The 72,089-nt window shown below is 41.6% G+C and overlaps 1 protein-coding gene across 6 annotated transcripts; it reads right to left on the bottom strand.

Moving 5' to 3' along the window:
* Positions 1 to 14,717: 14,717 nt before the first annotated feature.
* On the bottom strand, positions 14,718 to 34,133 carry yipf5 (Yip1 domain family, member 5). Of its 6 annotated transcripts, XM_079835630.1 has the most exons (8): positions 34,021 to 34,092; positions 33,342 to 33,402; positions 32,689 to 32,808; positions 31,392 to 31,439; positions 27,130 to 27,305; positions 20,770 to 20,915; positions 20,445 to 20,626; positions 16,132 to 17,595 (listed from the first exon to the last, which is right to left on the bottom strand). In XM_079835630.1, exons 2-8 carry the CDS (start codon positions 33,368 to 33,370, stop codon positions 17,433 to 17,435), a joined length of 864 nt encoding a protein of 287 aa, XP_079691756.1. In that variant the 5' UTR covers positions 33,371 to 33,402; positions 34,021 to 34,092; the 3' UTR covers positions 16,132 to 17,432. The 6 variants fall into 6 exon arrangements, with proteins under 6 accessions (XP_079691760.1, XP_079691756.1, XP_079691757.1 ...); XM_079835631.1 differs by lacking the exon at positions 33,342 to 33,402 and having other exon boundaries at positions 34,021 to 34,096; XM_079835633.1 differs by lacking the exon at positions 31,392 to 31,439 and having other exon boundaries at positions 34,021 to 34,071.
* Between the last annotated feature and the right edge of the window lie 37,956 nt (positions 34,134 to 72,089).

Below are 72,089 nucleotides of genomic sequence, written 5' to 3'. Positions count from 1 at the left end.
ATGCAGTTATTTTTTAATTTTTCTCTCAAATGTGTCACTTTGGTTTTCAGTGTCATTGCATTTTACATTAAACGTGCAACAGTTCTGATGTGATTTATCTTTGTTAAATATTTTTAATAAAAAAAAACTGTTGTTTGAACAAGAGTGTGTATTTATATCCCCTGTATAATACCGGCAGTACTTTTTAATCTAATTTTATTATAATTAATGCTGAAATACATGGAGGCATCACACTGCAGGACACTATGTACACATAACCAAACAAACTGAATTAATTGTAGGAGGTAAAAACATTTACAAGCCTGAAAACCTCCTATTTCCTTCTTGCTGATTTGCAACATTTTGAAGGATTTCCAAGAAATTGCCCAATTAGAAGTATAGAAATGGTGAGTCATTGCCATTAGCTAAAAGTTTTTCTGGTTAGCATGACCCCATTAGAACATCCTGCTAATTGCGTAATTATTCGGGTGGAGAGAATGTCTCCATTGATGGCCAAAAGTAGTTAAAAAATACAATCTTTAATATATTTATAATATTATTGTAAATTTTTTTCTAGTCACAAATTAATAATAATAATAATCTTATCGCCTTTAAAAAGTACATCTCAAAGCGCTTTACAAGCATAAACATATCACATAAAAGACATTCTGAATTTTTTTTATTTTTTTGAGCAGATTTAAAAACACTAAAAGAATCAGCCAGACTGATCACATTGGGAATTCCATAGTTTAGGTGCACAAGTCAAGAAGGCCCGGTCACCCATAGAGCGTTAACGTGAAGGAGTTACAACTAAAAGACCCGAATCAGAGGAGCGGCTAGGAGTGTAAACAGTTAAAAGTTGAGAAAAGTAATGGGGCGCCAAACCATGTAGGGCCTTGTAGGTCAGTGCGTGAAAATACAAAAGTATTAATATATTTTTCAGCAACAGAAAACGATAACAGGGGGTGCAGTTTTGCAATGTTTCTGAGGTGAAAAATGAATTTTTAACTGTATTTTGGACATGGGGGTCAAATGTTAAATTTGTGTCGAATATCACTCCCAAAATATTTTAATTTAGCTTGAAACTCCAGAGCAGAGCCTTCAATTTTTTAGAGGTAAAGGACAAGATTTCATGGGGTGAACCGATAAGCATTACCTCTGTTTTATCACTATTGAGACATACACATTTTTACCTCAGATATGCATGCCTCAAGAAAGCTTATGGCTGCATTATCTCCCGGTTTTGTGTGGATGTAGATCTGGGTGTCATCTGTGTAGAAATGGATCTTAAGACCGAGAGATCACAAAAGCTGACCAAGAGGACAGATGTACATGCTAAACAGAAGGGGACTCAAAAGTTTAATGAGGGCTCTTAAAAGCACTGACTTTATATATTTTCACATCCACGTCTTATGTTTCTATTTCTACTTCTACTTCTTTAATGTCTCAAAACATATAAAATATTAAGGTCGATCAAAAACGTATTACAATTGACCCCCCTTAAATTTTAAATGTTCTATTTGGTTACCTCCATAATGAAGGCGCATCTATTAAACCAAAACCACATGAACGTGTTGGTTGAAACCTTCTAACAATGAATAAATAGGCAGGACAAATCAGCTCAAAAACATACTCAATTAAAACATTTAAAGCTTATCATATTGTTCAATCAAATTGGCCATAATTAAGCTAAACAAATATGATCCTTTAATGTTTTTACACAAAACAAACAAACAGGGCCTCTATGACTTGCGAGGTACAGCCCTCGTCATTGATCATTTCCAATTATTCGTTATTTGCTAATTAGCAAATGGCTTTTACGCAAGGCTACTTACAGCACATTCACTGCAAAAACAAGTCCCTCTGGAGCAATCTTGGTTAGTTAAGGGCCTTGCTTATGGCACAATAATGACAGGGGTTGAGTCTAGGACATTTTGGTTAGCAGGAGTGTTTACTCTCGGATAAGAAAATATTCCACAGTACAAAAATAAAACAAAGGAAATATTATGATATAAGACATTTAAAAGTATATAAATCACTAGTTTTTTAAAACGAGTAACCCCTAAGCGTACCGTGAGTTTTGAGGGAGGTATGCGGTGTTCACGCCACCTCGTATTTACCGGAATCTTGAGATGACAACACGTGACGTCGTATTCGGAGCTCTACACGTCCTGGAACTGGGGATTATGCGACAGTGGCCAAAATGAACCCGCGTGAAAGAATGCTGTAATTTAATTGAAGAAAAATGTAATAAAATGTCATTTAAGTACCAAGAAGAAAAAAACGCAATAGAAGTAACATTGAAGTGTTACGCAAATGCATTATCATTACACTTTCATTTATTTAGGTTGTCATTACAAGAATAACCTAGATAACCTAGAACTCCACGCTGCATGTCTTTTGTTTATGTTCACATTACTGTTGCATGAAATGGCAAAAGCTAATTACACACATTTTTAAATATTACGAAATAACTGCTTATTTAGGTTTTACTGCTGGAAGCACTGCCATTTTTCTCCGCTTCCGCATGAGGTGCAGCGGTCACGTGGTACAAGCCATAACTGTCAGAAAATTCCCAGCCTACAAGCTGTAATTATGGCTCTACGAGGACGTGAACACTTTTTACAAGCTAGAATCTCGTAAATTACAGGAGTTACGAGGTGGCGTGAACACACCCGTAGTCTCAGCCTCAGACGTCACGCCTATGGACCGCTGGTTGAACATCTGATGCATATGGCACACTTTTTTGGAAGCACTTCAGGAGTTTTGAAGTCGTCCTCTGATTGGCTGAATTCTACAGGATGTCTACGAGACGTGTGTGTTGCGTTCTTTAACGGTCCGCCTGGAATCAAATGCCGTGGCGCCAAACTCCCTCGTGGAAGAAGAACGCCGTCGTGTTTACAACTGTGACAACGAGCGTTTACCAGGATCAACTAAACACTGGATTTTCAAAAGTATGTGAGGTTCGCGGTTCCATTGTTGCAGTAAACTTGCACAACGTTCTTGAATGAATAAATCATAGATATACGCCGGTCTGTTTATCGCAGTGACATCGACTTTACATTTGTACACCCCTTAACATTACGCAGAACAAAACGAACTGTGATTGGTTGCTTTACATGTCAGTCAAACGTCTTGCATACATGATACAGACAAAGTTTTTTCCAGTATTTTCTGAAATTTAGTGGAAACAGCCAAAAATGTCTGCAGGGAGCTAGAGCACACAGGGGAGTTATACACTTTCAAAAATGAATTTATAACCAAAAAGCTCCTCTTTTTGGGGGGGGGGGGGGGGGGTTGGGGGGTGTATTACACACAATGTTAAACAGACCCGGGACCCGAAGTAATAGATTGGGACCCGGCTGACCATTTCAAATATAGACCCGAACTCATGCCGGTCCTGGTTTGGGTTCCGGGTCCACGGGTCTCAGGTGCTCCGTGTAGACCTCTAATCTCAGGGCCTATGTGCTCTAGCACCCTGCAGACAGTTTTGGCTGTTTCCACAAGATGGCAGCAAATACTGTTTAAAATACAAATTTACAATTTTTTTTGTCTGTATCATGTTGTATGCAAGATTTATTCAACAGGATCGGAAGGAAGGAATATTACCGTTTTTATGTAATTTCTGCCTACCCAAATCTCTCCCATATACAAGTCTCCCCATATACTGTACAGTGGTATAAATGCAATATCCCAGAGTCACAAAATATTTTTTTTCTGGAATCAAGTGGAAACAGCCAAAACTGTCTGCAGGGTGCTAGAGCACACAGGGCCTGAGATATACACTTTCAAGAATTTATAACCAAACAATCAAAAAGCACCTCTTTTTTGGGGGTGTTTATTACAGCTCAGACAACATATATACCTAAATGTTTATCACTTTTAGCAGTGTTTTATGTAACTTCAAAGGGTGTCCTGTAAACCTAAATTATTATTATAAACCACTATATGTGGGTAGCTTTTAAATTTGGCCAGGCCAAATCCAGGCGGAAATGGTACCAGAGTAATTTAATGTAAATACGTTACTTTGTGTAAAACCTCAGAAGTGATATCCTCAGAAAGTAGACTCTAAGCTTTCAAAACCACATATGAGGTCAGAGCTCCTCCACAGACATTTAACATTTAAAGTATATACTTGATGATGTCATTCCCTTATTAGGGTCCTTGGAGTTTAAGAGGTTAAGAAGAACTGAGCATAGATAAATAAAATAGATGTAATCTGAAATGTATTATACCGTGTTCTTATAGCCTAGTTGTTAATTTGGAATCAATGTAAAAATGCTTAAAAGGCACTGACTTGATGAGAATATATCCCACCCTGCAAAAACTCATTTCAGGCAGGTAGCATCAACCAAAAAAAGGAAAGAAACAATATTACTACATAATATAACATGTCTAAATAACAGGAAACAACATTACTATAGTTTAATATGTTATAATATAATAATCTGTGAGTAAGGCCTCATCACGTAGTAGTAAATCAATGGTTGCTTTAGAAAACCTAGGCAGTGTAAGTGAAGTTACCTCATGAAACATTTCAGACAGACTTCTGAGGCAGCGTAACAAAATGATCTACAGCTAAACAGAGAGAGCTTTGGTGAGAACTAAACAAATATTGAATTACTACAGCAGTAATTTCCAGCTAGAAATGACACCAGAAGTGTAAAATGTTGGTCAAAAGTTAACATTTAAACACACACTGACCAGCAACCGCAACTTTCAAATGGCATCTTTATTTTTCTAACTTAACTGTCACCGAACGCACAGGATTGTGGGATATCAAAGACAGTGAAGGATACAAATATGCTGCCTTCAAAACTCGATTAGATGAAGGGATCTCAGGAGACAGGAAGTGATGCTAACATTGGATTCGGACATGCCTTGATTCCTTCCTACCTTAAAATGTGTCCCCCCGAAGGAAGTATTTTCCAGTAGTTTTTGGTTGATGTGTGTTGGAATAAATATATATATAAAAAACAGCGTGCCGGTGTCTGTCCGCTGAATGTGACCCATAGTCTCTGATTCCACTCCATGGTCATGGGAAACTGAATATTTACAATGACAACAATACAACTTCAGTTAAATTTAAACGTTTGCTGGGTAATATTAACCCAACATGTGTTCTGTCCTATATTTACCCAGTCCAAATTGGGTCGTTTTTAACCCAGTGTTTTTTAGAGTAAACCATGTTACCCGGGTTGGTTAATTCAATAGTATTCGTGTGCTGCAGGGATGGCGTTATTTTGTAGCCCAAAACCTGGAAATGAGTTAGCACTTTAGCACTTCTGGTTTCATCATCCTGAAGTCAATGGGTTTTTCGAATGGGCTTTTCGTTAAACGCCTGAAAACGGTCTGTGGTAAACACAAGCGCAAGATATTTTCATGTTGTATTCTACGACATAAAATAGATCAGTTATACTTCCTTGTGATTTTTTTTTTTACAGTTTTTCTCCATTGGTTTGGCTAATTTCTTGAAACAGAAATTACATTCTCAAAATTGTAAGATCATTTGGCAAAACAGTCTTACAGTTCAGCACAACACTATAGCTCACTTGCAAAAGCTAATATCTCTCCCAAAACTGTTCACTCATGCTTCAGAACTAAATTCCTTTCCCATATAAATAGTCAGTGCCCCCAAAATGGCAAAGATCCTTCTCAATTGCTTTGGCTCATTTCTTGAAACAGACCGGACGTTCTCAACACTCTTGGTGCTTTTGCCAAAATAACGTGGATGGTTCGGCACAACACCATGGTTCACCTGCAAAAGCTCATACCTCTCCCAAAACAGTTCACTCATGTGTCAAAACTAAATTTCCTTCTCATTTAAACAGTCAGTGCCCCCAAAATGCTTCGTCCCTTTGGCATTGTGTAAGCACTGCAAGTCAAAATGTTTAGATGTTTTGTCACTATGGCAGAGGACCATTGAAATATCCCTCATGTCCACCTTTCAGTCTTAGCCCGGTCCTTCATTATTGTCTAGCTAACAGAATACAATTGTGTATAAAACTGAAAAAAAGAAATAGGATTTTAGGGTAAGAGTAGCCTCCAAGGTTTGACATCACACATTGCACTCATACTGCCAAGGAAAATGTAACCATTATCATTCACACACATAAAGTAACTTCCATACATCAGAGTAAAAAGAAAATGTATACAGCATAATTTACTGTAATATAACACACAAACAAAAAAACTATGAAAATGACCGTCCTCACCCTCCTGGCCATCCACACGCTGCTGTTCTCAATCTTACTGTAAACACTTGTAATATTGTAAAAATTTCTACTTTTCTAATTATATAATCTGGGTTTGATTTTTTTCAGAGATATTGTTAGAGTAAAGTATATGAATATATTGACCAAACAGTACACACAAGACCAGTACTGCATATTGATGAAAATATTTATTTATCTCCACATTTGTAAAATCATTCGATTCATTCATGCATTTTCAAAGGTTTGTTTTTTATATCTGCTGAGGTTGGGCTGAAGTCTCTGTCCAGCCTCTCTCAATGTCAACCCATGGGTACTCAGTAGAATTGCATCTGATAAATTTGGTCCCAGTCTTCTTTGGCCACATCCTACTCCAGGTCTACCTCTTCCCCTTCCCCTCTCTACCCTTCTCATCCTCCCTTCCCCTCTCTACCCCTCTCATCCCCCTTTCCCCTCTCTTCCCCTCTCTACCCCTCTTCCCCCACGGGCTCCCCCTCTCATCCTCACTCTTCCTCTTCCTCGAGCAGGCAGTTGCCCTTGTTCATTTACTTGGCCAGGTGCCTCCATGTTCAGAGATTGTACTGGTCCTGCATGGTCAAGCTCTTTACATATATGTTTGGAAGCATTCACAGTCATGGACAGCACCTGTGAGGGAACTAAACATACCGTTTGATTGGTCATCTGAGATGTGTGAAAGTCCTCCTTCATTAGTCAAGTTCTAGTTTCACCTGACTGTCAATTGCTGTAATAAATTTATCAAATGTTCCAAGGGATTCATATATGGTATTCATGGTATTATGTTCTTGACTAATTTTGACAATTGAACAGACTATTGTGCATGTGATGACTTATACAATGAAATGACGCTGATACGTTTTGGAGCGAACGACCATTAGACTGAGAATCAAACAATCAGTTTAGATCAACAAGATCTAATCACTTGGAAATTGTGCTAAATGTAGGCTACCTGTACTTAATCATTTGCAAAGATGTACTGAGACATTGAGACATGTACTTAGACATTTGCAATTTGATGAAATGAATGGGAAATGCTATTCTGTTGTGAACAATTGCCAAGTGGTTTGGAGATTTGTCCATGTTGTTTTGAGAATGTAATTTCTGTTTCAAGAAATGAGCCAAACCAATGGAGAAAAACTGTAAGCTTTTACTTGTCTTGTGAAAGGGGGTTGCTAACATGTGGCTAAATGGGACGGTGTATGAGACTGAAAGAGTTGTCGAAGTGCAATGGTGGTGACGTTGAAGATCATGCGACCGTGCTATAGTCCGTTTATAGCCTACTTTTAGCTTTTCACTTTGTATTTACGCTTCAAAATTGATAAAAGTTGTGTTCATCTGTGAAAATGATCATGATAAACAAAAAGTGTAAGAATCATTAGATTTTGTTGGTCACATAGCTTATTTTCTGCAATAATCCAAAAGCCAATGGAAAAATATTGGGTTTAATGTTTTTAACCAGAGTGATTTTCGGTCTTTGTCCAACGTGCCAAGACTGCCTTTGAAGACATTCGCGTATTTCGAAAAATGCGGCTGGCAGCGGCCAATGAAGTTTGAGCAGCTGTTAGACAAGGTTAACAGAGGCGGATCGGAACAAAACTTGCTGGGGCTGTTTGACTCACGGCCCTAGAGGCCTCTGAGAAATTCAAAAGAAATTGTTTTTCATGAGTGCTTTCCTCATTCTGAGCAACTTTGCCTCTAGGACCATCATTAGGCGCATAGTTAGGTGAGCACATGCGGCACAGGATTCTAAACAAGCATGCAAACTTTTATGGAGATCTGCCCATAGGAGGCGCTATAACTGTTAAAAAACATATATTTCCTATGGTAAATTTCCTGTATTGGCTGTAAATGGTCTTTTCCTTCTACAACCCCAAATCAGAAAAAGTTGGGACAGTATGGAAAACGAAAAAAAAAAAAAAAGAAGTGATTTCTAAATTTACTTTGGCTTGTATTTCATTGCAGACAATATGAACACAAAATATTTCATGTTTTGTCTGGTCAACTTCATGTCATTTGTAAATATGCATCCTTTTCTGTCATTCAGACCTGCAACACATTTCAAAAAAAGTTGGGACAGGAGCAATTTAGGGCTAGTAATGAGGTAAAATGGTTAAATAATGATGTGATTTGAAACAGGTGATGTCAACAGGTGATTGTAATTATGATTTGGTACAAAAGCAGCATCCAAGAAAGGTCTAATCCTTTAGGAGCAAAGATGGGCCGAGGATCGCCAGTTTGCCAACAAATACATGAGAAAATTATTGAAATGTTTAAAAACAATGTTCCTCAAAGAAAGATAGAAAGAGATTTGGATATTTCACATTCAACAGTGCATAACATAATTAAAAGATTCAAGGAATCTGGAGGAATTTCAGTGCGTAAAGGACAAGGGCGCAAGCCTAAGCTGAACAACCGTGATCTCCGATCCCTCAGGCGGCACTGCATCAAGAATCGTCATTCATCTAGAAGCGATATCACCACATGGGCTCAGGACTACTTTGGCAAACCTTTGTCAAGTACCACAATATGTAGTTACATCCACAAATGCCAGTTAAAACTGTACTGTGCCAAAAGGAAGCCCTATGTTAACAGTGTCCAGAAGCGCCGTCGACTTCTCTGGGCTCGGAGGCATCTGGGATGGACCATCACACAGTGGAAACATGTACTGTGGTCAGATGAATCAGTATTTCAGGTATTTTTTGGGAGGAATGGACGCCGTGTGCTCTGGACCAAAGAAGAAAAGGATCATCCAGACTGTTACCAGCAACAAGTCCAAAAGCCAGGGTCTATCATGGTATGGGGTTGTGTCAGTGCCCTTGGCAAAGGTAACTTGCACTTCTGTGAAGGCACCATTAATGCTGAAAAATACATAGAGATTTTGGAGCATAATATGCTGCCTTCAAGAAGACATCTTTTCCAGGGACGTCCATGCATATTTCGTGACATATTGTTCACAAGCTTTTTTTTGACGTCTGTCCATGGTTGACACTGATTGAGTGTGACATTGACATGTGACGTGATAAAGATTTCAGTCTTCATTTTCAATTTTCATATTTCATGGTATTAAACCGGAGGAGATGATCCGTTCACGTGCACTCTGCACTGCCGCTTCTCTTGAGCTGAGCTGCACTACTGTGATCTGTCACACCGCATTAAACAGCGCCAAACAGTATTTTTATTTTTTTACATTTCATAACTAAATGGATGTAATGTGAAATCTGAGACTTTGTATCTTATCAAAAGTAACAAAGCACAAAGATTATTGCGATATTGGATGGGAGAGGCAAAGTTATGTTCATTCATCAACTGAAAAAAAGATGACTAATCGTTTCTTGGGATTTAAAGGTCCCGTTCTTCGTGTTTTTTTGAAGCTTTGATTGTGTTTACAGTGTGCAATATAACATGTGTTCATGTTTCGCGTGTAAAAAAACACAGTATTTTTCACACTATTTACTTATCTGTATACCGCTGTTTCCACTGTCCTAAAAACGGCTGGTGATTTCCTTGTTCTATAAAGTCCCTCCTTCAGAAACACGTAATGAGTTCTGATTGTGCAAGCGGTTCCTGTGCTGTGATTCGACCACAGCTTAGCGCACGTGAAAGCGGTTCCTGTGTTGTAATTTGACAGCAGCTTAGCGCACGTTGGAAAGGTCACGCCTCTTAACGGAGAGATGTATGTGTTCAAAAATCTCTACAGCGTCCCTGGGAAAGCCAAACAAAGGTGATTTGACTCCTGGATGAAAATAACAGCGTCTCGATGACATGGCGATAAACACACTCAACGCAACAGTTCCTTTTCTCCACGCGACCGTCTGCTTCTCCACGTGGGACAGCAACAAGACCGCGCCCCCTTTTTCGCGTTTCTTTGTGGGCGGAGGTTAGTCTGTTCTACTGTTCTACTGACGTAATTAAAGAAGGAAGTACCAGGATGTAGTCCAAGCCAGCCGTTCGCTGTAGGCTTTGAAAGGGAACTTCTGTTAAATAAAATATCTCGCTTGGCATTGAACTTTGAGCTTTATAATTTTACAGGTATTATTTATGCTCTAACAGCAACATTACACACTAACTAAAGTTTGAACAATGGAATCGCGAAGAAGGGGACCTTTAAGAATCGATATCGGTTCATAAAAATGAGAATCGATTAAAATCGAGAAATCAATATTTAATTGATTTCATAGTAATTTTAGAGTCAAATATTTTTTCAAAAATATATATTTTATATAAAATATAAATATTTAGTACAGTACATTTGATTTACAGTAAATGTAAACTTCCATAACTTTTTCATACTTTCATTTTTTTTGAAGTGCTTTCACTTTCTTTAAAAAACAAGAACAAACTTAGGTCTATACTTAGGTTTCTATACACACACACACAGACACACACACACACACACACACGCGCACGCACACACACGCACGCACACACACAGTATATATTATTACTTTTGACTGTATAACTACACCACATGACATTTTTGGATTCTATTATCGAAAATGTTTTCAAAACCATATAAAACTTGAATGCAAAGAGAAGGACCCAAAAGTGTGTATCTATCTCATTTGTTCTCACATAAGCAATCATATTTATTATTCACATAACACTTTAGCTGGCCGACATGAACACAATGGATGGCGATCTCTCTAAAGCAGCAGCTCATTGAGTTCTGAATCGGCTTGGAGACTATGCAACGAGTGCAACAATTAACTTAATGAAGAGCGGACGCATTAGGAAGTCACACTTAGTGCTCAAGTAACACAGATGCCTTGAATATTCATGTGCTGGCAGCTCACAGATTCATAATGCCTCGCGCCACTGAATACCAATAGCTGCATTTCCCGCCAAACGCAATATCAGCCTGTGCACGCTCACACTCTAATCGTGCTCATTGAGTTCATTATTTATGGTTCGCTCTTCTCACAGACATAACATCTGCCATTTTGAAAGGCACAAAGCAAGCCATACCTTTTCCTAAAACAAGTCACATATGAGTTTAAAGGGATAGTTCACCCAAAAATGAAAATTAGCACATGATTTAAACGCCCTCAAGCCATTCTGTCGCAGTTTGTCGCGCCAGTTACGCTTTTTTCGAATATGGACGGCTGGATATTTTATTTTATTGTTACAACTTACAAGCACATCGATTCGCTTCGTTTGGCCTTTATTAACCCCCCAGAGCCGTGTGGAGTAAGTACTTTTATAATGGATGGACACGCTTCAAATTTTGGGCTGTCATTCACTGCCATTATAAAGCTTGGATTAGCCAGGACATTTTTTTAATATAACTCTGATTGTATTCGTCTGAAAGAAGAATGTCATATACACCTAGGATGACTTAAAGGATTAGTTCACTTTTAAATAAACTTTTGCTGATAATTTACTCACCCCCATGTCATCCAAGATGTCCATGTCTTTCTTTCTGCAGTCGAAAATAAATTAAGGTTTTGAATGAAAACAGTCCAGGGGTTTCCTCCATATAATGGACTTCAATGGGCTCCAAACGGTTCAAGGTCCAAATGAAAGTTTCAGTGCAGCTTCAAAGGGCTTTAAACGATACCAGACGATGAATAAGGGTCTTATCTAGCGAAACGATCAGTTTCTGTGAGAAACCGAGCAGTATTTATGCTTTTATTTTACCTCTTAACAAACGAACGCGATCGTCTCTGAGCTCAGCCATAAATTCCGGAGAGTGAGGTCAAATTAGATCGTGGTCATAGATGTATAAGTAGATGCGACTGCATGGATCAGTAGAATGAGGCATCTACTATCGATATATCTATAACCACGATCTAATTTGACCTCACTCTCCGGAAGTTATGGGGGAGCTCAGAGACGATCGCGTTCGTCTGTTAAGAGGTAAAATAAAAGCATAAATACTGCTCGGTTTCTCGCAGAAACTGATCATTTCGCTAGATAAGACCCTTTTCCATCGTTTGGTATCGTTTAAAGCCCTTTGAAGCTGCACTGAAACTGTCATTTGGACCTTGAACCGTTTGTAGGCCATTATATGGAGAAAAACCCTTGACTGTTTTCATCCAAAACCTTAATTTCTTTTCGACTGCAGAAAGAAAGGCATGGACATCTTAGATGACATGGGGGTGAGTAAATTATCAGCAAAAGTTTATTTAAAAGTGAACTAATCCTTTAAGGGTGAGTAAAGTGAGTAATTTTCATTTTTGGGTGAACTATCCCTTTAAGGTAACACTTCAGCTTTTATGTCCGATTCTCACTATTAGCTTGTTAGCATGCCTATTACTAGGATATTGGCTGTTTATTAGTAGGCCTACTTATAAAGCACATATTAATGCCTTATTTTGCATGACCATATTCGACATCCCTTAATCCTACCCAATACCTACATTTAACAACCTTACTAACTATTAATAAGCAGAAATTAGGAGTTTATTGAGGCAAAAGTCATTGTTAATACTTAGTGAATAGTGGGAATTTGACCCTAATCTAAAGTGTGACCGAGTTAAATATCTACCCAGAGGAAACTGGTATTGCTTAGTTCAGGGGTTTTTCCCCAGAAGGGAGGATATGTAAAAATAGAAGAAGTCTCCATTGGCTCTCATATTCATTTTTATCTAGAAGAAACAATTGAGATTTTAGAGAGATCATTCATTTTCTTGTTAAACTATGCTAATAGCATTATTCAAGCAAAAGTCATAGCTGGATTAGCCTATGTAAATCCAAATTTTGCACAACAACACCACAACAAGCATTTTAAAAGTAGCTTGTTGGGAGAGTTAGCATGCATGCTTTCAGGGCTAACGCAATAAACAATGCTACACAAGAAAAGGGTAACAATTAAATTACCATTAGTAAATATGTAGTACAGCGTATTCTTCTTTGAATTATCAAGTAAGTATCAGTAGCTTCAAATAGCATTAAGCTTCAAACAATAGCATGCTAATCGGTCATGAAAAGTAGCCCACAGTGATGTAAACGAAGATTGTTAAATCCAGAGAAGCTATTCCTAAAATCTATTCTCTTTGAGCTATCAAAGTTCAGGGTCCCAAATCTGGAAAACCCAAATCAGTGACGCCACCAACTGGAGAACCTGAGCAATTGTTTCTTTCCTACATTTGTACAAACACAATAACTGTCAAATCTAAATCTAATGCAAAATTAGCCACAAACACGCTAAAACTCAACAGATATCATTGTCATTCACAAAGTTCTACACATTCCCTGCATAATAATGTATTAATCAGCTGATATGATTCATATTTCAGATACTAAGATTATATAGTAGTACACAATAAACCAAGTTAAAAGCCATTCAGCAGATTTCCCCCCAAAACTGAAGTGCTGTATGTGTGAACCTAATCTAATAAGATGCGTCTGTCTCTCAAATGGCACGGAAATGTTTTAGGAAAAGTATAACATTTCTACTTTCCAATCTTAGCTCACACAAGTCCTTCAAATGATTAAGTCTTGTATAAATATAGCAATTGCGATAAATACGTGCAAATGAATGCTGCATATATGATAATATCGTTTTGCACACATCTTGAGACTGAATCAGGTCTGTTGACGTCAACGCTGAATGACTAAGGACTTGGTGTGTGAAGTTTGTCTGCATCACTTAATGTGGTTATTCCCAGAAGTGAATATGCATATAGGGGTGATTTAAAGATTTGGGCTGCTAACTGAAAGTTTGTAGATTGATCACTATTGTGCCCTTGAGTAAGATTCATATGTAAATGTAAAAAAAATCAATGGCTTACACCTTATGTAACTTTGGCTGGACAGAATAGATTTGAACAGCTCAACACTGCCATCTGCTGTCTGACAAATGAACTGAGTTGGCTTTACAAGAGGAAATGGCTCAGGTCATTGGCAGGAAGACGGCAGTGACATCAGCTGGAATTTCCTTCTTCAGTGAGAGCAGATGTGAACTTCAACTGTCTAGAACCCATGACAGTAGATTGTTGCTCTCTTCAAAGAACAAAGTATGAAGGTAATGGTTCATCGGATAAATGATCATTTAAGACCATCTTGTTTCTGAAGTGCAGAGTCTGCAGACCATCATTTGGGAGGTAACGTCAAAGATGTGTTTAATGTTAGTATTAGACCTAAACCTGGCTTAAAGAAATAGTTCTGTCATCGTAACTCACCCTTATGTCATTAAACACTGTATGGTTTCTTTTGTCCATACGTAAAACACACACACTCACACTCTCCATAAACGTAATGGTTTTTATACAGTACAAATTGTATATTCTCTCCCCTTACACTAACCCTACCCCTAAACCTACCCATTACACAAAACGTTCTGCATTTTAACATAAAAAAAAAAAAACTAATTTATAAACTTGTTTTCTCATGGGGACCTCAATTTAGGTCCTCACGGTGACACTAGTCCCAATGAGTCTGTGTGCATTCAGGTTGAAGGAAAACATGAACACACACTGGGTATTGAAAAAGTTCATATAGAGATCATAACACGAATTGTAATGAATTGAGCGGTTTAGTCCAAATGAAGAGGCACAATCGCTTTATATGATGAACAGATTTAATTTAGGCTTTTCTTCACATATAAACATTCATCAACTCACACATCAGTTGTGGTAAACGGAAGCTCAAGCATGTTCACTTGACATGTGAGAACCAATGTTCATTCTCATGTTACGCAGCACGTTTGAGCTTCAGCAAGAACCAATGAGGTTCATTCTTGTGTTACGCAGCACATTTGAGATTCTGGAAGAACCAATGAGGTTCATTCTTGTGTTACGCAGCACATTTGAGATTCTGGGAGAACCAATGAGGTTCATTCTTGTGTTACGCAGCACGTTTGAGCTTCAGCAAGAACCAATGAGGTTCATTCTTGTGTTACGCAGCACATTTGAGCTTCAGCAAGAACCAATGAGGTTCATTCTTGTGTTACGCAGCACATTTGAGATTCTGGGAGAACCAATGAGGTTCATTCTTGTGTTACGCAGCACGTTTGAGCTTCAGCGAGAACCAATGAGGTTCATTCTTGTGTTACGCAGCACATTTGAGCTTCAGCAAGAACCAATGAGGTTCATTCTTGTGTTACGCAGCACATTTGAGCTTCCTCAAGAACCAATGAGGTTCATTCTTGTGTGTAACGCATCACGTCTGAGCTTCTGGGAGAACCAATGAGGTTCATTCTTGTGTTACGCAGCACGTTTGAGCTTCTGCAAAATCCAATGAGGTTCATTATTGTGTGTAACGCATCACGTCTGAGCTTCCTCAAGAACCAATGAGGTTCATTCCTGTGTTACGCAGCACGTTTGAGCTTCTGCGAGAACCAATGAGGTTCATTCTATTGTGTAACGCATCACGTCTGAGCTTCAGCAAGAACCAATGAGGTTCCTTCTCGTGTTACGCAGCACATTTGAGCTTCTGCAAGAACCAATGAGGTTCCTTCTTGTGTTACGCAGCACATTTGAGCTGCAGCAAGAACCAATGAGGTTCATTCTTGTGTTACACAGCATGTTTGAGCTTCAGCAAGAGGTTTGTTCTCGCGCTTCAAGCAGGTTCTGCTGAGCTTCTGTTCATGTTTGCTTATCAATGTTTATATGTGAATAAAAGACTAAATTCAATCTACAAAAGAACTAAACTGTTCGATTCATATGGATTAGTTTTACGATCTCTTGAACTAGACAGTGTAGAGTAGACTGTCAATGGAGTTACTGAAATATCTCAGATTCATTAAACATCTTCATTTGTGTCTTACAGGTTTGGAACACGAGAGTGAGTAAATGATGACAGAATATTCATTTTTGGGTGAACTAACCCTTTAAAGCAGTGGTGTAATTCTTATACAGTAGGGCTTATGTCACAAACAACTGAAAAGGTCATGGGTCTTTCAAATATCATGGACAATGAGGGGTTAAAAGATTGAGAACCACTGATTTAAAAGAAGACAGATTATGACAACTCAAACAAAAGTGTTCAAACAGAAGTTGTACTTTTATTTAATTAAAACAGCCTGTGAAACAGCACAAGTGTAACACCCTACCAGTTGGTCACGGATTTTCCACAAGACAGGATTGATATAAACATTTGTACTCTTCTGGATATACAAAACAAAGTTACATTGTATATAAATATACCCATTCATCTGAGAGGACAGTCATGGCTCCTTAAAATGAACAAAGAACCCATACATATTCAGAAAGATTTGCTCTGTAAATTTCACTCTTTAAGCTTTAAGAACTATTTTGAATGGTGCTAAACCTTGGCTCTCCCTCAAGTATTTCATAAGATGAATGTCTGAAAGAATAATAAATCAGTAATGGAAACAAAATTCAGCCAGAGTTTACCAAGACTGATTTGCAGACATGAGATTGTAAGTGGGTAAAATGCATTTGGAAAAAAATCAGACTATGAACAACCTGCAGAAATAAAGTCTTAAAGGGAAAGTTCACAAAAATAGAAATTTCTTCATCAATCACTCATTTCAAACAAGCACGACTTTCTCCAATGGATCACATCAAATTTAACATGCTTTTTCCCATTCAAATCCAATGAACGGGGACATAAGTGAAATTCTCATTATATGATTCATGAAAGTCATACAGGTTTGGAGCCATATGTGGATGAGTAAATGAAAGCATTCTTATTTTAGGCTGAACTATTCCTTCAAATAAGCTTTTTAAAGATGCACAAAAGAGTAATTATTTTTAAATCGCTCCGTTTAATTAGCCTAGTACATGACGGAAATGGTGAGAAAATGTCTCCTGTTAACATGTAGGCTCTCTCACGGAAACAAGTGTATGAATGAACAGAGGCCGAACAAATCGACAGCATTTCAGGAATGTAATGGAAAACGATTCCAAGAAAGAACAATTACTAGCGCACTTTGCAAAGAACGTTCTGGAGTGAAAAGCAGTGTTGTGTAGGAGGAGAGGTGTGCCCTTTGCATTGATTACACACTCTTCTCTTCGATAAACACACTTCATTTTCTGGCTTTGTTAAAGTTTTTTGCAAAGAACAACAGAATGCGATGAAGGCATTAAAGAAAAAGAACCCAGTTTTGACCTGCATTATGTAAGAAAGAAAATTTCTCAGAGTAGGTGGGCAGGTAAGAATAAAGCATGAGAAATTAACGCATCATTCTCTCAGAACATGATGAACACTGGACACACTCCAGTGAGCGGGTGTGTGGTGGGTGCTATCAAAAGCAGTCCGCAAATAAAAGGGGTTGCGTATTGGTGGTCATTTTGTCCATTAAAAGAGGTTGAGAGTTCAAAAAACGGAGATAAGGGCAAAGACTCCGTACAGCAGGGCGCAGGGATATGCCACCAGCAGCTGCTGCCCGTCCATGGCCAAAGCAGAGATGAAGATCTTAGAAGCTGAAAAACTGCACCAACCAATGATGGCGGCTGTTATAATGATACCCATCATTCCCCTGAAAGACACAGGAAAACACCAGGTTAGAAAGGTCTATTATTAACTAGCTAGCTATATGTAAGGGGCAGCTCTAATGAACACTTAAAGGGTCAAGAAACCCCGTTTCAGCAGCCGACGGTTTTCACCACAGTTTTGAAAAATGCTATAAAAGTGGCCGTGGTTAAAGGGGGGGTGAAATGCTGTTTCATGCATACTGATCTTTTTGCACTGTTAAAGACTTGGATTCCCATGCTAAACATGGACACAGTTTCTAAGCTAAGGTGGACGTTTGATGGGAGTATTTCTTTGCCAAAATTAGTTCTTCCTGTTAGTCATAAGTTTCGGAAAGTTTTTTTCGATCATGGGTCCGCTTGACGTCAACAGGGCGGAATTTCCTTGTATGGGCCGTACGGACAATTCTACCAGAAGAGCGCGCGCGAGAGAGAGAGAGAGCGCGTGAAAGCAATAGGCTACGGCAATCAAAGCGCTGGCTCGTAGCCAAATAACCCCGCGTTAAGGCAAAAGTGGATGGAATTTGCTTTTCCGGATTTTCAAATCGCCTAATACTGAAGGATGGAGCGGTCCCAACGATAAAGGTCCCAACGTTGGAACCGCAGGCAGTGAGTAAGACTGCTTCAAATGTCTGTTTTTGCCTATGCCCATCAAGTAGCCCAAACATGACCACGTATTGATCAATGGAGCATGCGATGTATAGTGTGTACATTTGTTTAGCTGGCCACTATATGTGTATGTTTGTGTATTGTAAAAGCACTCCAAACAACAATACACAAAGAATGGGGAAATATGTTGAACTAAATAAGCGCGCTTCTTCATTCAAATGCGCTACTATTCCATGTCTTTCTATGTAAACACTAGCCTGACGCGCAAAACCAGTCCGCTTACTACAAATCATGTCAACACAAACCACGCGTAAACACACACACACGATATAATTAAAGTATAAATGTGTAAATAACACAAGCCGCTAAGCATATTATATAGTTAGTGTAACTTATACCACATAGAGATGTCCTGCTCTAGTCGTTTTTGCTGCTGCTCCTGTTCAACTTCAGCCTCTGGGTCTGATTCCGGATCATAGATGTATGGCTGTATCTGATTAAAAGCCATTTTTTATGTTGAATAAAGTTTTTTCCTGCTTTTAGGGATGACGCAGCTTTCAGACGCACTCAACACACTAACAGCGGCGCGCGCTCGACATTCTTTAGCTCCGCCCACACGATACGCCCCCAGCCGCACGGCTTTTTTCAGAAAGACTCGGAACAGCGCATCTTTTTATAATTATAATAAAAATAAAGACTTTTCGGAGATTAAGGAAATTGTTGATAAAACAGGAAAACAAGTCAGCTCGCCAGTATGGCAGTTTTTTGGATTTTATAAGTCTGACCGCCGTCCCCACCAATACTGGTCAGCGCGACCCTCCGCTGACAGCGCACGCTTCGTTCGTTTGTGCTATTATTGACTTTGGCTGAATCCGAAATCGCCCCCTAAAGCCTCATTCACTATTCCCTACTTTACTCCACTGATACAGTTCACTTGAAGGAGTGAATGAAAACAAGCGAGCGAATTCGGACAGGTTAAGAGATAATTAAGTGTTCATCGGGATTTTAGACTTGTGTTTATATTTTAACTATTTGAGAGTTTTCCATGGTTGTGTTGACATTTCTGCCTTTATAACTGAGTGGATTATAATCAGATGAAACACCTGTCAATCAACACGTGCTGCTGTGTTAAGCGAGTCGTCTTCTCATAGGATAAGTGGCCATGTAAAGTGATAGGATAGGCAAACATTGGGACATAACCTTTTTGGGGTCACCCTCTACCTTCTTGAAATGATCCTACACTTTGGATTCCTGCCTAATATAATTAGCACATGGACCAGCCATATTAACGACCTGTCAGTCTCAATGCGGGACTTCGGCAATTCCTGTGGAGTTTTTTTTCCTGTGACCTACTGATCAAGATCAAGCCTCTTCTAATTGACTAACTTTTGGTTGACTAATATGGGGCAGTTTTCCTGTTTTTGAAAAAGGCGTTCATGCTCACCAAGGCTGATCAAAAATACAGTAATAGCTGTAATATTTAATATTATTGGAATTTAAAAAGAACTGTTTTCTATTTGAATATATCTTAAAATGTAATTTATTCCTGTGATCAAAGCTGAACTCCAGTTTTCAGTGTCACATGATCCTTCAATAACATTTATTATACACATTGAAAACAGTTTTTGCTGCTTAATATTTTTTGTAGAAACCTTGATACACTACCCTATACTATTTACAGTAGTTTGGAGTAAAAAAAAAAAACATTTAATAATAATAATATTTTTATTCAGCAAGGGCACACAACATAGATCAAAAGTGAGAGTAAAGAAATGTTTAATGTTATAAATATTTCTATTTAAAATAAATGCTGTTCTTTGAAGAATCTTGTGGAAAAAAAGTATCTCCGTTGCCACAAAAAAACATTAAGCAAAAACAATTTAACATCCATAATACCATGATTAATAACTGAGCACCAGATCAGCATATTAGAATGATTTCTGAAGGATCATGAGACTGAAGACTGGAGTAATGATGCTGAAAATTCTGATTTACCATCACATGAATAAATAAAATTTTACAATATAACAATTTCACTGCATTATTGATCAAATAAATGCAGCCTTTGTGAGCAGAAACTTTTTTTATACACTATGCATTTATATATTATATATTTATACTTTTTTTTTTTTTTTTTTTTACATATTTATAAATGTTACTGTACTGTTATCTGTACTACAAATACTGTTATCTTAAAACAAAAACTGGTAAATTAAATAAGTGTACATTGATATTATGTATGACTTACTGTAAGGAGAAGAGGACTCCGAAACTGGACAAGATGATCATGGGGAGCAGGCAGTACCCCAGAACGCTAGCGACACACCCAAATGAAACCCCCGTCATGCTCATGAGGTTGAGCAGGCAGTACATGCCGAGGCACCCAATGGCACTGATACCGTACACGTAACCAAACTGGATCTTACCCGTCTAAAATGAGGAAGAAATTTCATATAAAAAAAAACTTGTCAGATTTATCATCATCAGAATAGCAATTAAGTAAAAAAAATGCTTACGGAGCTCAAAAATGTACCAATATTCAGCTTAAGACATTTAAAACACTTGTCTCTTACCAAGAGTAGTGTCGCCCCAAAGGCCAAACAGAAAACCATGGGACCAGCCAGATCGGTTTCATTCATTATACTGCCATCTGCTGCCTTCAACGGGTGCAGCACAGTCAGCGTTTTCTGCCAGATGTGGTCAAAGTTGATCCCCAGCTCTGGAAATGGAAAATATATTTTTTGAAGAACAACTGATGTTTGTCCTGCACAACCCAGTGCCTAGCTACTAGGGCAGGGTTCCCCAAACGAGGGAATGTGTTGTTAAAGGGGACATGTTATGCCCTTTTTCACAAGATGTAATAAAAATCTCTGGTGTTCCCAGAATGTGTCTGTGAAGTGTCAGCTCAAAATACCTCAGAGATCATTTATTATTGCATTGGCATTTGGGTGTGAGCAAAAACGTGCCATTTTTTGTGTGGGTCCCTTTAAATGCAAATGAGCTGATGCTCAACACCTCCCTTCCAGAAGAGGGTGGATCTTTTAAACGTGCTTTGGATACTCTGTCAACAACAAAACAGGCAAATCTCACTCAGCCAAAAATGTCAGAAATAACCAGTTGTGGAGTGCAGCCTTACACCGTGTCCTAACTACATGCGACAAAAGGTATTTTGGAGTTTTTGTCCAAACCAGCCACAACAGCGAAACACGATGTATCCATTTTACAAACTTCTATTACTTCTTCTTCTATGTTTCTATTTCTGCAACGTTGCGGCTGGAACAACAACACAAAACATGGCAATGATAATCTCAGGTAATGTTTAGGCAAGGAAAGTTTATTTATATAGCACATTTCATACACAATGGTAATTCAAAGTGTTTTACATAGAAAAGGTATTAAAATAGTGATAGAATAATCACAACATATGCATAAGAAATAAAATAATAATACTTAACTAAAGGCTAAAATACGAATTCCTGACTAAATTCGGGGCTCCCGTCTGAACAGAACAGTCAGAGATTTCCTGTTTATGTGCTTTATTTATTGTTAAAATCGTGTAATGTGACGTTGAATATCATTTAGTGCTCCCAGCTTTGTAATGTAGTCGTACTAAAAGCAACAATGGTTCACCTCAGATCTTGAAATATTAAAAAAATGGAAACAAGTATATACAAACAAGTATATTCCATGACACAGATTGTTTTAGTGACTCTATTAGTGAATATGTATTTTAGTAATGTTTAAATGGGTCATATTTGTGGATTTGATTATGTACTCCATTTCCTTGCGAGTGCCGTCAAGATTAATCTCTGGCCGTGCACTTGCAGTGAGAGCCCGCCCACACGCTGTTCTGATTGGCTGTGGTTTTTGATTGATTTTGTTGCATCTCGTAGTCGCGTCGCGTCTGGTTAGGACATGGTGTTACATGTTACCAGAGTCGGACACAGATGAGAGACTCAAGAAGAGGTTTTTGCAACTTTTGAACTGCACCTGGACGTTTCTGAATGGTTAGTGGATACATTTATGTAACATTAAAGGGTTAGTTCACCCAAAAATGCAAATTCTGTCATTAATTACTTACCCTCATGTCGTTCGACACCCATAAGACCTCCATTCATCTTCGGAACAGAAATGAAGATATTTTAGTTGAAATCTGATGGCTCTGAAAGGCCTCCATTGGCACAATGCACGGTTCACTCTCAAGACCCTTAAAAGGTACTAAAGACGTCGTTACAAAGTCCATCTCACTACAGTGGTTCTACAATAACTTTATGAATCGGCGATAATAGTTTTTGTGCGCAAAAAAACCCCTAAATAACGACTTACATAGTGATGACGATTTCAAAACAAAGCATCATGAAGCTTCGAAGCGTTATGAATCAGTGAGTCGATTCAGCGGTTTGAATCGCCAAATTTCAGCAGTTTGGCGGTTTGACACGCGATCCGAATCATGAATCGGCTCGCTGAATTATAACGCTTCGAAGCTTCATGATGCCTTGTTTTGAAATCGTCATCACTATGTAAGTCGTTATTTAGGGGTTTTTTTGCGCACAAAAACTATTATCGCCGATTCATAAAGTTATTGTAGAACCACTGTCGTGAGATGGACTTTGTTACGACGTCTTTAGTACCTTTTAAGGGTCTTGAGAGTGAACCGTGCATTGTGCCAATGGAGGCCTTTCAGAGCCATCAGATTTCAACTAAAATATCTTCATTTCTGTTCCGAAGATGAACGGAGGTCTTACGGGTGTCGAACGACATGAGGGTAAGTAATTAATGACAGAATTTTCATTTTTGGGTGAACTAACCCTTTAATTGTTGTGGAGTTACGTTTGATTTAACAAGTGCGGTCCATCCTAGTTATCGGTATCTGTAAAATCCACTATCGGTCCACCTCAATAAAAAATAAAATAAATCCCAAAATTTTAAATCTAATACCAACCCATCGAACGAATATTCTGGTCCATCCCTACCTTGTACTAAAGGCATCTTGACATCTGAAATGTTTCAAAGTCCACAAATGTGTGCGGTAATTGACAAAAGAATGCCAGGGAGCGATGTGTTTTTTTGACATCTGCAAATCTCATTTTATTTCTTTGTAAGTTTAATCCGTTTTTTTTTTTTTAAGTATACCTGTGGATCTCATTCAATTTATTTGATAATTGTGGATCGTAACCTATTTATTAGGAAACATGCAACAAATCTAAGCCCATATGTCCCCCCTCCACTCCACTGCTTAATATCTAATGATAATGAGTAATGCTAATAGTGGTAATAGTGATGCTTGCCTCAGCGAGCACCACTAATAAGGCAGATCATTAGAATAATCAGACAGGACTGACATTCTTGCATAGCATGATAAATGCACTCCCGATACTGGATGACAACAGCGACCAGCGGTAATCAGTGAAGTGGCTTTCTCCACGTCTCTCTGCAGACTGCCGGTTCATTTTAAGCACAGCCCTGAAGAACTGGGGCAAGTAGCTTTCACAAGGACTACTTAACTTCAGCATGCAAAGACACAGATGTGGTTGTACTAAACACGGCCCCAGGTGACACGTATTTGTTTTTCAAGCAATGCGTTATTCTAAGAGTTCTGGCTGTGGGACGCAGAGACAATGCATTATTGATTTCTCTGTAAACAAGAATAAATTCACTCGTGGGAATCACAGCAGTGTGACTAAGAGAAGGGAATGACTGATTCTGAAAATTATTCCACATGTATACAAAAGTACTACAGAAAAATAGGAAAAAATTCCTCATTCATCAACGACAGATAACAAGGACGCAAACTTCTCAGGTCCATTTTGACCCAGAAGAGGTACATAACATTAATAGTTTTTAGTACAAAGATTAAAATTTGTAAGCAAGTTAAGACTGTCAAAATATATATTTTGATATATATTTTTTTTTTAACCAAAAAGTTTAGATAGGCCGGTTTCACAGACAGGGCTAACACTAAAACAGGATTAGGCCTTAGTTCAATCAGGACATTTAAGTACAGGGTTCCCACTCTTTTTCAGCAACCATTTTCCAGTACTTTTCCAGGACATTTTAAATTTTACTACAGCGGGAATAAAAGACAAGGATCATGCCAAATATTCCTTTCTAAGTCTTTAAAAGCCGTACAGTTTATTGCCATTACTTAACAATCCAGCATTTTTCAATATGAGCTCTAAATCATACATTATGACTATGGAAGCTTGTTTACACCACAGAATAGAAAGAAAAGGTAATTGTGACTTTTTATCTCGCTATTCTGACTTTCTCGCAATTGCGAGTTTACATATTTGTGATATAAACGTGAAAATTTTCGCAATTCTTTTTTCCTCAGAATTGGACTTTATTACTTGCAATTGTAGTTTAGATCTCACAATTCTGAGAAAAGAAGTCAGAATTGCAAGATATAAACTCACAACTGCGCAAAAAAGTCAATTGTGAAGAAAAGGTCAGAATTGCGAGTTTATATCACGCAATTCTGACTTTATAACACACAAATGTGACTTTATATCAAAATGATGTGATTAGGTAGCAGCTTACGAGTTAACATTCACTGCATACATTTGAGCAGTTATAGCATTAGCTATTAAACATCATTATTCAAAATACTACTCACACGCATCAAACTCAGCATTCCTGAACATGTGCTTTCTGCAACTAGCGCTAATTGTTTGGGCCAGCGATACACTCTTTATACTCGGCTAAAGAAATAACTTTTTCCCAGACAACAACAAGATTTTCCAGGACATTTTACATTTTCTCTAATTTTCCATGTGTTTTCCAGGACTGGAAAATGTGTCATCAATTTTCCAGGTTTTCAAGGTTTTCCAGGACGAGTGGGAACCCTGAAGTAGCTTTTTTACATGCCTTAGAAAAAAACATTCCTGGTGTGCAATTTGAGACAAAACAATGGCACTGATTAGGGATGTCACATGTACCGGTACTTCGGTACTAAGTCGGTACTGAAATGTAAAAAATGTGAAGATACCAGCATTTCTGTATTACATTTTTGAATTAATCTGGCAAGTTATGACAGCCACCATTTAAATTTAAATCTCAAAAACGAAATGGAGTAGAAATATGAATATGCTTGTAATTTCTAAAGTGGATATTATAATAACTTCATTATTTAAAAACAAACCATAATTGAGTATAATTTAAGAATTTGTACAAATCAGTTCATTTTTGACCTTCAGTATTATAGTAGGCTACAACTGACTCCCGGAGTTCACAGCATTAGTTGAGAGATGTGTGTACATGATATGTATCCAAAATAATCGATATTGAATCGAGCCATTCCAAGCTTTTTTGTGACAATTTATTTAATTAATTTAACTCATTGTTTTAGAATAACAAAATAATTTTTCACTTATCACAACTGTTATTACACTGGTTATTCAATAAACAGATTAACTGTTACTAAACTCTGGCCAAAAGAAATTCCAAATTGATCAATATCGTGATACGTATCGTATCGTGACTTTAGTATCGTGATTAGGGCAGTCACTTTTTATTCGATATTCGAATATGCAGTCGAACATGACGTGAAATATCCGTAATCGAACTATAAATAAACTATCCGGTTTTTAAAGTGCCATGCAGAGTCCTGCACGGGTGCGGGTAATATTGCTGAAACGGATGAAAAACATCCTAACTTTGTCGGATACGGGTGCGGGTGCGGGTCGGGTCGGACAAGGGAGAACACGGGTCTAGACACGGGTTTTAAACAGTCACATGCAAACAAATATATATAAAAAATATATATTTCAAGATGATAAAATAATTTCAAATCCATATTAGTATATTTGTGCCCGCGCAGCGCGCCCTCCCAGGGGAATCACAACCGCGCGCGCGATCTGCCTGCACTCGTCGAGATGGATCCTGAGGAGTTGAAGAAAAGATAGCCGCAAATGTGGAAGTTCATCGCTGAGGAAGCACGCAGATAACTGTGGTAACAAACCAAGCACACGCAGTTCTATCGAACAGTCTTTTTGTTATGTTTCCTGGGTTTGGTCTCTTAATAACACTGTCTTAGTACATTTAGCCATGTTAAGCGTTTTCTTATAGCCTAATGGTTTTCTATGGGAGAAAAACGCTTAATGTGGAATTAAACACGTTGCGTTCATATTCTGGGCTCATCTGATTTTTTGTACATAGTATACGTTATTAGTATTATGTTTACTGAGTTTGGTCTCTTAATAACAGTGTCTTAGTACATTAAGTCAAAAAAAATTTGCAGGGGGTGGGGCGCTCGTAGATGTTTGAATCTATTCTAATACATTGCTTGATATTTGATATCCGTTCGAATTAGATTTTTCTCAAAAAGGACAGCCCTAATCGTGATGCGTATCGTATCGTGACATTGTTGATGATACACAGCCCTACTTTGAATATTAAACTGAATGGTTTGAATTTAGCAATTGATCATGTGATGCACTGAATATTTTCGACAGCTCAGGCATTTAAGTGGCACCGAAATGAGGCACCAAAATCTGCATTCTGATTCGCTCCAGTTATAGGTTTATGTACCCAACACAAGTGTAAACTAGTCTTTATTTGAAAATATATGATTTCCAGTGCGCTAAAAAAATCAGATTACTGAGGGCCCTTTTGGTAATAGTTTTAATTTATACATTTTTAAAAATTTCTTTATTTGTGAAAAATACTATAATAGGATTTCAGAATAAAAAAAGTTGCCATCTAAAGTATAATTTGTATTTTTTTTTAATTCATTTTCAAATTATTTATTTCTAATTTATTAAATATTAGGTCAAATAAATGTAAATTATAAATATATCAGCCATCCTGCTCTCTAAAATATCGGCATGATCCATCCAAAAAAAACAAAACGATATATCTGTCGACCACTACTTTTAAAATGACATGAGGGCGAGAATATTATTACCAAACTTTCATTTTAAACTCTCACTTACCCTCCAGCAACGGCGGCTCGTCCTCAAAGCTGCTACTGTACATGGACTGTGGGGAGACTGGTGTAAACGCTGGCGTGGGCTGGAAGATCTGCCCCGTGTACGGCTGCTGGGGCTGCATCATTCCCGGAGTTGCCGTGTAGCCCATCGGCTGGGAGTAATCATACTGCCCATATGGTCTGTTGGACGCAAAGATAGATTTATAGTCATAATTAGGTGGCATTCTCACACTCAATATAAGGCATATTTTAATACAATTATGAAAAAACAAACTTGTACTTCTTGAAAAATACAAATGTGCATTATGGTGTGCTGATTACCATCTCAAGAAAGCGAGAAAATGTGCTATCCATTCATTATAAAATGTAATTTTGTGGCAAAAATCCTGGAAATAATGTGTTTTTATCCAATTGTTTACTGTATTTCTTTGCTCGGTCAGTGTCGTTGTGGGGTTTGGTTCTTTTGCTGTTGTCGGCTGTAAGGACCTTTGAAATAACTGATCATTTGGTGAAGTGATATGGAACTGTAATGTGGTGAAGACCCGCTGGAACTACTTTAGCTGTTTGTTTTTCCTGAAAATAATTGCACACCTTAGAACGTTCATCAACCAATCAGATTCAAGCATTCAACAGTCCCGCAAGTATAAAGAAGAATCCCCAACTTTATCCGCATTCATACAGTATGCTCACTTAAAACAATATAACTACAGCAAATCTCAACTGCTTGATTGTTTATACTGTTGGACTATACCGCACAACTACATTATCAACCTATTATATATATTATATAGGTTGCAGGGGGTGCTCAACCACACAATAGTGGATAATAATATAAAACGAGCTGATGTTAACTAGGGTTGCAACGGTATACCGGTATCGCCGTTTATTGCGATATTGACATGTACGATTATCATATCGTGAGCATTTGCTTATACACGGTTTTGGGGGGAAAAATTAAAGCAGATCTCACCTGCGCTATTGCGCATATGCAACTTCATTCCACATGACTGCTTAGACTCCACTCATACAGGGAGAGGAAATACGTTGAACATGTTCTCCCATATTCGTGAACACGTTCTCCCATATTCGTGAACACCATCCATCCATGAAGATAAAGGTAGCCTATGTTCTGTTTATAACTTAAGGCCATTTTATTTCCATGATGCAGGTTGAATCCAGAAATCCAGTCATGAAAATGGAATTTAGGTATCACGCAGATGTCACGTATTTGATAGATGAATGAATAAATAAAAAATATAGCTTTAAAATAAATCAGATTGCGATATGCGTTTGTCTATGAATATACAGCGCTAAAAGACCGCTATATACTGTAAATCTATATTCTGCTTGTTCTGCGTGTCGAATATGTTTGTGTATGAGCAGCGCCGTTTCGTCTAGTACATACTCAAGTGCGCGTGCACTTGAGAACCGTCATGGTGTTTAAATCATCAGCCGTCTCACTCACTATATGACGACGTGAACACATGAATATATCCAGAGCTGCTCTGAGAGAACTTAATGATCAATTTATAATTTTATAAAGAATAATCATCAAATACACTGACTGAAACTCATTGTTGGTTAGTGCAACCTGTCAAAATAAAAGTTCAAAAGGTAGACTCATACTTCCATAAGTTTTTTTTTTTTTTCAAAAAAAAAGTTCAACCAAAAAAAATATCTGTTTTCATTTATTGAAGGGTCATTGTAGCTGATGATTAATAATAAACAGAGCAAAATAATAATGATGGTTTAATACCGTAAAATCGTGATATTTTCCGAGACGATTATCATACCGTGAAAATCTCATACCGTTACAACCCTAATGTTAACAAGGTTGAGCTGTTGAGGCTCACGCAGCCTCTCGAGGAGAAATGCGAAAACAAATGAGCGCCGCTCACACACAGAAACTCAGTTAACATACACGGTTAAAATTGTGTAGTTTTTATATTTATAACATATGATACAGTTAAGCAACATCACACAAAAACAAAGTGCTGTTTTCCTGAATACCATCACGACTGAAAATGACACTGATTTCATATGCCAGTTCCATAAATAATTAATTAATATTACGTCACTTACATTTTAGATGCAATATGGACTGTTTTTGTTCCATTTCGCCAGCGAAAATAGTTCCAAACAAATATCACAGCAGAACCGTAACGCATCTCACAGCAACAGCGTGTTACTGAATGATTCAGCGTTTTGAATGAATCGGTTGAATCAAAGATTCAATGACCTATTCGTAAACGACCGCCTAATTCTTGAATGAATCAGCTGTTTGCACGAATCGACTCAATGACTCACTCATTAAGACGGTCACCTGCTGCCACCTACTGGTGGTTTAGTTTGATCTTTTCAACATTTCTTATTTGTATATTCAAAAATATTTAAAATAATCTCATAACATTATTTAATGCAGTTGTAATTGTTCAGTGTAAATAATTTAATTTGACTGGTAACAGCCTAAAGTGTCTTATTCTAATTTACTGTATAGATCAAATAAAAAATATATAAAATGAAAGCTGAAGCATAGTCTATATTTAATAAGATTATGGAAAAATGCACTTTATAAAAAGGTAAAAATATCACAAATATGCATATTTAAATATGTCAAAGCTGATTGAACACTGGTGAGAATTAGTGATGCACCGATCATGATTTTACATGGCCGATTCCGATACCGATTTTCTTTTTTACACAATAAAAGAACAAAAGTATACATGAACAAGATGTTTATTTGGTATTTAACAGGCTAAATTGGCTTTTGGCTAATGCAAACAAGTCCGCAATCTGAAATTAACGGGAAATGGAATTGGAAATTAAAAGGCTGAAAGGTGAAATTAAAGGCAACAACTGCATATTCTGCAATCCAAACAAAGATGTTACTTAAATCAGCATTTGTTTTTAAATTCAGTGTAAAGAAAAAAAGTCTTTACCAGTGAAATTAAATAAAACTAAAGTATATAATTGTTCCAAAATGTTAAATCAAATAATGTTTAGTGCAACGAAAAAAACTAAGATGCTACAGCAGGTGCTTTTTAAATCAAATTAAGTCAATGTAATTTTAAGGTAAAATAAAAATGATCATCCTATACAGAACTGATAGTATTTAATTTCAAAAGTGCATGCATGTTCTTCTTTAGGCTACAAAAATAAGTATTTCGGCTTTGTCACAAGTTAGTCTGTTTCGTTCTCATCCGATCCAACGCGTGAGAAGTGGAGCTGAACAAACGCTCACAATCTGCGCTTGTGCAGGCGCGGAGAGGTAAGCTCGCGCAGGAAAGCGGCTCTTCATTCCCTTCAGCGGATCTCGTCTCTTCCCTCAGTTCTCCAGTTTCCGTTTGTAACACACAAGTGACATGTTCGCGAATGATTGCAATATAGGCGTATGTGCACACGGGCGCACTTCCGGAAAAATCGGCAAAAAAATACAAAGAAAACCGGCCAAAAACCGGAACCGGCCGGTCAACCGGTGCATCGCTAGTGAGAATATTGCTTCAGAATAGATTATATTTACAAAAAAAATAAAAAAATACGGACAAGCACATTTTTTACTCAGACAAGTGAATGACAGATTTACTTGTCCAAAGGACAAGCATGTGAACAGGCTTAATGTCGAGCCCTGCTGTAACAAGCACCATCCTTCGGATGAGACGTTAAACTGAGGTCCGGACTCTTTGTGGTCATTCAAAATCCCAGGATGTCATTTGGAAAAAGATTAGGGGTGTAACCCCGGCATCCTGGCTAAATTTGCCCATTGGCCTCTGTCCTTCATGGCCTCCTAATAATCCTCATATACCGATTGGCTTCATCACTGTCTCCTCTCCACCATAAGCTGTTGAAAAATGGCTGACGTCGCATCATCCAGGTGGATGCTGCACATTGGTGGTGGTTGAGGAGATTCCCCCCTTCTATATGTAAAGCGCTTTGAGTACCCAGAAAAGCGCTTTATAAATGTAACAAATTATTATTATATATAAAAGATGGATATATAGTAGGGCAACCCCCTAATAGTCGACCAAATTAATTAGTCAAAAAAATAAACTCCACAGAAATTGGTGAAGTCAAGCAGGAAATCCAAACGTTTGCCTAACATTCATCGACCTCAGACATGGCTTAGCATTTGAAGTATGTAAGTATTCGCCTCTTTACATGGCCGCTGGCTCAAACACTAACCTAGATAAATGTGCACTATTATTAGGCGCATATCCAAGCGAGTGCTTAGCTTAACATCCATTTCTCTCTAAAGTCGCATCCACTTACTGTAGAGATGACGAGTCAGCGTCATCAACTTCATCTTTGGAGCCGACACTAATTCAGAAAACACTAGTTTATTAATAAATTGTTGTTTTTGAGACACATTCATTAGCATTACTTTTGTTGGTGTGCTGCTGCAAGCTTAATGCATGTGCACTTCATTCCTTTTAAACGCTCATTATTATGGTTTAGTTTTTCTCTAATGTAGAACAATGTTACATACAATATTCTCTCTCAGCCCAGAGACCCAAATATAAATTTAAGTAAGTAATACTATCATAAACGTCTGACTAGATGACTAATGGCTTAAATGAGTGACTACTAGTCGACTAGAAAAATCTTTAGTCAGGGGCAGGTCTAATATGTAGCTTTACCCACATACATATTACAGCTGACTCAAAGCAAGGCAAACTGCATAACACATTATAGCTGTGTGATTGTTTATATCATTGTAAAATGTAAAGTATATTAATTGCACATCTCTTTACAGTATATAAAGATATATCCAACTTTAACCACATACAGTATATACACTGATCAGGCATAACATTATGGCCACTGAAAGATCAAGTGAATAACACTGATTATCTCTTCATCACAGCAGCTGTTAGTGGGTGGGATATTTTAGGCAGCAAGTGAACATTTTGTCCTCAAAGTTGATGTGTTAGAAGCAGGTAAAATAGGCAAGCGTAAGGATTTGTGTTTGACAAGGGCCGAATTGTGATGGCTAGACGACTGGGTCAGAGCATTTCCAAAACTGCAGCTCTTGTGGGGTGTTCCCGGTCTGCAGTGGTCAGTGTCTATCAAAAGTGCTCCAAGGAAGGAACAGTGGTGAACCGGCGACAGGGTCATGGCCCACTGATGCACGTGGGGAGCGAAGGCTGGCCCGTGTGGTCTGATCAAACAGACGAGCTACTGTAGCTCAAATTGCTCAAGAAGTTAATGCTGGTTCTGATAGAAAGGTGTCAGAACACACAGTGCATCGCAGTTTGTTGCCTCGACGGGTCAGGGCTGTTTTGGCAGCAAAAGGGTGACCAACACAATTTCAGGTCATAATGTTATGCCTGATCGGTGTATATACTGTATATACTCAACAGCTGGATTGTCTATATCATCGACCAGCTCGAATCTGCTAAATGCATGAAGATAGTACAATATTATAAACTTTAAGATCATGATTTTCTGTAAAGCAGTTCTGAAACAATGTATATTTTGGTAAAGAGCTATACAATTAAAATTGACTTAAACAGGGCTATATTATAACAACAACAACATCAGGACTATGTGCAAGGCTCAGGCATACTTGCTGTACGGGTCATCTGTGTTGCTGTAGCCATATCCTGCTTGGTTCTGATCATCTACACTGTAACTAGACTGGTAAAAGTCTGTGTTCAAGTTGTCAAACCCTGACATTGCAAACAGCCTGGAAGACATTAAGCAGAGAAATCAGTTAGCACTGGACAATATTATTAAATCAGGATTTTAATTAAATAGTATCAAAGACAAGAAGGTTATTTGGGTGGAGATCTGCTGGAGATCTCGGTTAAGCTAAAGCCAACTACATTTATTGAAAGTGTTAGATCACCCAAAAATGTACTAACCCTCAAGCCATACTAGGGGTGTATGAGTTTCTTTTTTCAGCCAAACAGTTATGTTAAAAAAAAAAACATATCCTGGCTCTTTTAAGCTTTATAATGGGAGTGAATGGTATCCTAAATTTTGAAGCCCGGCAGAAGAGTGACCTCTGACCCGATGCATGACGGTATTGATGGAAGCGCAGAGAATAAAGCAAAACAAAACACTTGTCACAGATTTTTAAAGAGACATGTGGGAGGATCTTGAGTTTGGTAATCTAAGTTACCATTTACTCCCATTATAAAGCTTGGAAGAGCCAGGATATACATTTTTAATTTTAACACTGATTGTATTCGTCTGAAAGAAGAATGTCATATACACCTGGGATGGCTTGAGGGTGAGCAAATCATGCTGTAATCTTCATTTTTGAGGTAAACTATCCCTTTAAATCACACACACACAAATGCAGAACAGAACATTGACAAGAACAGATGGATGATATTAATGAATCAAACACAAATGACCTGGATAAAGAATCCACATACACAAAAGGCTGTATTGTAAAGAGACAGAATTAGATTTTAATTCCATGGTACTGAAAGATTACAAAGGACTATGTACTATGGTACTACCATGTTTAATTGGAAAGAACTATGTTATTACAATCACAGAACAATGATAATCTCATACTACATGTACAAATAAGCATGGTATTACCAGGGTATGTAAAATAACTTGCGATTACCAAGATACATGTCTAAAAACCACGGAGTGTATTTGTCAGATGAGATATAATACATTAGATTGTATGTTTACTAAAAGCATGCCGCACTAATTCTCTTTCACATATTAGTAGAAGTCACAAACATTTAAGGTGATTTTAGCAAAAATAATGTTTGTTTTGTTTGGGTTCAGTTAGCACAGCTCAACTAAAGCACTGAAACGGCACATACAATCCCTGTCAGCGCCATTCAAACACTGTCCTACACACATCTTCAAACATGTAATACAGCTAAAACATAAAGATGTAATGAAGTAAATTCTGCAGTTTTACTCACACCGTTAATCGCCCAAGACTCCGCCAACACCGCTAACTACGTGTCAAGAAAGAGCAGCAGAACTTCCGGGTCATGAGGACGATAACGTCAGTGTGTGTTTAGGCTGCAGGAAACTGAAGTGCGTCCTCTATGGGAAGAAGCGCTCACTACACACACAAGCTGCGTCCGAAATCGCTCACTATCCACTATTATAGTGCACTAAACTGCCATAGGGATGAGTGAATGAGTGAACGAGTGTGCGGTTTCGGTCACAGTTACAGACAAGCCAATATGTGACCCTGGACCAAAAAAACAGTCATGAGGGTCAAAGTTTTTTTTGAAATCTGGATAAATTAGCTTTCCATTGATTTATGGTTTGTTAGGATTGGGCATTATTTGGCTATTGGAAATACTATTTGAAAACGTGGAATCTGAGGGTGCAAAGAAATCTAAATATTGAGAAAATCGCCTTTAAAGTTGTCCAAATGAAGTCCTTAGCAATGCGTATTATTACTAGGCCTACTACTAATAATTATTTTGATATGGTAGCAGAATTTACAAAGTATCTTCATGATTTTTGGCATAAAAGAAAAATGATCCGTACAATGTATTTTTGGCTATTGCCACAAATATACCCGTGTTATGACTGCGGTTTTGTGGTCAAGGGTCACATATGAGTTTTATTATACACAGTGGTTCAAAAAGTGCTTACCATTCTCAACCTTTTTGACCCCCACCCACCCACAATATTCGAAGCCCCTGCCACCAAATATAAGATATTCCCGGTATTTCTGCTTATTATGACAAAGCTACTTGTTTTGAACGTTTTTTATGCATGGGCCATTCTACAGAATTGAACCCCACAACCAAAAAAACACATTTAAAAAGCATTTAAGTATTCAAATCTTATTGAAAACCACAATAATATTTAAAATATCAGTAAGCTTAATATAAAATCATAATTTATTTAAATTGGGAGGTGGTTGTCCTGAACCCTAACCCCTAAATTTCAACTTATGAAAATTATATTGAAATAATTGTTACATTTTTTCCCATTGTTGTTTTTTTTTTTTAAGAGAAGTTTAAAAAAAAAAAAAAGCTCATTGATGGATCTTTGTAAATGAGCATGTTTTAGTCCACTGGCTGAGATTTTTGATCAGGAAATATCGTGTCCCTCTCTCACATCGCTACATGGTGATAGGTCCCATCATTTTAGGTAGGCTAAATGTGTTAAAAAGTCTGAAAATCTGTGTGTAACTTTAAGGAACGTCACTACCAAACACATTTTTTTCTGCAATTAAGCACACTTTTTTGGGTGTTATTCCATAAAATTTTGTTTGTATGTGTGTACAACTGTTCAGAACTGTGCTAGCTAACCATGTGCCGATTAGCATCTTTGAGCTAGGCTCAAAAGTATCTAAATAAAAATCAGCATATTTAGGTATGTTTTGAAGCATGGCAGCTGGTTTAAGTTGGTCCTTAGCTGCATGAGCTCAAACTCCCCTCGCATTACAGCCCTTAATCCCGCCCTCATGGACACATTTGGGCACTAAGGTCTCAGGTGTGATCCCAAATTTTTTAAACAAAATAAATGTTATATCACCACCTTCGATAAAATAAATTCTATCAATGTATGGCTTTTTTGTGATTTTTGGGGTATTAATGAATTTATTTACCTCTAAAAGTACCATATTTTTAATGTAAAATATGCTTTATTTTTATGTTATATTTAATATTTCTTTAACTTCGGTAAAAAAAAAAAAAAACATCAGCAAGTCCAGAGAGCCAAAACCTAATAATGTGGTGACTTTGGTGACATCTGATGACCTATGATGGTATTAATACTTTTTTAAAACTACAATATCAATAGCCACTAGATGGCAATAGAACTCAATGACTGCATATGGGCTGAACTCTGTAAACCAATGTTTTAACAACCTTTTTTACTCCAGGGCGGGTCTAGGACATCGGGCGGCCATGGCGGGTCAGGAGCCGTGGGATGCCATGGTGGATCAGAATTTCTTTGGGGAGCTTCATGGGTGGCAGGAAGGCCTCGTGGGCTTGAATATACTGTTTTACTAATAATGAATACAAGCAATCATTTAATTCAGTGAATTCATTATTTAAGGAATAATTGACGACGGGCCGTTCAATTATTAGAATGAGAATGCACACCCGAGGTGGTGATGCGGTCACGACGCGAAGCGGAGTGGCCGTTACACCTCGGGTGTGCATTATCATTCTAATAATTGAACGGCCCGGAGTCAATTATTCCGCTTATACTACGGTTACCACACCTCAAGACATCGATCCGATTATATATTTAATGGGATTCGTCCGGTTTTTGTACTTAAATCGCTATTGTGAGTAGGACTATTTCTTCCGCGTCTCATCCAACAGCTCTTTTGCTAGTTCCGAAACGTCATTTTAAAGCTGTTAACGAAGGCTTGAGCCGTTGATAGCATTCTACTGCAGTTATTAATAAAGTTATTAGAAAGAGAATGAGAGCGACAGAGAGAGAGAGAGAGAGAGAGAGAGAGAGAGAGAGAGAGAGAGAGAAAGAAAGAAAGAGCGCTTGTGTGAACTAGGCTCCCTCTGTGCGTCTCTAAACAGCGCTGTTATTACCTCGCTAGTGAAAAAATGTCACGTGTAGCCTTTAAGTTGCTCCACTATATAGGCGAACTGATCAAATTGTCAGGGCAGCGCTGACAGCTTTTTGTGCAAACTGTAGTGCGTGTGCGAGCATGTGTGATTTCAGTAATGAGACAGAAAAGCTTGCCCTTGTTGTTTTTCATATGGACTGTCTAATACTGCTGCCGCCCAGTTGTTGAACGTTTTATATTCACTGTAAATATTAAGATTTACTTTAGGAAAATCGTCTGTCATATTGTTGTTTTTTAGTCCTGTAATTTCCGTTATTACAGTTAACTATGCGCAGTGATATGGAACTGTAATGCGGTCAAGAGAGCTGCCTGGAACTACGTTCGCTGTGCGTCTCCCAGAAAATAACTGCACACCTCAGAACGTTCATCAGCCAATCAGATTCAAGCATTCAACGGCCCGTAGTATAAGATCGTTTTAAAAAATATATATACTGTATATTTTGTTATTTGTTGAAATGTTCATACATATTAATTAATCTAAACTGTTACATCATACATACTTAAAAAAAAAAACAATTATCTCTCTATTCTGCTCTGATTTCTTTATTAGTCTGGCAAAATATGAACATGCGCCTGGTCTAAATAGTGTTGCATGTAAGAATCATTAATCATCTGCTCCAGCATACAATGTGATGGCAGTTACACAAAGCAGACACGGATGTGTTGGTGTCAGGAGAAACTAAAAATAAATATCTGCCGGGAAATCATCATTATTATTATTTTGTCGGAATAATAGAGGTTATATGTGAGGGGGGATTTTATATTTTACAGGGAGAGAAAGGCTAGATCCACTGGAATGTTCATGAAACAGACATAAAGCAGCATAATGGTGCAGGTGGAATGGAGTGATAATGTGTTGGTTGAGACTCAGGGCTGGTAACACAAAAGTTCATAGTTTTTTGTTCACAGTTTCAGTCATTACTGAAATCCACAGTCGCATTGTGCGCCCTTAAGCACTCCTCAAGTTACTCCAGGGAGACAAAGCATCTACTAAAAAGAAAAGTAAGCATAAAGCAGATCACCAGCAGCAAAATCAGCACTTCCACATTTAGACCTGCATTTATAAACAAATGCTTTCTGACCAAAATAATATACAGCTAGATAATGTTGGCTTGCTAAAGGATAGATAGATAGATAGATAGATAGATAGATAGATAGATAGATAGATAGATAGATAGATAGATAGATAGATAGATAGATAGATAGATAGATAGATAGATAGATAGATAGATAGATAGATAGATAGATAGATTTTAATAAGATTTGTTTGAAGTTTTCTCTAAAATGTAGCCAGTGTCTAAAAATGCCTTAACAGTTGGGGGACGAGCACAGAGAGGTTCTTGGATCAAGATTGCTTTGTCCAAGCTCAGTGCGGGTCATTCAGACGGAACTGAGAGCACTAGGCACACCTTAAATGCAGCATGGCCAGTGGGTAAGAGACAGCAGTCAATTAGCTGTACTGTAAGGAGAGCACAGAAGCTCAGCCAGCGAGCCACTGTGTCGATTGTGTCAGACAAATCTAAAGGAAACAGAACAGAGGAGAGAGAGGAGACTCTATGTGAAGTGAGCTGTGTGAAATGATGCCCTCTCCACCAGCCGAACAGATTTATTGGCCTAGATCCTTTTGGGGGAATTCAAGCAGGACATTATGATATCTGAGGGTTTACAGGATTACCACATATTACCAATTGTTGACATCAAACCTGAAATATCATATTTGAATGATATAATTAATTATACAACAATTAGTTCTGTGGCCGGATTCAGGAAACATTCTTAAGAATAAAATGATTCTGCATAATTCTTCTATAACTGCCAATAACTTATTCTCTAAGTTAGGAAAAAAGATTTTGTATTCCCATCTCCCATCTTAGATGTTTAATGCATTTATTGGGTTGTTTCAAATATATAGCTAGCTAAATATATATATTACTACTAAGTGACACTGATCGATCATTTACATGTATATGATGGACTATGATGAGAACTAGCGAGGCAGCACAACATATACAGATACTGGACACATTTACTCTAGAGAGAGTGCAAGAAAGACGAAGCGCAAATGAATGGGAAAGACCGCTGCATCTTGAGACAGGCTCTTTTTACTTGATATGGACATACTATCAGTTCCCTTTTGAGGGAACCCGCGCTGCGTCCAAATGTGACACTATGGGGAATGCCTCTGAGTGACTCGACTGAAGCACGTGTGCAACTAGTCCAATCCTGATTGGTGCTGCGTCACCTTGTGACATGTGACGGCGTACTGCGGAAGCTACAAAGGGAAGCCGGCAACACAGCAGCATCAGCTTCCCATGAGGACACTTAGGTCTCGCATGACCATATTTGACGAGAGCGGCCAAGCTCACGTTCCAAGCCCCAGCCATCTATGTCTGGCTCCTTGTACAGACACCAACAGAAAGAGAGTTTTGCTGCTCGAGCACCCCCTCAATGAGCCCGAGGGCCAAGAAACACTCTCTCCCGAAACCTCCTGTCAGGTTTGGGCTTCTGAAGGCTCCCGAGGTCGTGCACCCAAGGTCAGTCTTGAGAGGCTGATCCTCCAAGGTCAGTCTCCTCTGGTACTTTACTTGCCAGCTTGGAAAGTGCTACCGAATGTGTCTCAGTGGGTCCTGTGAACTGTAGAAAAAGGGTACATAATCCAATTCGGGTCTCGTCCACCGAAGTTCAATGGGGTGTTGCCTACAGTAGTAGGCTCGGGTGCTGGAACAGGAAGTTCAATCTCTCTTGGTAAAGGTGGCCATAGGACGTATTCCTCCTCCAGAGAGAAATACCGGGTTTTACATCTGGTGCTTCATAGCAGGCAAGAAGGGTGGAAGGTTGTATCCCATCATAGATATACGACAGTTGAACCATTCTCTGAGGAGATTCAGGATCAAGATGCTGACAATTCCACTTATCGACACCTACATCCAAGGTTACGTCGTTACTTAACACATGAAGTCCTTGAGGTTAGCTTTCGGGGGCAAAGCATACCAATATCGGGTTCTTCTGTTTAGTGTAGCATTATCCCCTCGCACCTTCACAAAATGGATGGATGCAACACTGGCTCCTCTAAGACCTTCATATTTATAACTACATAGACAATTGGTTGAGCTCAGGAGATGGAGGCTCGGCATCGAGACATAAGGTTCTTGGGGCTGAGACTCAACTCTAACAAATGTATGCTCTCTCCAGTTTAGAGAACAACCTTTTTGGGGGTGGTATGGGACTCAACAATGTTGCAAGCACGGTTGACTCCTTCTTGTATCGGGTCGATTTTGGTGGTAGTAACCAGAATCAAGCTAGGCAAGCTCATCACATTTTTTCAGAGACTGTCAGGTCTCATGTCAGAGTCCAATGTGATACTTTTTGGCCTGTTTTACATGGGAGTATGCACTGAGTATTGCAGTGGTGACTCAGGACCAAGGTGTTTTCCTCGAGGGGCAACCCGTTTCGACAGATCAAGTTTATGCACAGATGCCTTTGTTCCTTGGTCATGTGGAGAAAGCCTTGGTTCCTGTCCCAGGCCCCGGTTTTGGGGGCATCTTTTCATCGCAAGATTGTGCTAACAGATTTCCCTCTGGGGTTGGGAGCGGTAATGAAAGGCAGGGCAGTTGCCCAGGGAATAGAGACCTCCACCTAGAGAAGGTAGAGCTGATCTGGAGAACAGGCTGAGGTGGATCTGTTTGCATCACAAGAAACGACCCACTGTCCGCTCTGGTTCTCTCCCATGCATGTTGCAGACGTGGTAAAGGCTTTGTCTGTTTGCATTTCCCCTGCTAGCTCTGCTCTTGGGAGTTCTAGTGAAAGTTTGCCAGGACAGGGTCAGCTTACTTCTCGTTGCCCCGGTCTGGCCGGCCCGAGTGTGGTCCTCCGACATCATAGCACTCCTAGACAGTCTTCCATGTGAGACTCCAGTCAGGAGGGACCTTCTATCGCAGCCCGGGAGCACAATATACCACCCCCGGCTGGAGATGTGGAAGCTTTGGGTCTGGCCCTTGAAGGGAATAAGTTCCTGAATGCAGGTCTCTCAATTCACAGTTGACTTTTTCTCCTTAAGAATTCGCAAATGGAAGAATTATTATTTTTTAATTCCATGGTGAAACTTGCTTCCATATGAAATTGCCTCAGACACTGTGCTAGTGGCAGGATTTATAATACAGGATTTATAATACATCAATGGACCCTTTTCACATTATCAGAGTTCTCTGAAGCTAAATTAGTCACAGTTGGGTAAACTTCTATTGCAGTGAACGGGAGACGATAGCAAATATTATCTTTATATTTCCATTTGCTCGATTAGCAAAATAAAATTAATCCATGATAGTGTTTCCACAGCTTTCCAAAAGAGGAAAAAATAGAGAAATTGATTACAGCACTCAGAATAAACTTTGTTTTTTGTCATTTACTGCCAAGGTAATAACTCAAAGTATAGCTGTAATGTAAAACCAGACACAGACAGGATTAACATCAAACCTAAGCAGGTATTTATTGAACAGATGGAATGCACAGATGAAGCATATGTATTTGCAAAGTCAGAGTTATTGATGACTGACGAATAGTGAATATCAAAGTCCTTTTCTTTGACCGGGTAGCTTGGGATGAGACAATTACTGGTGAGTGGAGGAGACTGGAGAGCACACACTTCTTGGATGGTTGGAACAGGTGAGTAGCGGAGCGGGGAACAGGTAAGGAAACACAGGTAGGTAATTAGAGAGTCTAGGAGAACACTGGAGGAATACGAGGAGATCTAAGGAGTATAACTGGGAATCCACTGGCGACAACTTCACGTAAGTAGGAGTCAGTAATCAGCATTGGAAAGTACATGATGAGTGAATGAGAAGTGTGTGCTCTTATACTGTGGTTGATGAGTGAGCTGATTAGAGACAGGTGGTTAAAATTCTGTTGAGAGTAAGCGCTGGATGGGTGCTAACCCTGGTGAAACCATGACAATAGCTTATAAATGCGTTATAAATAAATTTTTCTAAAAATGAAAATATGCAAAACTTTACTAGATTTACGATGTTGATTGTTGATAATTGTGGAAACGCATCACCACAGTCTGTGAAAGGGGTCCATTCTCATGAAGACAATTTGGTCGAAACATTGCAATAAATTAAACTTATATGACTGCTGATAAAACAGTGTGCTGTTTTACTCAGCATATCATGAAATCAGAATATGACACCACATAGCTCAAGATACAAAAGCCAGTGAGCCCCTTATGGGAAAAAACCCTGTCATTTTCATGTTACTTTTCTCACACTCTGCACGTGGATGCCAGAAGATCTGAGTGTAGGATGTAGAGTAAATATTCAGAAAGAGGAGGCAGAGAAGTCAAAGGCAGTGACAGCGCTGCAGACATTTTCATTCTGAGATTCAAAAATTCCACAAGAAATCTGATAAACAATATGGCACTGACACATCTTATAAGTGCTGTAATATCGTTCCCGACATTGTTCTTGCAGTGTCTGTCTTGGTTACAAAAAGATGATGTTAATAAAATCAAACTGCATTATCTGATTATCTTAATGATATAAGATTTCAAAAATTATTTACCGCATGTGTTTTTATCTAAATTGAAATGGGCCTGATCTCTCTAGGATCTTGGCCTGTAAGATATGTATGTGACGCAAATCCTTCTAGCTATGTAAGCTTAATTTCACAATGTTTTGAAATGTGTTAGAAATGTCTCAGGTGACCGTATGTAACCCGGTTCTGTGAGAGGGAATGAGACACTGCGTCATGGTGTTGATGCTATGGAAATGCTTCCGCTAAGCATGTGTGGAAATGAGTTTGTCAATACTGAAATGGCTTTATGTGCAGGAGCCTAATGTCATAATGCAGGAGGCTGCTGCCATAAGAACCCCAATAGATAGTGTGCACTGACGTCACTTTCCCGCCGGAACACGCCCCCTCAGCCGGACTGAGTGGCAGAAGAGCTGTTGCATGACTGGATTTAATAGAGAAAACTGAGAAAACATGAGTAAAACAAACGATTATTAGTTTAAACTAAAGGTTGGACTTGATATAAGTGTTCCTTAGAACTTACCAAAGATCCAGTGATCCATGGATATTGACATGCAGACAGGAAATCGTATTTCCTGACATTTATTTGTGCCTGATTTCAACATACATATCAAATACATAAAGCAAATTCGCCAGTGAACGCTTTATAAAAATCCAATATAGGTAGGTCGAAATCCGGGTGATCAATGTTATTTACAGTTTATTGTCATTTTGTCCAGCGCTAAAACTTGAATCGTTTTGTCAGTGTTTATTTAAAAACATCCAATTATGTAGAATATATGAAAAATATTAAAATGATGAGTCTTCAGTACAATATATAGCAATACAATATGTAGGGTATGATTTTACCCCAAAATGCAACATATTGTCACGGTTCATGAATCTGCTGTCTCTCTCTCGTCTCGTGTTGTGTCTGTGGGCGTGGTCACTGATCACTGCTGATCAGCAGCGCCAGCTGGTTCCAATTGTTTGTGTTGTTATATGTGCAGTGACTGGTGTCTCATGTTGTCAGATCGTTGTGGTTTCCCCGGTGTGTGTTCCTGCCCTGGTTGTCCCTCGCTGTCGTCTGGTTCCTGGTTCCATGTTCTTTGTCGTGTTCGTTCTGGATTCTCCACTCAGCACTGGGATTACGGGCACCTTCACGAGGATTCACCACACCTGGATTGAGCACGATCACCGTCTGTCCACCGAAGTCCCTGCGTCACCATACCATCCAGCTTGTGTCTGTCTGACCACCTGTGTGTGTGTGTGGACTGCCGGTTTTGACCGCGAACCTTGTCATTTAATAAAGAGCGTTTTGCACTTGCATCCTGAGCCTGTCATTGTTACAGAACGATCTGACCAACGATGGATGCAGCAAGCGCAACCAGCTGGGATGAGTTCGCTGCACGCAGCATAGCGAGAATGGATCAACAAGAGGAAGGTATCGCACACGCAGGTCGGGCAGTCCAAGCTCTTGTGACGCAGGTGTCCGAGCTCACCCGTCAACTACAACTGCTAAGGACTCCCACTGTGCCACCCACACCGCCCATGCAGCCTATACCAACGGAGGAGAGTTCCCCACGAGAGCCGCGATTGCCCACCTTGGAGGGATATGCAGGTGAGCCTGAATATTGCAGAGCATTTCTGACCCGTTGTTCAATGCATTTCTCCCTGCAACCACAGACATTTCATCTAGAACGGTCCAAGGTGGCCTTCGTTCTCACCTTATTGGCTGGAAAAGCGGCCCTTTGGGGAACGGCGGTGTGGGAAAGTCAAGACCCATGCTGCGCCTCGTTCCAGGCACTCTCCGCGGAGATGAAGAGAGTTTTCGATCGTGCGGCGGCGGGTAAGGAGGCGGCCAGATTACTCGCCGATCTCCGCCAGGGAGAGCGCTCGGTGTCGGAATATTCCATCCAGTTCCGCACCCTGGCCGCAGAGTGCCGTTGGAACGAGGAGGCGCAGTGGGACAGATTCCTGCATGGGTTGGCTGACCCAAAAGGAGATTTATATGTTGGACCTTCCAACCAGCTTGAATGGACTCATTGAACTGGCGCTAAGAGTCGACGCTCGGTTGAGCAGAATGGGCTGATTCCAGCAGAATCACCAGTTTCATGGCGTGGAGGAATCCCGGTCCGGCAGAGGGGACACGGTCAGCCCGGTCGCCGATCACGAGCCCATGCAGGTGGGGAGAGCTCGGCTTTCCCGGGAGGAGAGAGAGAAGCGGAGATCCCAGGGACTTTCCCTGTACTGGGGCAAGGCGGGCCACTTCATCCACTCCTGCCCGGTAAAAGATCAAGCCCGGTAGTAACATTGAGGCTACTATCGGGTGGGATCTCCGCTGAGAAGACCTCATCATCTACACTCCTCCCGGTAAGACTAAGGTGGGCAGCTCACATGCACGACACCAAGGCATTACTGGACTCAGGGGCTGAAGGTAATTTTATGGACTTTAAACTGGCTCAAGGACTTCAGATTCCTTTCTCTCCACTCACACGCCGCATCTCCAACGCTCTCAATGGCCAAGCACTACCCAACATTTCTCACATTACTGACTCCATCACTCTCATCACATCCGGCAATCATACAGAGACCATCACATTTTTTCTCATGAACTCCCCTTTGGCACCCGTTGTTCTTGGACATCCGTGGCTCACCAAGCATAACCCCAGAGTCGATTGGGGCCACAACACTGTGTCTGAGTGGAGTAGTTTGTGTCATGAGTCTTGTTTAGTGTCTGCTTGTTCGTCTGTTCCTGTCTCTGTGTTCCAGGAGGAGGCAGTGGATTTATCTAACGTGCCCGTGGAGTACCAGGACCTGAGGAGAGTGTTCAGTAAGTCTCGTGCTGCTTCTCTTCCTCCGCATCATCCCTATGACTGTGCTATAGACTTAGTACCGGGTGAGTCTCCGCCTAAGGGCAAATTATATTCACTTTCTGTTCCAGAGAGGGAGGCTATGGAGAAATATATTTCTGATTCGCTAGCATCCAAATTCATTCGCCCTTCCTCATCTCCAGCGGGGGCGGGGTTTTTTTTTGTGGGGAAGAAGGATGGCTCTCTGCGACCGTGTATTGATTACCGGGGGCTGAACAACATCACGGTAAAGAATACTTATCCTTTGCCGCTGATGTCTTCAGCTTTCGAGCGATTACAGGGAGCATCCGTCTTCACAAAGTTGGATTTACGTAACGCTTATCATTTGGTTCGCATAAGGAAGGGTGATGAATGGAAGACCGCATTTAATACCCCTAGGGGGCACTTTGAATACTTGGTCATGCCGTTCGGGCTGTCCAACTCCCCAGCGGTCTTCCAGGCACTCGTCAATGACGTGCTGAGAGATATGGTCGACCAGTTCATATATGTCTACCTGGACGACATATTGATTTTTTTATCTTCTCTCCAGGATCACGTTCAGCATGTCAGACGAGTGCTTCAGAGGTTGTTAGCGAATGGGCTTTTTGTCAAGGCGGAGAAATGCGTTTTTCATGCACAGTCTGTTCCTTTTCTAGGGTACATCGTCTCGTCTGAGGGAGTGCGTATGGATCCTGACAAGGTTAAGGCTGTGATAGATTGGCCAAGTCCGGATTCACGTAAGGCCCTACAGAGGTTTCTGGGATTTGCCAATTTTTATCGGCGTTTCATTCGCAACTACAGCCAACTAGCCGCGCCTCTGACTGCCTTGACCTCCCCCAGAACGACGTTCAGGTGGTCCGATACAGCGGAAGCTGTATTCGTCAAACTCAAAAGCCGCTTCGTTTCGGCTCCCATTCTCGTTGCACCTGATCCATCACGTCAGTTCGTGGTGGAGGTCGACGCATCAGAGGTGGGGGTAGGAGCAGTTCTCTCCCAACGTTCTTCCACAGACGACAAGATGCATCCCTGCGCGTTTTTGTCTCATCGTTTATCACCTGCCGAATGTAATTATGACATTGGTAACAGAGAGTTGTTGGCTGTCAAGTTAGCGCTGGAGGAGTAGCGTCACTGGTTGGAAGGGTCAGGGGTACCTTTCATTGTTTGGACCGATCACAAGAACTTAGAATATATCAGAACCGCAAAAAGACTCAACTCTAGGCAGGCTCGGTGGGCACTTTTTTTCGGACGTTTTGACTTCTCACTCTCGTACCGCCCGGGTTCCAAAAACATCAAACCCGATTCTTTATCTCGAATTTTTGATCAATCCGAACGCCCGTCTACTCCCGAGTGTATTTTACCCGAGACCCTTTTTGTCTCCACTCTTAGGTGGGAGATCGAATCGAAGGTTATATCAGCCTTAGAAGGGGTAACGCCTCCGCCCGATTGCCCACCGAATCGTTTGTTTGTGCCAGAGGGAAATCGGTCCGACGTTATTCAGTGGGGACATTGTTCCAGCATAGCTTGCCACCCAGGGGTGCACCGCACCAGTTATTTGGTAAGACAACGATTCTGGTGGCCACTTATGGCTCGCGACATCTGCAATTTTGTCTTGGCTTGCTCGGTTTGTGCCACTGGTAAAACTTCCAATCGTCCTCCGGATGGGTTATTGCAACCGCTGTCAGTCCCTTCGAGACCCTGGTCCCATATCGCTCTAGATTTTATTACCGCCCTCCCGCCCTCCCGCCCTCCCAGGGCAAGACGGTCGTTTTGACCGTTGTGGACCGGTTCTCGAAGGCGGCTCATTTTATTCCTTTACCCAAATTACCCTCAGCCAATTAGACAGCGGTTACTGTCATTGATCACGTCTTTCGACTACATGGCCTCCCGATGGACGTGGTGTCTGACAGGGGTCCCCAATTTGTGTCCAAATTTTGACAAGAGTTTTGTAGACTTCTGGGGGCGAGTGTCAGTTTATCTTCGGGGTTTTCTCCTCAAAGCAATGGACAAACCGAGAGAGCCAACCAAGACTTGGAGAGAGTGTTGCGATGTTTGGTTTCCAGGAATCCTTCCTCCTGGAGTCAGCAACTCTCAATAGTGGAGTACGCTCACAATTCGTTGCCAGTGTCATCCACGGGCCTCTCTCCGTTTGAATGTAGTCTAGGTTACCAGCCACCAGTTTTTCCCAGTTTGGAATCCGAGGTCGCGGTCCCCTCCGCTCACGTCTTCATCCAGAGGTGCCGTCACACCTGGAGCAGAGCCCGAGAGACTCTTCTCCAGGTAGGGGCGCGCACCAAGGCTAAAGCCGATCGCCACCGGTCGAAGCCTCCCGTATACGTCGTTGGTCAAAAAGTGTGGCTTTCTACTAAGAACATTCCTCTCCGATCCGTGTCTAATAAGCTTGCTCCTAAATTTATTGGCCCGTTTCCTGTCACCAAGATCATTAGTCCGGTAGCAGTCCGCCTCAAACTTCCTCCTGCGTACAGGAGAATTCATCCCGCCTTCCATGTATCTAAAATTAAGCCCGTGTTTCATGCACACATTAATCCGCCGGTCCCGGTTCCTCCTCCGCCGCGTCTCTTAGATGGGGAACCCACTTACTCGGTTAACCGTATTCTGGATTCGAGAAGGAGGGGACGCGGATTTCAATACTTGGTGGACTGGGAAGGTTACGGTCCAGAGGAGAGAAGTTGGGTTCCTGCTAGAGACATTCTGGATCACTCCCTGATCGATGATTACAATCGACAGTTAAGTCCGTCTGGGAATTTCAGGAGACATTCCTAGAGGAGAGGGTAATGTCACGGTTCATGAATCTGCTGTCTCTCTCTCGTCTCGTGTTGTGTCTGTGGGCGTGGTCACTGATCACTGCTGATCAGCAGTGCCAGCTGGTTCCAATTGTTTGTGTCTTTATATGTGCAGTGACTGGTGTCTCATGTTGTCAGATCGTTGTGGTTTTCCCGGTGTGTGTTCCTGCCCTGGTTGTCCCTCGCTGTCGTCTGGTTCCTGGTTCCATGTTCTTTGTCGTGTTTGTTCTGGATTCTCCACTCAGCACTGGGATTACGGGCACCTTCACGAGGATTCACCACACCTGGATTGAGCACGATCACCGTCTGTCCACCGAAGTCCCTGCGTCACCATACCATCCAGCTTGTGTCTGTCTGACCACCTGTGTGTGTGTGTGGATTGCCGGTTTTGACCGCGAACCTTGTCATTTAATAAAGAGCGTTTTGCACTTGCATCCTGAGCCTGTCATTGTTACACATATTGGTACAAAATGATCCATCGTTTGCTGCCTGGAGTCCAGTTGAAGTTGTTGTAAATTGCAGCGATCCATTTGCTTCTCTTTTCTGTAGCTTTCGGCAGTCTAAAAATAAACCTCAGATTTCTTGTCAAATCTATGAATACAGTCAATCTCAAAACTCTTTCCCATTTTAGATGTGTTTTGTGTTTTTTTTTCTCAGTGGGAGTAACTGCAGTCACTCTGGCTGACGGTGACGTCATTCGCATATCCTCTGTATTCTCAAATGTCCTAGAACAACTTCTCAATGCCAAACCACCAATTCCCTCAACTTGTAGTCTGACAAGCCAGACCCACATCAAGATGTTGGGTCTGGAAACTCACCAATGACAGGGCTCAATCCGAGGGGCGGGATAAACAGTTATCTTTCAAAATTCCCTCTGCAGGCAATTGGATAGCACCATGAGCGCCACAACCAACCAGAGCAGAGAAGAAGGTGACGCGGAGCTAATGTTAGTTGATAGACTTTCACCATATCCGGTCTGCAAAACTCCGAACATATCTTCTTTTCTTAAGAATGACTTCAGTGCCGTTCTTTGTTCTTTTCTCAAAGAAAAGCTTAACTCAAAGTCTTCCAGAGTCGCGACCAAAGCCGATTCGAAAGGCCGCTGTTCGTCAGCTTTTTTGTTTACGAGTAGCACGCAGAACCTCCGCTGCTCTGCCGTGATGTGCCGTCATTATGTTAAGCCCGCCCACCGTCACGATGTGATTGGGCTGACCAGAGTTTGGGTTTTCCAGCTCGCAGGTCTACCGAGAGTTGCTAGACTACACTCACGGCAAATTAGATTTGCTGCCGCTAGGGTGCGTCTAGATTTCTAGGCTACTCAACTTGGTGAATATGAGCCAATCATCAATATAATTCTGTACACGGATGCCCTGGAAGCCCTTGTTTTAACAATAAAAAAAACTAACTGAAATTAAAAGCAGCAGCACCTCACGGGCGACTGCCACGCACACGCATAACAAAACGTAAACAAAACAACATAAAATCCAGGCCTGGTCCTCTCTCATCCTTCACTGTCGTCACTCCTCCTTTTATGTTTCCAAGGTCCTTCGTGAGACACTTGCGACCGGCCTCGTCCCATTCTCACGGTCCCTTGGCCTCGCTGCTTGCCACATACCCCCATCGTCCTTCGCAGGCCGGGGGGTACTCCCGAGACTGTGCTCTTGATCCTCCTCCGCCCCCTGGCGGACGACAGCAGGCTCCGGCTCCGGCTCCGGCCCACGGCAAACGCCGGCGACTCCTCCACTCCCTCTCGGATGGCAGCCACCCGTCCCACCAGTCTTCACTTGCTCCAGCACCACCGCCTCGGGCAGCCACTCACGGTCTTCTCTCTTCCGCGCTGCCCAACCTCCTCAGCACCGCGATCCCCCTCAGCAGCGAGGGCTCTTAGACAGCATGTCCCTCCTACCGAGTTTCGGTACCAATGTAACGGAGTTCTTTGTTCAGGGAAGAAGGAGGCGGGAACCGGCTAACATTCAACAAGACTTTAATAATAAAACAAACAAACTGTAAGTAAAAGAAGTTAGGCGGTTGAAAGCCAAACCAAATCCTGTAACTTTTTTTTGATAGTTCAAATAACCGAATTTAGATATATTTGGTAGAAGTTTCCAAGCGGAGTTTCTCAGTTTCTCAAATTCGACTTGGAATAAGGGGGAAAAGCGGTCAACATGAAACAGTGTACTAACAGGAGAACACTGAACTGCAATTGTAAGAGATTTCCAGTTCCTCTGTCATCATTACTAGTCACTACCTGCAATCAAAAGAAACGCAAGTTCTCCACCAGTCTTCACTCATAAACTGTTTGGGTAACCTGAATTGTGCCATTAATTCTTCTGTTCAATAAACAACTGTTTGGATTGTTATATCCGTCTTTGAGTCTGGTACATCCTGACAATTTTTTCTTACTTTTTTTTTTACGCAGATTTCACACAAATTTGCACATACACATGGTTATTGAATGAGACCCAATGTTATTTAAATTACATTATGCACAAATTGGCTTATAATATGCTAAGTTAGGACATTAAACTAACTTGCAAAACATGTTTCTGGCCTTAATCATATAGCTTCACATGAAATATCGCACACAAATCAGATGGACTACTTTTATGATGCTTTTATTGTGCTTTTTGGAACTTGACAGCCTTTGGTCCTCTTGCATAGAAAAAAACAGTGTGGACATTCTTCAAAACATCTCCTTTTTGTTCCATGGAAGAAAGCCATACAGGTTTGGAATGGCACGGAAGGGAGGAAGTGATGACAGAATATTTATTTTCAGGTGAACTATTCCTATAATGAAAGAAAATTGAAAAGCGTCAGAGGGTGAGCACACAAATCTAGGTCAGTGAATCGCCATCCTGGCATAATTACCTTCTGCTAATGTGTTGTGCTGTAATCCTGCGATATTGCCTGGCTGTACGTGCAGATTACAACAACCAGTTTTTTCAGCGCATAAAAAAAGCACACACATCCTCCCTTCACTCTGATTCCATGCTCTGACTAAATGCATCAGTGGAAATAGGGCATGTTTGTTTGCAAACACACTGTTTCCTTTAAGGTCTGTTAGTGGGAGCATGATTTTGGAAATGCCTAAGCATAAAGACTGGTATATTTTGCTTCCTCTTCATTCGTTTATATTTTAAACCTTTTTGATGTGTGGGTTAAAGGCAATAAATAAGTCATTAGACTATGCAGAAGCGATTCGACCGTGTGCATATGTGTGTTTGTTAGCGCATGCATCCGAGCATGCTCCCTCTCTACCCTAAACAATTATCTCCCACGTAAAGCCAGATGCCACAATCCAGTAGCCGAGGGCATAATACATCAACACCCCTTCAAGTTCGTCAGAAAAATCCGTGCAGCAAGATCTGTTGTTATGCTGAAAATTGCGAGTCAGCTGTGCCTTTCAGGGTTGAGAAGTGTGACGGGAAAAACAGCGCAATGCGAGGACAGGGTACCACAGGGGCATGGCAGCGTCTAATGGAATCGCAGCTGGCAGTGGTAGAGTCCCTCCGTGGCTGCGGCTCTGTCTCAATTATAGTCTAACCCCATGCGGCAAGAAGGCCTCCTTAAAACCCTCCTCGAACAAATAATTCATCATCAGTTGCTCCTTGCTGGAGACTTGCAGCCTGACAAAAGTTAGTTTAGGATCCGGAGAGTGAATCATGCAATACCCTCCAAGGCTCCAAAAATAGCAGAAGCCTGGAATGGCAAACTATGTCTGGGCTTTAATGAGATACTGAGGATATGAAACTACAGTAAGCAAAATGCGCAGGCAAAGTGCCTTTCAGTTTTAAGGACTGGAATAGCTCTGTGTTTAAATAACGCTACACATAGAAAAACAAATCTATGTTTTGTAGATTTCCAACCTACAGAGATATTTACTTGAATTATATGAGATGATTTTTTTGTGGATATCTTTGATAGTTCTTTCTTCTAGATGGCAATGAGATTAAACCATGGAATCTCATGACAAAACATAATTCATGAGGTGGTGGTTTTTTATGAATTGGTAAAATGTGATTCGTATGGAAATGTATGGATGTATTAGTATGTGTTGGATGAAACAGAGAACAAACTGACTTGTCTGCTGCTTTCGGCTCAGAGAGAAAGACCCCAATAATCTCAAATGTATCTTGAGTTTCAGAACGGTTTGCTTTTGATCATGATTTTAATATGAACTGAAATGATTCTCATACTGATCTACGCTACCCACATTTATTACACGGCTCTCTTGATTTTTCGCAGTCTGATATTTCCTAATATTCATTGTCATCCATAGAAATTGTCTAGTAGAGAGCTCATCTGTGTAATTGAAAAAGGTGTCATAAACTTAGTGGACCACCTAGCGATCAGAGGTGTAAAGAGTACCTGAAAACCATACTTAAGTAAAGTACAGATACCTTACAGCAAAAATGACTCCATTACAAGTCACCAATTCCAATACGACTTGCGTAGAAGTCTGGATTTTAACAGTGCTTAAAGGTGCACTATGTAAAAATGTTTCAGTAAAATATACAAAAACCACTCGGCCAGTGTTATATATTTTGTTCAGTTGAGTATATCCCAAATGTTTCCAACTATTTGTAAATCATGAGAAAAATGCTATTTTAACCAAGGACCCGGACGTGTGAGGGAGTCACCTGCCAACTGCGTCATATCTGTGTTACCCACGGTTTCCGCTTTTATTTTGCAGAAACTTGACTCTTACTGCAGTGTGCAGCAAGCGTCATAGCAGCCGCAAAGCGAACGCACAGAGTAACGTCACAACATGATTTTAAACACACAAATGTATCTAATATGATAAACAGAGCTGCGTTACCTCATACTCATGACCGGAAAAGCGGAAATGGCGTCGGCGACTGTGGCATAATAAAAGTCCCGCTGCTTGCGAGGCGTGTGTTGCTTTCATCTTATTAACAATCGCTCCAGCGGCCTTGGTCAGCTCCACAACACTCGGCCCTGCTCTGCTTCATTCTACAGTAACGTTAATAATCGCATCCATGGACATGATTTCTGCCCGAGTTCTATTTATTCTTTTCCACCCGCTGTGAGGTGAAGACCACATGTCCCAAGATTCTGACCTCAAACTTGACGCCATCAAACTACGCCTTTGTTTTGAATAGTCGACCTCTCTAGCGGACGGAAAAGTTACATGGTGCAGCTTTAAGTATTTTACTCATACTGAATTTAGGCTCAGATATGCACTAGTGCTCAACACCTAAGATACATGCCAGTGAAAATTTACATTTACATTTATAAATAAGAAACAATTGATTTGTAAGATGAGAAATCATGTTTATTTTCTGCAATCAAAATAAAACTGAACACCTTAATACTGCAATAAATCAAGGTCTACACAATAGCCTCTCCTCTTAAATGTCTACAAACTCTCAAGTCTCAGTTAGTCAACTTGCACTGGATGTGCTGGTTTCTGCCTCATCATCGGCTGCAGTCATGACCTCATCTCATAAATCAAACAACTTGCGATTCTCAACTGCCCATTCTCAATCACATAAAGTAGCCTTGTTGATAAGTTTGGAGCGAGTAAAGGCTAAACACACAAGATATAGGGCCATATCATACACCCAGCGCAATGCGACGCAAGTGTTTTTTAACACTCAAGTAATGTGCGCCTATAGGCGGGTGCACAACACGCGTACACTCTTATTATTACACACACAGGAACGCGCAGCAGCACACAAACATTTTTAAATATAAAAAATTAAAGGATTCCTCTCTGGAGAAGCGTTCAGTCTTTCCGCTCGGAAATTCCACCATGTAAATAGCGAATCCATCATGGCGTGAGTGCAACTGTCTTTTAAAGGGAATGGGAGATGAGACTCTCATTGGTTTATTGCATGTTACGCCCAAAACACACCCATGACTCATTAAGAGACTAGGTACAACTAATTTAGACCATGCGCCTGACCATTTTTTCTGTCGTTAAACTAGCAAAAGTGGACTCTAAGTGCACCTGTGCTGTGCGCTTCAGACCATGCGCTCAGATCATTAAAATAGGGCCCATAGTATGTTCAATGCCCTTAGATGGCGATATTGCTTAGCAGAAACAAACTGCTGCAGAAAAAGTTAGGTGCCGTGTAAAATGTAATGTGTAATTGCATTACTCATCACAAATGTATACGTTCGTTCGTTCGTTTATTTATTTATATAGCGCCTTACAAACTACCACCGTAGTTCCAAAGGGCTGTACATTGCAGTACAAAAGAAACCAACAGTACAACAAGACAAAAACACATAAAAACATCCATGTATTGATGTACTAAAATGCCAGAGAGTACAAATACAGTTTTAAGCGGTCCTTAAAAACATTTAGATTTATGGAAGATCTAACATCCAACGGCAGATTATACCACAATCTAGGACCAGCTACAGAGAAAGCACGATCACCTTTCATTTTGAGACGTGTACGCGGAACAGTTAAAAGAAACTTGCTTGCTGACCTTAGACTTACGCCTGCACTGTAGGGCTTAATAAGCTCAGCTAAGTATTCTGGCGCCATTCCATGAAGTTCTTTAAAACACAAACCAAAATCTTGTACTGTATCCTAAAATATATTGGTAGCCAACCCAGAGATGCTAATAAGGGAGTAACATGGTCCTTTTTCCCACCATTCATCAACAACCTTGCAGCAGCATTTTGTACAAGCTGCAAGCGGGCTCTTAAATAAAAGAAGCAATTACGAACCACTGTCTTTATCTGCCGATCGAAAACGATGGATGAGTCAAAAATGACTCCCAAGTTTTTTACTCGTTCCTGTAGGTACCCCTTCCGTGGGCCTAAGTAATCGCTTACTGTTTGGCTACCAGATGTGCGACCAACAATAATAATTTCAGTTTTGTTTTCATTCAATTGAACAAGATTTTCAGCCATCCTCAGCTTTACTTCCTCCAGACACGTAAGGAGCATGGCATTTGAATCATTACCACCAGACCTCAATGGCAGGTACACTTGAGTGTCATCTGCATACAGGTGGTAAGAAATACCATGCTTCTTAAATATCATATCCTGCAGGAGCATATATAATGAAAAGAGGATTGGACTCAAAATGGACCCTTGGTAATGGAGCAGAGTAGTTATTCCCAATCTTCACTAGGAAAGACCTACATTCCAAATAAGAGGCAAACCATTCTAAGGCCGTCCCCTGAATACCAACAAACTGCCTTAAGCGAGTCAAAAGGATGGTGTCAAAGGCTGCTGACAAATCCAATAAAATTAATGATGCATGATCACCTGCATCCGTAATTAAAAAAAGATAATTAACAACCCTTAAAAGGGCTGATTCTGTACTGTGCCCACCCCTAAAACCAAATTGAAATTTGTCCAAAATATTATTCTTTGTTAAGAAAGTGGATATTTGTTTAAGCACAACTTTTTCAAGTACCTTAGACAAGGCAGGTAATTTTGAAATTGGTCAGTAGTTTTTTAAGTCATATGGGTCCAAATTAGTTTTTTTGAGATAGGGCTCAACAATAGCTTGCGTAAAGCAAATTGGTACAATGCCATTTTGCAGACTACTATTAATAACAGATAAAATACTTGGACCTTTCTTAAGAATGGACAGCGCAACTGCATCAGAGGGACAAAATTATGGCTTTAAGTGGATAATGACATTTCTAATCTCGGAAAGTGACACCAATTGAAACTGACCAAAATACTACTACTCAGTTAAATCCGTTGGCACTGGGTTAGCAATCATGGATGAAAAACTTGCTCTGATTCCATGCATTTTCTCAACAAAAAACTTTGAAAATACCTCACACGTTGCCGATGATAAAGTTAAGCTTGGCTTTGTACTTGGACAGATCAGTCTATTTATAACAGCAAAAAGCTCACGTGGAGGATTTTTATCAATCATATCAGACAAATAACATGCTCCATAATATTTCACCGCTGTTTGGTATTTTTACCAGACTTTCCCTTAACATTTGCATGGAAACTTGCAACCTATCTTTCCTCCACCTCCTTTCTGTCCTTCTACATTCCTGTCTAAGAGCCCGAGTTTGTGTTTTTGCTTTTCTTGCCTTTGTTTTATATGGGGCAATAGAGTCCATGATGTTCATACAGACAGAATTAAACGTAGTAATCAACTCATCTGGATCGACAGAGGGAGGTGCAGACTCGATCCAAGGTATTTGTGGAGAGGCAATAAAAAAGTAAAAAAATTCTGGTACTGTAAGTGGAGTAAGTATACGGGAATAAACCACCGACATAAGAGCAAACTGATATACACTTGAGAAATTCACGTTAAATACTACTGGACAATGATCAGAGAAACTATGTGGCATAATATTAAGATCACAAATCGAAATTCCTAAAGACAGAACGAGATCGAGAAAGTGGCCAAGTTCATGTGTGCTACTCTTAACAGATTGAATCAGGTTAAAAGAGTTCAACAATCCTAGGAATTCAGCTACCATAGGTTTTCCTGGACAACAAACATGTACATTAAAATTCCCAACAATTAAAATTCAGATAGTTATACAATGTGTGACAAAAAAATCTGAGAATTCTTCAATTAAGTTTTTGTGATATTTAGGTGCACGATAAACATTTACGCACAGTACCGGATTCTTATAATCCAACATCATTACTTGGGCTTCCAAGCTCTGATAGTTCATAAATGGCAATAAGCGGCATTTAAAACGTTTGTTAAAAATATTGGCAAGGCCACCACCCCGCCCAGAGTTTTCGGAGAGGTAAAAAAGTCAGCTGGAGTTGCTTCCATTATAGGGGTGAGATCTACAGCGTTCATCCATGTTTCAACAATGAATAAGAGATCCAAGTCGTTGTGTATAAAAAAAACATTTAGGATGAATGATTTGTTAGCAAGGGATCTGGCATTTACTAATGCTGTCCTTACCAGGGTGTTCCCAGTTGTCACATTTGCGCTCTCACACTCTTCTATCTTCTGCAAATGACACAGATTACCGTGGTTTATACCTTTCCTGATGTACTGGTGCCTTAAAACAAAAGGTCTGGGCACAGACAACAGCACCGCCGGACAAACAGTGCGAAGACACGGGAATCGCAGATCCTGCGCCCTCAAGGAAGAAAAGTTCCACGTTCTCTTTGCTTTCTCTGACGCACCTGCTCTGCAGCCCCGTCTCCTCCTCCGGCGTTTTTTCTTTTAACCACTGGCATTCCCCGTCGTCGATCGAATTATCTCAGCGGGTAGAGGTCTCACAGGCCAAGGATGAAAGTAGTATTGTCCAACGCCAGTGAGGTCGAGTACAGATGAACGGATATTAAATAATGCTTGACGATCGTAAGTCCATAAAGTTTGGCCATATTGAGGAAGTAAACACAACATAAACAGTGACAACAATAAAACAAACTGAGCAAGACGAGCAGCCAACACACCACTGGGCACCATCTTTGCAGACTTTCGTATTGGAGTAAGTACATTTACCTATTCAATAATGTAGTCATGTAGAGAGTAAAAGTTGCTAATATATTTGCTACTCAGTAAGTAGCCAAAAAATACTTAAGTACAGTAACTAAATACATTTAATTAAATATGTTACACCACTGCTAGCGATTCCATTGGCTTAAAGTACCTTTGACGTTCCTGAATATAAAACCGATACACTCTGGACAAAAGTATTGGGACACCTGACCATAACACCAACATGGATTGTGATGACATCGCATTCTAAATACATAGACATTAATACAGAAATGGACAGTAACTAAGTACATTCACTTTTTGAGTATCTGTACTTAACTTGAGTATAATTTTTTTCTGGAAACTCATGACTTTAACTTCACTACATTTGAAGACAAATATCATACTTTGTACTCCACTACATTTCTATCAAGGTCCTCGAAGTCGAAAGGCATTTCTGTAGCAGCTTTGAAAGTCAGTGGATGATTTTTTTTTTTTTGCAGACAGCCTATCAGTAATCACTTGTAGGGTCATCTGAGGTTTCCCAGCATTATTTGAACACTGATCAGTTTATAGCAAAATGGAAGAAGATGGTTCCTCGGTGCAGTGTGTGCACCCATGGCCATACTTACAAAGTATGTTTCAGTTTTCTGAAAAGATTAAAGATAAGTTAAGTTTCGTTGGCATACATTTGAAGCATGTCTCATGAAATGTTAAAAAATGTAAACGTCTGGGAGAAAGAGAAGAGCAGACATATGAATGAATCTTAAAAAGCATTATGACGCAAAAGAGAGCTCAGTTCAGTCCGGTTTTCTGTGTGCAATAGAGGTCTGCATGGGCTTTAAACTGAAGCCGGAACCTGGCCCGTACCCGAGATCATTTAACCTGACTATTACATTTACATGTTAAGCCTGAACCCGAGGTTCGTTTCTCACAGCAATTACCATTTTTGCAATATGTTGTATTTAAAGATTGCTTGCAACGGTAAAACAAATACATTCAAACACAGGCACAGCGGACCCATCAGCACAGCAGTAAGAGAAAAAGCACAGACTTACCAATTACGCAACTTTGCTGTGGTCAAACACAGTCACAAATTTCTCTGGAACTCAAACTTTAAACTTCAAAAAGTTCACGCAGTGTTGCTAAACTATTTACACAAATATTTCCTTCTCAGTAGCCTATGAGTTCTCTTACGAGAGGTTCTCTCGTATTGCGTAAGTTCCTTACGCTACGGGGAAGTATTCTTTCTTCGAGATTTCTGAAAAACCCAAAATTATCCTTAATTTTGTAACATTGTCAACGCAGTGCGGCAGCCTGGCAGACCATAGCAGGCTATTCCAGCGTGCCATTGGCTGCTCTGCTGGCAACTGCAGCAGCCTATCGGTGAGCCCGCGTGACGTGGCGACCAATGAGGGCGCTTCGCGCCCACCTGGCTTCATTTGCCTACAGGTGGGGCGTGGCCACGTGTATATAAGCAGGGCTCACGGGCTGCATATTCGATTTTCTTTTCTTCAGCGAAGCCCTTCGCATCGCTGGATCTGGAACCCGCCGCCGTTGAACGTGCAGACGAGCAAGCAGAGGACAGCGCCTGAAGAAGCCGGCAGCATCGCGCCACCTTCAGCCATCCGTGCCTGCTCTGCTATCCGGCAGCATTATATCCTTTTATTGCTCAGTGTTGTCGCCGCTGCGTCACACTTTCACAAAAAGAGCCGAGCGTTTTTCTAAAAATGTCTCGTTCCACCTGCGGCTCGTGTCACGCGCAGCTCAGTTCCGGGGACCGCCATGTGATCTGCGCTCTCTGCCTGGGCCGTGATCACGCCGCCGCCGCACTTCTCGCCGGCGGATGCCCGGAGTGCGAAGAACTAACGATGTCGACCCTGCGGGCTCGACTCGATCAGTTCGAAGATGACATCCCTCCAGTCTCTGCTAAGCCGCGCAGGGAAAAGCGCCGCTCGCAGCGGACTCCGGAGTTGGCCGAGAGAAGCTCGCCGGAACCCTTCCCGCCCGCTTCACTCTCGCCTTCCCCGCCCCCACCCCAGGCCGCCATTTCTGTTGCCGCCTCTGGGGATGAGGCGGATGCGGCCGCGGAACGCGCCGACAGCTGCTCCATCATGGCTTCCGACAGCGAGGAATGGTCTTCCGCGACCTCTTCAGTCCGAGCCTCCGGACGCTCTCGAGCGGGTGAGGACGCCGAACTGTTGCGCCTTCTCACCCGGGCTGTCTAGCAGCTAGGCCTCGAATGGGCCCCGCCTAAGGTGGCAGCGCCGAATCGGCTCGACGGATGCTTCCTGAACAGTCGCCGCCGTGCGCCCACCGCCAGGACTGCACCCTTTCTGCCAGAGCTTCACGAGGAGCTCGCGAAGTCCTGGAACGCGCCATTCTCCGCGAGGGTCTCGTCTCAGGCTTCTTCGACGCTCTCACAAGTTGACGGCGCGGCTGAGAAAGGCTACAACGCTATCCCTCCGGTGGAAGAGGCGGTCGCAGCGCACCTTTGCCCGCCTTCTGGTTGGCGCTCAAAGGCTGCCCTCCCGTCTAAGGCCTGCAGAGTGACGTCATCGCTGATCGGCCGCGCTTTCGCTGCCTCCGGTCAAGCTGCGTCTGCTCTGCACTCTATGGCCGTGCTGCAAATCCTCCAAGCCAATCTCCTCCGTGATCTGGACGAGAGGAGCTGTGACGCTGAGCTGTTCACGGATTTGCGAAGCGCGACGGATCTCTCCCTCCGCGCTACCAAGACCGCAGCACAGGCCCTCGGACGCTCCATGGCCTCCCTCACGGTAGCTGAGCGCCACCTCTGGCTCACGCTCGCGGACATGCGAGAAACAGAGCGCGCGGCCTTCTTAAACGCCCCGCTCTCTCCATCTGGGCTCTTCGGACCAGCGGTCAAGGGGATCGTCGACCGTTTCTCCGAAGTACAGAAGACGACGCAGGCCATGAACCTCTTCCTGCCTCGACGCCCAGGCGCCAGCGGTAGCTCCGTTGCTCGCCGTCCTCGCGACCAGCCAGCACCGAGCTCCACGCAGCGCCCAGCGCGGCCCCCATCGTCTCAGCGAAGACATAGCGGCCGCCCCAGATCGCGCTCTTCCAGCCACGGTAAGCCGCCTCCCCCTCGGGGCCCCCGGCCTAGGATCGTGCTGAAGTCCGAGCCTCCAAAGCCCTCCTAGCCAGAGGCAAGAAACGACGGTTAAGTCCCGCTGCGGCCGGACCACCGTCAAAACTCTTTTTCCTGTCAGCCCCCACCACTGTGGCTGCTGCAGAGGAATTTCACGCAGCCAACGAGCCGGCAAAAACGCCCTCTCGCCTGTCAACCACCGCCGTTTTTACGGCGAACCAGAGAAATCACAAAAGTTGCATTATTTCTGGTTGCACGGCTCACGCCGTATGTGTTTCAAATGCAGTAAATGTGCCCACTTTTCTGTGTTCACCCCTGCACATAAGCACAATAAACCCTGTGTCCCCCACTCACATAAAGCGGCCTCCGGCCGCTCGAGTGCTAGAGTTAGGTCACGTGTCCGCTTGTCTGCGTCCACGCCTAGCCACCACACGCGCTGTCACACAGCCACTCTTAACCGGTCATGTTCCACGCGTAAGAGTTGTGCCCGCTCAAACGCGCTCACACATTTTCGCGAACATTATGCCCCAGGCGCTACGCGCCGCGCCACACACCATTTGTTTTCCGCCCAAGGTGGCCGAAGCGATGAGTGTAGGGCCACACACAAGACATTCCCCGCTCAAAGCGGTAGAGACACAGTGTGTAAGGCGGCCAGCCACCGAAAGCGAGCGGCTGGCCCACAGCACAGAGAGCGCGCGCACCGCGCCCGCCCCTCTTATACGGGCCGTCAAACCCGCGAAACGCGGCGTTTCGAGCCCAGAGGCCGTTCTGTCCCGTTTGGCACACGCGAAAGCGTGGGAAGCCATTCCAGGTGTATCAGAATGGGTGCTGAGAACAGTGAAGCACGGCTACACTCTGCAGTTCGCTCGCCGCCCTCCGCGCTTCTGTGCGCGTATAGAGACGAGAGTGAGCGAAGAAGTAGCACATCTACTTCGAGCGGAGATAGCCACGCTGCTGTGCAAAGGGGCTATAGAACCGGTTCCCCATTCTATGAGCGAGTCAGGCTTTTACAGCCGATATTTTCTCGTGCCAAAAAGGGACGGGTCGCTCAGACCGATTCTGGATCTGAGGCGTCTGAACAAAGCTCTTTTGAGGAGATCGTTCAAGATGCTTACGACCAAGCAGATCCTCGCGCATATTCGCCCGAGAGACTGGCTAATTTCCCTAGATTTGAAAGACGCATATTTTCAAATCAAGATAACGCCGCGTCACAGGCCATTCTTGCGATTCGCCTTCGACGGCCAGGCTTATCAATACACCGTCCTTCCGTTCGGCCTGTCACTAGCACCCCGTACATTTACGAAGTGCATGGACGCGGCCCTCGCTCCCCTGAGAAACCGGGGGATGCGAATATTGAACTACTTGGACGACTGGCTCATCCTGGCGCAGTCAGAGGCCGAGCTCCTCGCCCACAGGGCAATGCTGCTCAGCCATTTGGACAGCCTGGGGCTCACGGTCAACTGGACCAAGAGCTCATTAGTGCCCACGCAATCAACCTCATTTCTGGGTTTGAATCTGGACACTGTGGCTATGTCTGCCCGCCTGTCACCACAACGCACGCGCCAAGTTCGGCGCATGGCTGCGTACTTCCGGCCGGGCAAAATCGCACCTCTCAAGCTTTTTCAGAGGATGCTGGGACGTATGGCCTCAGCTGCAGCTGTGCTCCAGCTGGGCTTAATGCGCATGCGCCCGCTGCAACGCTGGTTAAACGCCCGAGTGCCTCACAGAGCCTGGGCTGCCGGAGGTTTCAGGATCAGAGTGACTCAGGGCTGTGTTGCAGCCCTAGAGCCCTGGTTAGTAGCCGACTGGTACCAGCGGGGAGTGACAATGGGAGCCATCTCACACCGCAAAGTCATCTCGACGGACGCCTCCACCTCGGGTTGGGGCGCCGTTTTCGAGGGCAGACCGGCCTCGGGCCTCTGGTCGAGCGGAGAAAAACTCCTACACATAAACTGTTTGGAGATGATAGCGGTAGAGAACGCGCTCAAGCAGTTTCTCCCGTTTATACGGGGACACCATGTGTTGGTCCGGTCGGACAATACCACGGTGGTGTCCTACGTGAACCGGCAGGGCGGTGTCAGGTCCAGGTGTCTGGGCAATCTGACGGAACGCCTGCTCGTGTGGGCACACAGCTCGCTGCGCTCGCTGAGAGCGGCGCACGTTCCGGGCCACCTCAACGTGGGCCCGGACAAGCTGTCCAGGGGCCTCATTCTCCCAGGAGAATGGTCCCTGCACCCCCAGACAGTCCAGCTGGTATGGTGCCTATTCGGCAGAGCGGAGCTCGACCTCTTTGCAACAAAAGAGAACGCCCGCTGCTCGACGTTCTTGTCCAAAAGCGAGGATGCGCTGTCCCAACTTTGGCCCAGCCTCCCGCTGTATGCTTTCCCGCCGATTTCCCTATTGACCCAGGTTATAGCGAAAATCAGGGAAACGCGCCGCCCGGTGCTCCTTATAGCGCCGCGCTGGGAGAACCAGATTTGGTACCCAGAGCTGGTGAAGCTGTCGCACTCACCCCCTGGCCAGTTCCGCTGAGAGCAGACCTCCTCTCTCAAGCAGGAGGGTCAGTTGGGCATCCCCATCCAGAGCGATGGTCTCTGCATGTATGGGTGACCAACGGATACCCGTTGACCTGCCCGAAGGGGTTATGAACACGATCTCACACTCTAGAGCCCCCTCGACGAGGCGGTTATATAGTTCTAAGTGGTCGGTGTTCACTGAGTGGTGTGCTTCCAAGGGATTGGAACCGCAGCAATGTGGGGTCCAGCGGGTGCTCTCCTTCCTCCAGGAGCTCTTGGAACTGGGCAGGTCCCCTTCCACGCTCAAAGTGTATGTAGCGGCTATAGCAGCGTTCGCCCAGACGACGCTAGGCAGCACGCTAGGAAGGAACGAGCTCATCATCCGTTTCCTCAGAGGAGCTAGACGGATGAATCCCCCGCGGCTCCCATCGGTTCCTATTTGGGATCTGGCCTTGGTCCTAGAGGCCATGAAGGCTCATCCCTTTGAACCGCTCGAGACTGTGGAACCAAGGTTCCTTTCGCTAAAAATCGCGTTCCTGATAGCTCTGGCTTCAGTGAAATGCGTGGGGGATCTACACGCGCTCTCAGTGAGCCCGACGTGTATGGAGTTCGGTCCTAATGACTCTAAGGTCATTCTCAGACCGAGGCATGGTTATGTCCCCAAAGCGATCGGCACTCCTTTCAGGGCGCAGATTATCTCCCTCTCGGCTCTGCCAGCATCCGACGAGGGGGACGGTGGCAATATCCTCTGCCCTGTCAGGGCATTGAGGGTTTATGTCACACGCTCCGCCGCCTTCAGGCGTTCTGAGCAGCTATTTGTTTCGTTTGGAGGGCGCGCTAAAGGTCTCGCCTCCTCGAAACAGACCCTGTCCAGGTGGATAGTGGACGCGATTGCAACTGCATACGCTTCCAAACACCTGCAGTGCCCGCTAGGTGTCAGAGCACACTCCACCAGAGGCATGGCCTCTTCGTGGGCTTGGGCCAGAGGGATTTCCATCCACGATATTTGCGTGGCGGCAGGCTGGGCCTCCCCGTCTACGTTCGTGAGATTTTACAATCTGGAAGTTCCTGCCTTACAGGCGAAAGTGTTATCAGTTCAATAAGGCTGTTGGTTCTGCCCGGTGATTCTGCGCAGACATAGCTCACATACTGGTAGTAAGTTCGGTACAAGGCTTATGTAAATTTGAAGGAGACCGGCGGTACCGTTCCCTCATTTACGAAAAGAGCTATTGTGAGTTTGAAGGTGACCGGCGGTGCCGTTACCTCACTCATATGACAAGATATTGTGAATTTGAAGGCGACCGGCCTTGCCGTTCCCTCATTCATGAGACAAGGTGTGGTGAATTTGAAGGCGACCGGCAGGTGCCGTTCCCTCATTCATAAGGCAGGGTGTTGTAACCACCCGTTGTAACCACCCGTCAGTTCAAACGAAGTGTCCGTATATGTGGTGGCCCGTTTCCTTTACCGGCCACCCTGCCCGAGCAGTGTTATGGTCCCCGGTTCCCTGGGATACATATGCTGTATGCGAGGCGCGCACGGCGTTGACAATATGTTCCCGTAGCGTAAGGAACTTACGCAATACGAGAGAACCTCTCGTAAGAGAACGATACTCGGTTACTTAACGTAACCTCGGTTCTCTCTAGAAGAGGGAACGAGTATTGCGTTCCTTGCCGTGCGCCCCGCGGGCTTTTACGCTTCAGAACTACGAAAACCGAATATGCAGCCCGTGAGCCCTGCTTATATACACGTGGCCACGCCCCACCTGTAGGCAAATGAAGCCAGGTGGGCGCGAAGCGCCCTCATTGGTCGCCACGTCACGCGGGCTCACCGATAGGCTGCTGCAGTTGCCAGCAGAGCAGCCAATGGCACGCTGGAATAGCCTGCTATGGTCTGCCAGGCTGCCGCACTGCGTTGACAATGTTACAAAATTAAGGATAATTTTGGGTTTTTCAGAAATCTCGAAGAAAGAATACTTCCCCGTAGCGTAAGGAACTTACGCAATACTCGTTCCCTCTTCTAGAGAGAACCGAGGTTACGTTAAGTAACCGAGTATCGTTATGAAGGAAGAGAACGGCATCGACAGTTGATCATAACTCTTCCAAAGTGCAGCTTTTCCTGCATAATTTGGAATTGAGATATGTTTTCCCTCAGTCATTTTTTGCGTTATTGCACTCATTGGTTAATGTTTGCTTGCTGTCATCTGGCGTGTTGTGACCGAAATAGCGCGCGAGAGCGGTAGCACATGCGCAAAACAGTTTTGTGATATAAATGATATAGCCTATTATAATGATAAAATAAAAATGATACACATATATAGCCTATGTGTGTGTGTGTATGTGTGTGTGTGTATGTGTGTGTGTGTGTGTGTGTGTGTGTGTGTGTGTGTGTGTGTGTGTGTGTGTGTGTGTGTGTGTGTGTGTGTGTGTGTGTGTGTGTGTATGTATGCATGTATTAATCTGCGCATGTGCTTTCTCTCTCTCGCATGCTCTTCCGGTCACAACACAGCGAGCAGGCAAAGCACACGGCGCACAAACTATGTATATAACCGATTTAGTTTTTCTAAGTTACAAAACCAAACCCGAAGCTGTTCATTAACCTATTAACCTGCTCCCCATTTTTGAGAATTCTTTGAAAACGATATACCCAAATGAAAATGTCTGCAGCTCTTAAACCCTATGGTCTATATTCATAAATCTGGTCTTATTTTAAACTAGACACTTGAAATGTTGCTACCCAAGAGTCATAATAACTCAAAGTAATATGGGAACAGAGTAATATACATGTAAATATACATGTAAGTGACTCGCGTTTTTTTTTTTTTTTTTTTCACTTAGGGAAAAAAATATTATAATTTAATGTTAAGAGCCTGAAAATAACTTAAATATAAAACTGAATGTCTAATCATGTCATGATTCAAATATGAGGATGATTCTCTCAGTAATGTAGCTTCTGTGAGCTTTTATGTCAAGAAAAGTCTAGGCGTCCTTTCAAAAAGGCCATTTATTTCAGAACATTTGCTATTGTAAAGAGTAGTTTTTCATTCAAATAAATCTGCAATAAACTGCTAATTATAATGGATAAACAGTTACTGAAAAACTAAAGCAACTATTTACAGAGATTACAAAGTGTAAAAAACTAATTTAGCTGATAATAAGTGTCAGTAAGAGTCTGCTCGCTGCTCTGCAGTTTCCGCGATAGAGAGCGCGCAGACAGCGCACAAACAGTATTCACCAAAGCCTACTTACGTAAACTGCGCAAGATAATGCCTTTTGATTGGTTACTAAGTCCATCAATCAAACCTTTGTTGGAAAGGCATTGGCTGGGCACCGAGTGCCTTTATCCAACGAAAACCATGGGCGCAATGATTGACAGCTCACTAAGCCTGTAAGGCGCTTCCTCTATATGATGCATCACAGGAGAGTCTCTGATTGAAGGAGAGAGACGAGGGTTGATCCATTTCACGTGGAAGAGACTATTCTTGCAGGGGGAGTTTGCCAGAAACGGATTAGAATCGATATTTCATTGAAAATGGACATGATTGATTACGCTAACTCAAAACTCCCTTGCAAACAACGGAGGATTTTTAGTTTTTTCCCTATTTTTTCATTGTTTTGGATTAAAAAGTGGGATGCATTTTGAAGAGTGGACCCTTACACAGAGATGTATGCGGGTGTTTATTGGATTCGTCCGATCTGATCTGAACGACAGGAGATGAAAGATGAGTATCGCTAATATTATGTATGTTTACATGGCCGGTCCTTTAGCGTTTCATTTAACCCTTTCCTCTCTGGTGTATTTATTGCAAAAACAAGTTCAGAACATGAATCTTGAGTGTTTTAGCTTTCAAATGATGCATAGTTTGTGATAGTTGATTGAATATTTTGTATAAAACAAAAGTAAATAAAAGTACACACACGCCCTCTTCCGTCAACCTCCTCGCCCACGATCCGGTGCGGGTTAAGAAGTTAAACATTAGCCCAAACCCGACCCCAAACCCGCAAGTTTTTCGGGACCCGTCGGGCTCAGGTCGGGTCGGGTAGCAGACATCTAGTGTGCACAGAAAACTGCCACTCAGATGCCAGAGCATGAGTACTGAATAGAGCTCTCTTTCGCGTCTTTTCGCAATTGACCTATCGGTAAGCCCCGCCCCCCTTAGTTACTGTTGCTAACTCGGACAAACAAACCGAGTTGCAATATCTTACAATGACAGCTGTCAGTGTGAAAACCTTATCCCGAGATGTTTTTGGACACAGAATGTAGCGTATATCTCGTCCGTATAATGGCCAAACTTTACTGATGGTTTATCAAGTTTATTATGTCATTTTTCACTCCAAAAAAAGCTGAACAAAGAAAGCAAGAAGTGCGTATTAACGTCTCATTCACAAAATATCTCTCTCCGTTGCATTACCATTAACATACACAGCAAATTACACAAAAACACTCATGCAAATAACAGTGAACAAACATATACATAGAGCTTATGCCTTTTTGAGGGTGCAGTTAATAACTGGTAAACTTTGTATCTGCAAAACAACTCCGATAAACTGCGTGCGAGCTCTCCCTTTCACTACCCAGAGACTATAATACCCATCAAAATAGGAGTCCTCCTTAGTAAGACAGATAATGGAGACCTTTAAATATATCTAAAATTAAATTAATTTACATACAACCATTTTAATATGGAGAGGCACTGAAATGTAGACCTTTGTGTTTTTGACCAACAGTGTTACATGACGTGAGAACAGTTAGTTATTTCGGTTTGTATGTTAGCAGGGACTTTAATCATAACTTAACGAGAGTATGACAAACAGAAAATCCTCTCAGGATCCCTGGAATCAGTGTTACATTACCTCAGGCACAACATTTTTAGCATTTTTGTAGCATAAACACCATCAAACCGATGAGAGCTTCGGATTTTCCAATGTTTTTCTATGGCGCTGACACCTAAAAATGTCCGAGTTCCGGTCCCAGCGCAACTGATACTCAACTGCTATTGGCTCATTTGCGTTCGAGGGGAGGGGCTTACCGATAGGTCAATTGAACCGACCAATACACACAAAATGATGTCCAAATATCCGTTATGGCGAGTATTCACATAAAAAGTTGATGTCTTAAGTGAATATAAACAGCTTAGAGAATATTGGATGTGTATCAGTGTATTGGATCCGTGCATTCGGCCTTAAAGTGACAGCAGCTTTGTAAAAAGCTTTATAACTTTTATACAAGTGTTGAAATGAATTTACGGTAGTCGAATGCTAGCATGTCGAATAGAGCATCACTGACTGGCTTAAACCATGACGGCATAGCATGCTTTTATACAACAATAATAAAATAATGCATTGACATAAAAAAGGAAATTTACTGTTTATACTAAAAGGATTAGTTCACTTAAAAAATGTCCTGATATTTTACTCACCCCTCATCTCATCCAATATGTTCATGCCTTTCTTTTTTCAGTCGAAAAGAAAATACATTTTTTGAGGAAATTTGGACCTTCAACATTTTGGTTGTCATGGAAGTCAATGGTGTGGAGAAAATCCTGGAATGTTTTCCTCAAAAAACGTTATTTATTTTTGACTGAAGAAAGACATGAACATCTTGGATGAGATGGGGGTGAGTAAAATATCAGAAATTTTCATTTTGAAGTCAACTAATCCAAGTACTTTTAAAAACAAGTAAAATTCTGTTTTAGTAATATTTAATCAGCAGTACTTTAACTTTTACTAAGTAATGAAGTTGTGTACTTTGTCCTCCTCTGCATTAATATAGAGTTGGTCCTTTGCAGCTATAACAGCTAACAAGAGTGAATCTTTGGAGTGTTTCTGGCTGAATGTTTGCCCATTCATCCAGTAGTGCATTTGTGAGGTCAGACACTGATGTTAGACAAAAAGGCCTGGGTTGCAATCTCCGTTCCAGTTCATCCCAAAGGTGTTCGATGGGTTGAGGCCAGGGCTCTGTGCAGGCCAGTCTTGTTTTTCCACACCAAAGTCATCCAACCGTGTCTTTTTGGACCTTGCTTTGTGCACTGCGGTACAGGCATGCAATAGAAAAGGGCCTTTCTCAAGCTGCTTCAAATAAGTTGGAAGCATAGCACTCTCCAAAATGTCTTGGTATGCTGGAGCATTAAGATTTTCCTTTTTTTCTGAAACTATGTGTCCTAACCAAACCCTTGTAAAACAGTCCATTACCATTATCCTCCGCCAAACTTTACAATTGGCACAATGCAGGTAACGTTCTCCTGTCCATCCGCCCATCAGACGGCCAAACGCATGGCATTGTACTTGGTGTTGTAATGTAAGGTTTTCGTGCAGCTGCTCTGCCATGGAAGCCCATTCCATGAAGCTCCCGCCACACAGTTTTTGTGCAGATATTAATGTCAGTGGAAGTTCTTCACCTATGAAATCAGCAGAGTTGGCCTTCTGCTTCGTGGCTGAGTTGCTTTTGTTGTTCACTAAATGCTTGAATTTTACCACTTACATTTCAGTAGACAGTGGGATATCTAGCAGGGATAACATTTCACGAACAGACTTATCACAAAGTTGGCATCCTATCACATCACCACGCTTGAATTCACTGAGCTCTTCAGAACGACCCAATAATTGTATTGGGTCATATTAACTGTACTTGGGTGCTGCGAAAATATTGCACAACATCAAGATAACCAACTTTCTCATGAGTTGCATAATACCGCTCATCAATATCATGGGCCCTATTTTAACGATCTGAGCACATGGTCTGAAGCGCACAGCGCAGGTGCACTGGGGGCGTGTCCAAATCCACTTTTGCTAGTTTAACGACAGAAAAAACCGTCGGCGCACCAGGCACATGGTCCAAAAGGGTTGTCCCTAGTCTCTTAATGAGTCCATGGGTGTGTTTTTGGGCGTAACGTGCAATAAACCAATCAGAGTCTCATCTCCCATTCCCTTTAAAAGCCAGTTGCTCTCACACCATGGCGGATTCACTATTTACATGGCATAATATACACACCCTCAACCTGATGGGTCAGTTTAAATACAAGTGTGTATTGCCACGATTGGTCAAATAAGTAGCCTGTTTCATTCATCATTACTGCAAATAGTTAATTCTGATACATGCAATGATATAAACACTCACCTAAAGGATTATTAGGAACACCATACTAATACTGTGTTTGACCCCCTTTCGCCTTCAGAACTGCCTTAATTCTACGTGGCATTGATTCAACAAGGTGCTAAAAGCATTATTTAGAAATGTTGGCCCATATTGATAGGATAGCATCTTGCAGTCGATGGAGATTTGTGGGATGCACATCCAGGGCACGAAGCTCCCGTTCCACCACATCCCAAAGATGCTCTATTGGGTTGAGATCTGGTGACTGTGGGGGCCATTTTAGTCCAGTGAACTCATTGTCATGTTCAAGAAACCAATTTGAAATGATTCGAGCTTTGTGACATGGTGCATTATCCTGCTGGAAGTAGCCATCAGAGGATGGGTACATGGTGGTCATAAAGGGATGGACATGGTCAGAAACAATGCTCAGGTAGGCCGTGGCATTTAAACGATACCCAATTGGCACTAAGGGGCCTAAAGTGTGCCAAGAAAACATCCCCCACACCATTACACCACCACCACCAGCCTGCACAGTGGTAACAAGGCATGATGGATCCATGTTCTCATTCTGTTTACGCCAAATTCTGACTCTACATCTGAATGTCTCAACAGAAATCGAGACTCATCAGACCAGGCAACATTTTTCCAGTCTTCAACTGTCCAATTTTGGTGAGCTTGTGCAAATTGTAGCCTCTTTTTCCTATTTGTAGTGGAGATGAGTGGTACCCGGTGGGGTCTTCTGCTATTGTAGCCCATCCACCTCAAGGTTGTGTGTGTTGTGGCTTCACAAATTCTTTGCTGCATACCTCAGTTGTAACGAGTGGTTATTTCAGTCAAAGTTGCTCTTCTATCAGCTTGAATCAGTCGGCCCATTCTCCTCTGACCTCTAGCATCAACAAGGCATTTTTGCCCACAGGACTGCCGCATACTGGATGTTTTTTCCTTTTCACACCATTCTTTGTAAACCCTAGAAATGGTTGTGCATGAAAATCCCAGTAACTGAGCAGATTGTGAAATACTCAGACCGGCCCGTCTGGCACCAACAACCATGCCACGCTCAAAATTGCTTAAATCACCTTTCTTTCCCATTCTGACATTCAGTTTGGACTTCAGGAGATTGTCTTGACCAGGACCACACCCCTAAATGCATTGAAGCAACTGCCATGTGATTGGTTGTTTAGATAATTGCATTAATGAGAAATTGAACAGGTGTTCCTAATAATCCTTTAGGTGAGTGTACATTACAAAATTTAGGCATTTTTATATTTATGTACACAATAACAATCTTTTATGTTGTAATCCTTTCATTTTTAATATTTGGCATGTGTGTGTGCTGCTGAAGCAGAGCAGGACCGAGTGTTGTGGAGCTGAGCAAGGCCACTGGAGCGATTGCTAATAAGATGAACGCAACACACGCCTCGCGAGCAGCGGGACTTTTATTATGCCACAGTCGCCAGCGCCATTTTCGCTTTTCCAGTCATGAGTATGAGGTAACGCAGCTCTGTTTATCATATTAGATACATTTGTGTGTTTAAAATTATGTTATGACGCTACTCTCTGCGTTGGCTCGGCGGCTGCTATGACGCTTGTTGCACACTGCAGTAAGAGTCAAGTTTCTGCCAAATAAAACCGGAGGGTAACGCAGATATGATGCAATTGACAGGCAACTTCCTCACACGTCCCGCTTCCTTGGTTAAAATAGCAATTTTCTCAGGATTTACAAATAGTTGGAAACATTTGGGATATTGTAAGTACTCAACTGAACAAAATATATAACACTGGCCTAGTGGTTTTTGGATATCTTACCGAAAAATATTTACATACACTTTAGTTCCAGAAATAGTGCTGAGGTTCAACTAAATATATACTTAAGTATTTGATTGTGCTAAAGTGGAACTATTGCAAGTATACTTTAGATACACTTTAAATATCTTGCATTTAAAGACTGATATTACACAAAGATCATACTATCCTTACTATATTAAAACACACTTTAGGCTTAATATTAAGAAATGTGCATTGTGCAATAAAGAAGTACTCCAAATAAAGTGTAATTATAATATTTGATATTTAATTATAATATAACAAGCTCATGTTTGCCTCATGAATTTGCTGCATTGACAAACATAAACCTGCTTGGTTTGAAAG

This window comes from Gobio gobio, assembly GCF_949357685.1.
Source record: "Gobio gobio genome assembly, chromosome: 14".
In the NCBI taxonomy this organism is placed as follows: Eukaryota; Metazoa; Chordata; class Actinopteri; order Cypriniformes; family Gobionidae; genus Gobio; species Gobio gobio.
Note: the sequence above shows the minus strand (reverse complement) of the source record. Positions and strands in the feature narration are given on the sequence as shown.

Bases quoted from the DNA above. Each gene is read 5' to 3' on its own strand.
- yipf5 (XM_079835630.1), bottom strand. From the start codon at position 33,370: ATGATTTGCTCACCCTCAAGCCATCCCAG. The intron at 32,809-33,341 runs GTGTATATGACA...AATGTCTTCCAG, and splicing joins TCACCCTCAAGCCATCCCAG to GCTGTTTGCAATGTCAGGGT. The intron at 27,306-31,391 runs GTAAGTGGATGC...TGCGTCCAACAG, and splicing joins GCTGACTCGTCATCTCTACA to ACCATATGGGCAGTATGATT.